General features: G+C 39.5%; 2 protein-coding genes across 5 annotated transcripts; one reads left to right on the top strand and one right to left on the bottom strand.

Moving 5' to 3' along the window:
* Window positions 1-1,273: 1,273 nt before the first annotated feature.
* Window positions 1,274-51,139, top strand: LOC6557267 (lachesin). 3 transcript variants are annotated; one of them, XM_043215468.1, is made up of 12 exons: window positions 1,274-1,523; window positions 1,641-1,943; window positions 41,022-41,128; window positions 42,176-42,380; window positions 42,451-42,624; window positions 42,962-43,090; window positions 44,801-44,891; window positions 45,063-45,146; window positions 45,578-45,687; window positions 46,943-47,005; window positions 48,085-48,369; window positions 50,795-51,139. In XM_043215468.1, exons 2-12 carry the CDS (start codon window positions 1,877-1,879, stop codon window positions 50,860-50,862), a joined length of 1,383 nt encoding a protein of 460 aa, XP_043071403.1. In that variant the 5' UTR covers window positions 1,274-1,523; window positions 1,641-1,876; the 3' UTR covers window positions 50,863-51,139. The 3 variants fall into 3 exon arrangements, with proteins under 3 accessions (XP_043071403.1, XP_043071402.1, XP_043071404.1); XM_043215467.1 differs by lacking the exons at window positions 1,274-1,523; window positions 1,641-1,943 and adding an exon at window positions 39,540-39,687 and having other exon boundaries at window positions 42,451-42,612; XM_043215469.1 differs by lacking the exons at window positions 1,274-1,523; window positions 1,641-1,943; window positions 41,022-41,128; window positions 42,176-42,380 and having other exon boundaries at window positions 42,615-42,624; window positions 42,849-43,090.
* Window positions 10,617-14,115, bottom strand: LOC6557282 (mucin-2). 2 transcript variants are annotated; one of them, XM_032742766.1, is made up of 3 exons: window positions 14,043-14,091; window positions 11,585-13,981; window positions 10,617-11,422 (listed from the first exon to the last, which is right to left on the bottom strand). In XM_032742766.1, exons 1-3 carry the CDS (start codon window positions 14,047-14,049, stop codon window positions 10,695-10,697), a joined length of 3,132 nt encoding a protein of 1,043 aa, XP_032598657.1. In that variant the 5' UTR covers window positions 14,050-14,091; the 3' UTR covers window positions 10,617-10,694. The 2 variants fall into 2 exon arrangements, with proteins under 2 accessions (XP_032598657.1, XP_001984102.2); XM_001984066.2 differs by having other exon boundaries at window positions 10,617-13,981; window positions 14,043-14,115.
* Window positions 51,140-61,718: the final 10,579 nt, after the last annotated feature.

Here is a 61,718-nt window from a genome sequence, read left to right as displayed (position 1 = left end):
TGCAACTTCAAAATACATTCGGGTTCTTGTTGGAAAAGTTTCTGGCAAGCAAATGGAGCAGGAAACAGCTGTCCCTTCATATCTTTTGCATATCAAAAGTATCGACGACGACGACGACGACGCCGAAGACGCAGACGCAGACAAGGACAAGGATGTGGATGAGTTTGTTGGTTGGAATATGGGGAGGGCGATGGGGAGGAAGAGTCTCACATTGCAGTCTCTATGTATGTTAAAGTGAAATATATGCAAAGTTTTTCTATTGGGCTCTGGGAGACACCCAGAAATTCTCCAAATTGCATTTGGCTTCCAAAATAGCTGGTAACCAGTATGAATGCGTGTGTGTGTGTGGTGTGTGTGTGTGTGGGAGTGTCTTGTTTGCATAGATGAGTGCAAAGTTACATTCAATTTATATGCACTTGCAAAAGTTTACTACAGAAAAAAGTTTTTACTCACCAAAAACTAAACATTTTGTTATCGCCATGATAATGGACCCCGGCACAGCAGTGATTGAGTATATTCAAGACTTGGTCACAATTACAGGGCATACTATTTCATTCGTTTCTATTTGGGTTACTAGGAATATCTGGATTTTTTTAAAAACGATTTTCGTAATTTTTTCAACTACTTTAATCTAAACCACTTAGTGTCTATATAATGTTTGAATGGTGTAGTTGCCTTCCCCCCTCAAAAGTATTAAAAGCAATAACAAAATAAGCTAACATCGATTGCAGATACTGAAATAAAAAAACTTCGATAAATAGTATCGAATTCTCTTGATATCGCTTTAATAATATAACATTATAATCGATATTCCATAAGACTCTCTGACTGCTTAGCGAGGCACATCAATAGAAGCAAGATGCAGACAAATCATTCAAGTTTGTGACTTTGCACAAATTGGTGCTTCTGGAAAAATAAATTTTCAAATTGTGCAAATATAAAATTTTCTCACATTATTTATCCATGGCCCTTAAAATATTAAGTGCACGCTATTAAATTGGCGAACAAGCGGCACGCGAACGATCAAAGCAAACTTGGCGCTATTCTTGACTTATTAACTTTCCCGGCGGCGTTCTCTGGACTTTCAAAGAAATTAAACAACAGCTGCAGCACAAATGCATTGATTATGCCAAGTCAGTGCAGACAACACCAACATCAAAATTAATATTCTCAGCTATGCAATGTAAAAATGCCAAGAAGCCCTCGCTGCAGCAGCAGCCGTGGCAGCAGCAGCAGCCGTGGCAGCAGCAGCAGCCGTGGCAGCAGCAGCAGCCGTGGCAGCAGCAGCCGCGGCAGCAGATCAAAATGAGTTGCTTTGAAGTTTCAGCAACAAGACGCCGCCGGCCATAACGAAAAATGCAAAAAGAAAACATGGCAAGCGGCATACTGCTCATCATCAGCAGCAGCAGCAGCAGAAATACAATAGCTCAAGGAGTGGAACAGGAAGAACATCAAGAGTTGCTCAGCGTTTGCTTCATCAATGCCAGAAATGGCAGAGCTATCTGGCCCTAAGCAACTTACGAGTAAGTAATCTCAGTTGGAGTAAGTTCACTGAAATCACAGCACGAGCTGTGTGCAAATCAGTGGAAATGCAATTTAACAATCGCAACTGAATAGTATTTCGTTACTGTATCATGCAGCTTAACAAGCGCTGACCCACACCAATACCTGGACAGGACATGAGGGATGCAGAGGGTGGGAATGGCAATGGGATCGCTTTGAACAGCCGCAAAGAGAATCGAAAACAAAGTAACTGCGTTTTTTGTGGTTTCGCCTTTCGCGCAAAGTAAACAAAAGCAGATGATGCACCGAAGACGGCAACCACAGCGACGACTGACCAAGAAAAAGAGCGTGCGAGAAGCAGAAATGCAATTGGATGTGCTGTTTGTGCGCTGCTCACATATTACTCATGTGTGCCCGAGGCACCATGCCAGAGATGAGGGGTAAGTGAATGTGTGTGTGTGTGTGTGTGTGTTGCACATGTGTGCGTGTGTGAGGGGAGAGACGTGAGGTGCCTTTGTTCAGCGCTACTGTTGCAATGGGTATATATATAATATATATGTATATATATATCCATACATTGCCGGCCCTTGGCTTATGCTACACTTTTTTAATAAATTATAAATTGCTGCAAATATATTTGCAAACAGGGATTACATTTATCCCCTCCCCCCACACTTCATCCTCGCAACGCTTGTTTGCATATCGCTAGTTTGGCTCATGTCCCAAGTGTGCGGTTCTATTCCAATCCCCCAACCCGCCTACCCCTCGCCAGAGTTAGCCACCCGACAAGCTCTTTCTTCAATGCTGCATGTGTGATTTTGTATGAACTTTAGGATTTTGTGTTCAGGCTTAAGTCACGTTTTGCACATTTGTTAAAAATAGTTCTTAAGGCGATTGCAACGCGTTCTTTGCGTGCCGCTGAACGAGACGGTGAAATTGTGTGAAAAGTCTTAAATTAACTGCAAGTAACTTTGCAAACTGCACGTGGCAACAGCAATAGCAACTTGCAACTCCAGTTGCAACTGCAACTTGCACCGTGTTAGCTAACGGCTGTTTGTCCCTGGGCTAAAACATTTTTTAATCAATCACACATATGTGCATATTATTCTTGTGGCACACCCAAGGCGACTGAAGTATATCAAATAATGTTGGAAAAAAGTGTACAATTTTTTTTTTATTTATATTAAATTTAAAGCATGAGAAATTCTTACAACTGTATTGCTCGTAAATTTCTAAGGGGGCTTTCAACCACTCTTTTGTCCTTGATGAAGGTTCTCATCCATTTTAATGCCGAAATAAATTCATTATATTTTTTTTTTTCAACTCCCTGTACCCCCTGAAAAATACTTGTTTTTATATTTTTTGCTAAACAATAAAAATGTCATTTTACAGTGATATATGAGTTCTATAAAAATTTGCCCCCTGTCTCGGCTCAATGCCACGAAAATCACGTAGTAAATTTTGCGTAAACTTGAAAAAGCTGCCGGTTCCGATAATTCGTCGCGAAAATGAAACATGTTCTCCGAACTTTTTTTTTCTTTCCTTTTTTTGTTTGGCGCTTACCCATTTCAATTTTTTGCCTGCTGCATATTAATTTGAAATTTGTAGCATACTTTCAACACGCGCAGATACAATTCTGCATAGGTTTTGTGTTAGCAAAGTCATAAATTGCCAGCAATGCTGACAGTTTTCATGTTTGACTTTTGCTATGCATGTTGAAAATTGTTTAAATGTCTACCAAAATGGACGTGGAAACATAACACATTGGCTGCTTGGCCCGGACACCTGCATTTCCAAACAGCCAAGGCAAGGCAAGGAGTTGGTGTTGGTATTGGTGTTGGTGTTGGTGTTGCCCTTAAAGTTGTGCTCCAGGGTACGATTGGGTCTCGACGCGTTTGCATATCAAATAAGTTGTATGTATTTTAAATAAGCATGAGCACAGCTCCATATCAAGCAACACATTGATTTATGGCAGACGTGTATCATAAGTATTTTTCCATTCAAGCCTATTGTTGTCCTTTGCTGTATCTACTTAAGGCTTAAGGCACTTAAGGCACTTTGTGTTTAACTCCTTTACAACTGTAACTAAACCTATTGTCTATTTTCATCACTATTTGTCTCCAGGATTAATTTTGAACGTAAATTAATTAATTGAACTAGGAGTAGGAGTAGGACGAGTACATAAAAATGCCCTCCGATAGCTTAATCTTAACTTAACTTAAGGGTAATTAAGTTTTGTTAATTCTGTATGTATAGCTTCAACCCCAAGCGATAAATGAATTGATTACCGATTTTTTCATTTGCATTGAGTGTGTAGTCAGATGTTGTAATTGAGTATTACTTATCTTATTTTTGCGCTGAGCACCATTAGGAGTCTCCAGCGTGCAACTGACATAAAAGCAATGACAAACTTCATTCAGGCTTTCACAATTCGCATCTCAATCAGCGGCACATTCAACAAAATGCTTTGGCACAAAATATTACTGTGTGGGTAAACACACACACACACACACACACACACTGGAAAACTGTCAAACTGTCGGTGTGTGTGCACATTTATTGTGCATTTGTAGTCGCTGATATTTATTTACTTTCCTTTGATAGGGTTGAAGGGGGGAGGGAAACCGTATTGCACAACATTCGTGAGCATTGAATTAAATTTTTCACGACGGCACGAAGTGCAAAAAGTTTTCAGCTGCACTCGGAGAAAGTTTTTGTGCTATTTCCGGTGGCAGTGACAGGGGCAACAAGCAAGCAACGACGACATTTTTGGCCAAATTGTGTGTGAAATTGAATTGCAATTGTCAATAATTCGTTTTCAAAAAAATATTTGCAACGCTGCCAAGCAAACTGATTGAGTCAACGAGCAGAACGCGCTGAGTGAGTGAAAAGTTGCGTGCAATGCGATTATAAAGTTTCCACTCACTCTATCCGATAGACAACTTTATGGATAATGGCGTACCTGAGACCGAGTGTCTAATTAAAATCAGTTTGAACAGCTTGAAAAGTTTTTGGCCATGCAAAGTTGTCGATGCCGCCAACTGATTGAATACTAACTTTGGCCAAGATGACAATTCCCAATAGCAAACACGTTACATTCCATCTAAATCATTTCTGCTGCAGTCATAAAATCCAATGAGGCGCATACAATTTATTTGTTTTTTATGTGCTTACAACTAATGTGGGGAGCCAAAATGGCTGGGGCAGCCTGGCTGGCAACTTGCAGCTGCCAGCTGAAAACCAGCTACGTTTCGTGCCTGCCCAAAACGGCACGTAGCAAAAGTTCCGCAACGCAATTTTTGAGTTTTACTTACGTAAAATGTTTTAACATATGTGCAAATCGAAGACGAGTCGAGCTTCTGCTGCTCTGCTGTCTCTCTCTCTCTCTCTATCGCTGTCATAAGCTCGAGCAACCCGTCTATCAGCGGGGTAGGGAATGGGCTGCACGGGGGGAAGTTAGTTGCATGTGAGCCAAAACTGAACTGACACTGACTTTGCCATTTCTTTGGCCGCAACATTTGACACCTGCTATGCTTTTGTTTTGTTTTGTTTTTCTTTTTATTTTTGTTGTTGTTTTTTTTTTGTTGTGTACCCCTCAAGCAGCAAAAAGGAACTGGGTAGAAGAGTGCGTGTGTGTGAGTGTGCTTGGTTGGCATACCTCCCATTGTTTCCATTTTATTGTGTGCTTAAATATTTACACAATGGAAACGAAGCGTTTCCCTACCAGACACACACAGACACAGACACACACACACGCAGATACTTGTATTTATGAATGTGTGTGAGCCACAAACACATTGTTTTTGGGGGCCTTGCGTGTTTGATTTATGATCGTTGTTGTGCTTGTTGGTTGTTGTTCTTGCTGTTTTTGTTTTTGATGACCCCCAGTTACACATATGACATGATATTTTATACTCGATTGCCAATTATGACTTGTTAAGGGTTTATGGACAATCGCTTGTTTTCTCCCTCTCCCTCTCTGTGTTTGTGTATGTTGTTCAAATGTGCGTGTAATTGCTTGCCCTTAAGGGGGAGCAATCATTAGAACAAAGGCTTAAGTGTTTTGGCTACTATAGATATCATAGTTATTAATTGGATTTGTATTTTTAATACATATTTGTTGTATGCATAGCTTATATTCTATGGCGAAGTCTATGCTTAAGCTTGAATGGCATACTTTAAATAAATGTCTAGCCGAAATCTAAACACTTGTTTGTTTGCATGAAAACGGACTTAACCCAACTGAATATTCTACATTTTATAAACAAATGTATATTCTACACAGGCTCCATTACAAATATTTGTATCGACTCTTCATGTCAAATCGCAGTTTAATTTACTGTAAATTCACTTTAAGACATACACAGATATTTCAGCAAATTCCGAAACTTTTCCGCTTGCCTCAAGACACCTCTTGCAGGCCCTGCCAAATGTTGGCCAATTGAATATTTTATGACATTTGTCACTTTGCATGCAACAGACATTCGTTTCCTGTGCACAAACGCTCCCAGATCTTAACCCTATGCTGCTATCTCCGCCCCAGCAGATGACACTGAGATAAGTTGAAGTCCTCGCGCAATTCACTGCCTGGTTGGAGTTATAGGGGTTTTTTTGCGTATTCAGCATGTCAACTGTGGAAACTCAATTTGCCTAAGTAAATAAACGGAATATGAATGTTTAATTTATTTTACGAGCATAGATATTAAATAAACACACACACACAAGTCACGATGCTGTGTAGCACAGTGTAAGTTTTGCACATATCATAAAAAAAAGAACTTTCGCCGAGTTCTGAACTCGAGTTGCGCAAGTTGAAGTACGGTTTATGAAAACAGCGACTAGCTGGCTTTTGCGGCTTGTTTGTGATAACAACATTTGCAATTCTGGCTAAAGTTACTCTTGGTTGGGTATTCAAAACGCAATTTTCGGCACTGTGCTCGCTACTTGGGCTAGACAATGGCAATTGTCGATTGGGATTGCTGACTTTGTGACAAATCAATGAAAAGACGCAGAAAAGTTTAATTAAATCAAATGAAAAGTGTATGCAAACACATTTTCATTCAATGAAACCGAAACGAGCGCTCAAATTAATAGAAACCTCATCACATGCAACATGCATGAGTACATTGACTGCGGTTAATTTATTTTATATCCACTTTCACTGTTGCCACTTTCCCTTTGGCTGCCATCTGCGGAGAGAACGGTAAAATGCCAAATTACAAAGAAATGTTAAATGCGAAAATGTGTGGCAGGTAAACAACAAAAACATATAAACCTGTGGCAAGCGCACCTTTGCATTTCTCATTTAATTAAACGTGTCGTTTCAATATATTCAACGAGCTTTTTAATTAAGATATAATTTTATTTTTATATTTTACTTTTTTCTTCTAGCTCAGTCTACTTTTGCCACGTTGCGTATACGCAACTCAGCTCAACTCCCGCCCAACAATCTTCAATCAACGGTGCAGTACATAAAATTTTGTTGCGTTACTCATAATTTGTTGTCGAGTTGTTTACATAACAACCCATGCCACATTCTGCCAGCTTCTGGCATAGCAGATCCATAATGATGATGGGCGCCTTTATGAATATTGTGCCTGGACTTGTTATATGGTTATATGTGACAGTATCGCAACATAAAATCCTAAGCGTTTCGCTTAGCAACATTAAATTTGTGAGCGTTTTTTTTTTTATACGACTGAATCGTGTTATTACCAGTTGTAATCGCTCTTGTTTATACTCTCTGCTGCTCCTGCTAAGTGGATGGATTTGTTCTCTGTGCCCAAATGTCTTTTTTGTTGAGCGCCTGTACCTGAATTCACAAACACAAACATTGAGAAAACTTGTTGGTCTTATTAAGAAATGTATAAATTTCATCGTGAAATCAGAAAATCATACTTAGCTGTTTCATAGTTCAATTCATAGGGAGCATAAGACGCAAGAAAGTGGCAGCTTAGAAATTATTTATATGAATCTTGATTTGTCTACATAAAAGTTGTCAAGAACCCTGTCGTATTAAGAGAGTGTCATAATAATAAAGATTTCATTGCTATCTTCTTCTGTGCTCTTAGTACTTCTTATTAGTATATTTACAATTTTCTATATATTGCCCACATCTCTGTTTTCGAAACAAACAAAATACAGCCTCAATTCTGAGTATGAGGTTATGCAAACATTTTAATGAAACTGGTTCGAAATGTTGACATGATGCAATAACAGGTAATTCAACGATTTAACTGTTCTAAGAGGCAAAACAAACATATTGCTAATGTTTTCCTAAGAACAGCTGTTACCTTAATGCAACATTGTCAAAGCCAAAGTTTATCGCGCAATGCTCAGCTACTTATCGAAACTTATTGTTTGAAATTTGAAGAGATTCCGTAATCATTTTGGTTTACACGATTGCTCAAGAAGGCTTGTAAAACTATATTTAACTGTTTGATCTTGATTGGTTTAGTATAAAAACGCTGATCGAGCTGGCAGAAAGCTCAGTTACGTACGACTCGTTAAAGCATCTCCATCTTCAGTAACCAGCAGCCATGCAAGTCGTATCAGTTGTTACCCTGCTACTGGCCAGCATATTTGCCTATTCTAGTTGTGCGCCACAGTTTGGACCCAATCTGAGTTCAATCACGTTAGCTCTGGCGCAGTTAGCTCAACAGCTCGCCCAGCAGTCAAATTCGACGGCGCGATTATCCAACAGTACGTCCTCGGCGACCATCCCGTGTCTTTCGAATTCTATTGCTAGCGCCAATATTAATGTGCCTAATAATAATGGTTTGAGTCCTGGCTGGAACAACGGTTGGTTTAACTCCTGGAATGGTGTCTTGCGCGGCAGTCCCGAATACGATGGTCTGCCTGAGGACGAGGAGTCTGAGATGGAAGGAAAAGATGTGGACAACCAGGGGGATGACGAAGATGAAAATCAAATTGATGAACAAGACTAAAAATTTAAGAAGTGCAAATTTTTAAGCTAAGTCCAATCAGAATTGTTAAACTATTTGAAGTAATGGCACACAAATTGGTTTCAAATTTTATATATTCTAGTTTAATTAATCATTTCCACCGATCCAGTCGAAAACTGAATTTTTATTTGCTATACATTTTAGATATCTGATTTTGATTTCAATTAATAGGTTCAGTCTTTAACAGAATTTACTTAAATGTGAATATTGTTGTGAGCTGTGTGAGTCTTTGAGTTATTCATATTCATATACCAACTTATGTATTCAATATTTTATGTCCAAAAAGAGGTTAAAACTCAACTCCCAATGTGTGCAAGTGCTGCCTCTCTGGCGAATTCTCACGGGTAGCATAAAATATATTTTTGCACATATACATAGCTGAAATTGTACATTAATATGCACAGTAAAAGTTTCATAATATCGCATGAACTCGTTATAGGGTAGTCAAGCACATTGCATACCAAAATGTCGAGTACACTGCTGTGAAATGTTTTCATTGCAATTCACTAATTGTTAGCTGGCTGCACACAGTTGTAGCAAAACTTTTGTTCAACTCTTACAGATGTGCTACTAAATTGAGAGTTTTGCAAAGCTGACAAGTTGTCAGCATACATTTTAGATGCCACATATTTATAATCAAGAATAATGTTTATAGTTTGAAAATTGTTGCTTTTAGTTAATTTTCTGTTGTAATATGCTTTGCTGAGGTTAATATTCATTGTCCAACATCTACTGATTTCTGCCACGGAATTTCTTATATCGTGAGACATCATAAATCGTTTTACGTATAAGTTCCACTCGAAATATGAGCAATATTCATACTAAGCATTCGCCAAGTGTGACATTTATAGGCGTGTTTTATGAGTTTTGGCAAGTCGCCCGAGCGGGCAACAGTTTTGGCAGCACTTTAAACTTGGCTCCGCTTCAAGTCAAGCAAAATAAATGTGTGGCTAAATTGTTTCTTCATTGCGAACATTGAAGTAAGCATCCTGCATCGTGATCCTCTGATTGGACTATGTAAATTGGCTGTTGAACTGGAAGAGTGCCAAGCGCTGTCAAATTGGGTTTTTCTCTTGTGGACTCTTTCAATGGATTCTGAATACATGATACATGTGAGACACAGTGTATTTGCTGATTTTATGTAGCTGATAAAGCCTCGACGCCACTAAGAAGTTCGATTTTAGGTCCTGGGGGAGTTTACAAATCACTTCAATGGCAATGCGTGTCTATCGTTTGAATTGCGACAAATGGAACGCATTAGGTTAACATTATTGCCAAACAATTTGCTACAAATGTGTTTATTTGTCTCCTTGTTGCCGTCGTCGTTGTTGCTACACAACGTTTCTGGTCGTTTTTCTATTTTTCTATTTTTCGTTTTTATTTTTCTCTCTTCCCCCCAGGACGCACACAACAGAACGGCAAACTCCCACCCAAATATAATTCCTTAGCCAATTGTGCTACATGTGGCCAACTTGAAATCTGATTAGGTAAGGCAGCGGGCTGAGAGGGTGGATAAATCAAACAACGATAAATTGCTGAAAGTTGTAACTGATATTACCCAATACGACGACAATTTGCTCTGTTAGCCTGTTGCTAAAACTGTCCTAGCTTATTCATGTTGTTGTAGTTCCTTTTGCTGTTGCTGTTGTCAGGCTTCCTGTTCCTTCGCGTCCCTGTTCCTGGTTGTATTCCCGTTTTGTGCCTTACCAATTGAGATACGATATTAAGTGGTAAATTATCTTTTTACTTGTGTGGGATTTGTAATGACAATGCTTTCAAAAAGGGTTTACATGTAATTGATACCTGTTCGAGAAAATCTCTCAGAGGCCTTTAAAGTGCTTTGGTAAATGTCTCAAATGGATTTGCATTTGTGCATTTAGTCAATTAATTCTATAAGAGTGGGGGTCAAAACACTGAACAAAATGAAAATAGCTCTGTTCAAAGATTTCTATTGTCATAATTTTGTCAAAAGTGATTCGATTTTGAAAACCTACGTCTTTTTAATATTGGCTTGAGATCTAGATTAAAGTGCATTCAACACAGGAAACACGAGTCTAAATCGAAATTCTTGTTAAATCATGCATTCATAAAGTTGTGTAGAGAGCAGTCAAACCTAGATTCACTCTGCATTTAAAATTAAAAACGAGGTTAGTAGTCACAATTTATATTAAGATAAAAAACAAAAATATCTGAAAGGTATTCTAACAATTAGATGCTCTCCACCTTTTATTGAATGCAGGAGGCCTTGTCAGTGCACTGTAGATACTCTACATCGAAGACTTCGCCTTCTCCACAAGCCACAGCATATGGTATCGGATAGTCACAGACAACATAGCGATTACAGTCGTTGGGATATGGTAAAATAGTTCCCAAGGGGTATCCACAACATATGTTTGGCGTATCTGGATGCATTGTCGTGGGTGCTGGAGTAGTTGTTATGGGTGATGTCTCCAGTGTTGTGCTTGTAGAATCTGTTGATATAGTTGTAGTCTCTGGTGTAGTCGATGGTGTGGTATCTGCTGGTACAGTTGTAGACACAGGTGTAGTTATGGTGGATGATTCTGTAGTTGTAGTTGGTATCGGTGTTGGTTTCGGTGTTGGTTTCGGTGCACAATTAGCCAAATCTGGATCCATGCACTCAAGTTCTGTGGGGCTGAACTCCAAACCTTCAGCACAATCATAGCCAATCGGAATGGGCTCCAGGCAAACAATATATTTTCCGCAATTGTTTGGATATGGCACCAAGGTACCGTTGGGTTTACCGCCGCAAATACCAGAGGGCGCTGGTGTTGTAGTTATTTCAGTTGTGGTTGCTTCGGTGGTTGTGCTCTCGGTAGTGGTGGTTGTTTCAGATGTGGAAGTCTCTTCAGTGGTGGTAGTCAGTTGAGTTGTAGAAGTTTCTTCGGTTGTGGATGTTTCAGGAGTTGTGGAAATTCCTTGAGTTGTAGAAGTATCTACGGTTGTGGATGTTTCAGGAGTTGTGGAAATTCCCTGAGTTGTAGAAGTTTCTTCGGTTGTGGATGTTTCAGGAGTTGTGGAAATTCCTTGAGTTGTAGAAGTTTCTTCGGTTGTGGATGTTTCAGGAGTTGTGGAAATTCCTTGAGTTGTAGAAGTATCTACGGTTGTAGAAGGCTCTTCAGTTGTGGATGGTGTTGGGCCCTTTGTTGTTGTCTCTCCAGGACCTGTCGTTGCGCCCCCTGGGCAATTAGCCAACGAAGCTTCCATACATTTGCGCAACACTGGACTAAATTCATCGCCAGCATCACAATCAAAGGCAGCGGCTATGGGGCGATCGCATTTAATATATTTGGAGCAATCGTTGGGATACGGCACCAGTTCACCATCGGCGACATCATCACAGGGACCCTTTTGAGGCGGTGGCCTCGTCACAGGCGCCAGCGTTGTCGCGACTGTTGTTGTTGAAGTGTAGTCCCAGCGACAGGCATCGGATGGTACATCCGCACCACATTCACCACTTATCGGATCGTAGTATTCGCCGCAGTTGCACACATCCATCATGTAGATGTAATCGTTCACACAGCGTATAAACCACTGACAGTTCTCCGGATAGGGGAAGGTGCCGCGACTGCTGTTCGTGCACATTGTCGGCTCCAGTGGGGCTGGCGTGTAACCAGGTGTTGTTGTCGACGACGCCTCCTTGTCACAGTCGCTGTCCTCCCACTGCACGCACTGTTGCTGCTTGGCATTGAAGTAAGAATCGGGACGGCAGTAGAAGGCAACTGGTATGGGTGACACGCAGACAATGTACTTGCTGCAGTCGTTCGGATAGGCAATCATTTCACCCTCATCCTTATTGCCACAAATGCCGCCAGGTTGCACTGGGGTTGAAGTTGTTGTTGTTTGTGTTGGTGCCACGCTTGTGGTGGTGCTGACAGCCTCCGTTGTTGTGGTTCTTTCTGCTGTTGTGGCCTCGGTTGTTGTTGTTGTTGCTACTGCTGTCTCCTTACAGGCTGTTGGTGACACATTTGGTCCACACATGCCCGTCTTTGGATCATAATAGGAATTGACCATGCACATTGCCACATAGAAATTCCCATCGCCCAAGCATAAAATATACTTTGAACAATCCTCCACGTATGGAAATGAGTCGCCTAATTCTTTATCTTTACACAACTCGGCGGGTCCTAGTGTTGTCGCCGGCATGGTTGTCAAAGTGGTGCTGCTAGTTGTCGTTGTTGGCTCTTCGGTGGTTGTGGTTGGTGGTATTGTACTAGTGCTTGTGGTGCGATCACCATAACAAACCACATCATTGGGCTCATCACAGATTAGATAATCGGGATTAAAGAGCAATGGCTTGGGACACTGATTCATAACCACCTGATTATCTTTGCATTGCAGAAACTGTGCACAGTCACCGGCATAAGGTAACCGTGTATAATCGGGTAAGCCCTTACAGGCATCAGGATCTACATCGGCTGGAAGTGCTGGTGTCGTCGTTGTAGTAACCACTGTTGTGGTGCTCCAATTACTTTCCGTGGTCACAGGCGTTGTGATTGTCTCCGCTCCACCACTTGAACTGCTCGTATCCGATTCTGTTGTTGCAACTGTACTTGTCGGATAAGGCTCTGGATTGCACTGCACCGAATTGGGTGTGTCGCAGATGTGCAGCCATGGATTGAAGAGTTTATCGGGTATGCAGTAGGCCATCCCAGTGCAGCCATTGCGACAACTAATGTAGGCATTGCAATTGTAGGGATAAGTGTAGAAACCATTGCCCAACGGTTCACAGTAATCCTCCTCAATGCCCAAGGGTGGATCACCACACTGGCCATCCTCTGTTGTTGTTGTTATTGTTGTTGTTGTTGTGGGTTCGGCTGTTGTCGTCGTGAGCTCGGTTGTTATTGTTGTTGTTGTGGGTTCAGCTGTTGTTGTTGTTGGTGGCAATGGTAGCGGCTCACATTGAGCGGTTTCGGGAGTATCGCATATGCTCAGCACTTGATTGAAGACCTTATCGGGTTCACAGTAATTCAAAACTGGCCAGCCATGAGTACAGTTAATATAGGCATTGCAATCGTACGGATATCGATGCACCGATCCATCCGCGAAATTCTTACAGTATGTCATCTCAATACCCGGTGGTGGCGGTGGCGGATCATAGCTGGATGTGGGCAAAGGCGTCTCTGTTGTGCTCGACATGGGGCTTGTGGTTTTCGGCGTTGTTTGTGTTGGGGAAACTGTCAATATTGTTGTGGTTGTATCAATGGTGTAATAAATGCACTCTACATCCTGTGGCCAGTTGCAGTTTTGTGTACTATTATCCCAATACAGATTGGCGGAACATTGCATCACAGTGGGGTATATGCAATCGCAAACTAAGTACAATGTGCAATTATCCGGATATGGAGCTCGATAGCCAAACTGTACACCCGCACACATTACCTGATTCTCGTATCTTTCCTCATTGACGCAAGCCTCGTGTCTCGGCTCAGCTACCAATGCCAAAGTCGCTGGTATTAATACCATCAGCACTGGCAACCAACACCAAGTATTGGCTAAAATTTTAGACATAATTTTAAATAAAAATATATTCATTTATATTCACAAGAAATTTACCTTTCATTATGCAGTTTGCTATATCTTGAATTATTTTTTCCTATGTTCACTGGTTCACGATTGGTTCGAGACTAATGAAACTTTGGCAGCGCAATCAGCTTTAAAAAGTTTCATCGGAGCACTTAAACATAAACTGTCAATAATGAAAGCGATAAGATAGCTATTATTACTTTAAAATATATATTAATTATATTAATTGAGACCACAGGGGCATATTTACCTGGCTAATTGCTTATCTGTAAAAGTAGTAGCCACTGCCGTGTTTTGAGAACTTTCTTCAATGTGCGATAATAATGAGGAAATGATATACACAAATGTATACTAAGTATATGTCAATGCATTTGCACACTTTGCTCAAATCTTTTGAGTGTTTCCGTTGCTTAGTCATAGACTAAAATAATCATAAAGCATTGATAAAAATGTTTGTTTCTCACACGCGCCTCACAATTCAGATTAGATCAATACTCGTATAAATACATTAGAATAATAATGGTTAACAGTTGAGCTTATCTTCCCTCTAGAAAGATGATATCTTCGTGAATGATAAAAGTTAAATTAAATAAGGTTAATTTATGTGTGTTCAGCCAACTGCATCTTGTATCTTTTCAGCAATTTTAAGAGTTATATTTAGTGCAATTTGTAATCAATTTCTCACTTTATATATTTGAAAATTTCCTTTCTGCTGGGAAAATTCAATTTATGGCACACCTAATAAAACGTTAACTGCGTTATGGGCACTATTCTATATACAATTTATTTATTTTTGCATTTCTTATAAAATGTTCATGGTTCTCTTAGTATGCAACACTACAGCAATTTTCCGCAAAGTTTCTGCACGTTTGTGGCGTTGCAAGTTGCTGCACAAAAAGCCACTTTTGTAGGGAAGGAAAAGAGAAATTTGAAAATGGATTTATGCTTTTAAGTTATTTGTCGCTCAAGTGCTTGTATTTTTCTTCCTTTGCAAATAATAAGCAAAGTCTTTTATTGGCTCACGAGTTATTCTGCCAATTTTGTTTACTGCTCATGTTTTGTCGCTTTATTTTAATGGCTGGCGCGTTGAAGTCCTGGCTTCATTTATGTTTATGCTCGCATTTTTTATTTGTGTAATTTAAGTGTCGAGTGGCCCTCATAAATTCTGCAGTTGAGAGGTCACGTTGTCTCATTAAAACAACAACAGCAATAAGTGTAATAACAGCAGCAATAAGAGCCACACACATGTCAACACATACACAGCTGAAAATATATATTTTGTGTATATTTTTGAAGGTCTTTAACTTGGCTTACTTGGCTCTCTTGGCTCATTAAATTTTAGAGTTTGAAAGATGTCCGATTTATACCCATACTTCTAAATAGTGAAAGATCTTAGAGTTAATTAATTAGCTTTCCTGATGGTCTCAGTAGTTACATTACTATCAAGGTCTTGCATCGATTAGGAATTCAAAAGAGTGCTATTTCCTATAAGCATAAGCCCTGACTGACCACCTATGCCCAAAATGGAGGCATGAAGGCAATTTTTCAGCTTGATCTGTTGGCTGCTGTCAAGCGTTTGATCTGCAACAGATTGAACTATCAATTATGGCCGGTGGAGACGTGACTGTCTAACAGCTGCCAGCCTGGCACGTCTCTGATGTGTCCAAGTCCTGGCAGATATGAGGAAGAGAAAGAGAGACGGGGGTAGAGAGAGAGAAGGAAAGAGTGAGAGAGAGAGACGCACACAGGGCAGGTGGGTTAAGCTGGAACGGACGTTTAGTTACAGCTGAGCACCTGTCGTGTGCCGTATCAGAAGAAAAGCAGCAAGCCAGCCAGCGCGCAAGCGACCGAGCAAAGGAGTACGTGTCCCACGTGGACCCAAACAGCACCAGCAGTTGCCTTTATTTTTGTTGTTGCTCCTGTGTGTTGCATGAAATTGACCTCGCCCTTGTCCGTGTGTGTCGCTGACGAGAATCGAGCACCCAGCACAACAGTTTGGGTGTGGTAGTATATGTTTCACACGACTTACGTGAGCGGTTGCTACATGTGGCAACAACCTTCACGAGCATCTCCTTGGCTCGAGCCGGATTGGGGTTGGGGGCTAGAGGGATGTGCTCTAAGACAAAGCGCCACAAATCAAGCTGTATACGCTGCCAGCATAAAAAAATTACTATTACTGCTAAAGCAAAAAGCTAAAAATGGTAGAAAATAAAATGCAGCAGCAAAATCAAAGCAACATTCAATAAAGTATTCGAGGCAGTCAAAAGTCAAAGGCCAGGGAAGAGCAAACAGAGCCAACATAATGTGCAGTATGTGTATTTGGTTTGACCCAGCTACACATAGTTGTTATTCCTTGTTGTATCGGAGCCTTTGCCATTTCTGTTAATTAAAATCCAATGAATCTCTGTTTGCTGCCATTTGCTCTGGTGAATTTGCATTTTTACTATAACCCCTTTCACATTTTCTCTTTATTTTTCTCATTTGTTTTTCTTGCTGATTTTGCTCCAAGACTTTAACTTACACACATATTTTTGTTTCCCTTTGGCAATTTATGCAATTAAAGAAAGATTTTCAATGCTAAAATATTGATTGGAAAACAAATGGGTAATTTGTGCAAGTGCATTGTTGTCACCTAAACACTCGAGAATTATGTATCCAAATATGCCACAAATTAATGCAAATTTGTTTTTTGTTGTTCATATTTTATTATTAATTTTGATAAATTCTGACATGTTGAAGTCTTACTGAAGGTTCTTGCTTCGATATCTTTCCACAATTAAAAACTTAATCAAACAACATTGCTCTAGTAACTCTTATACAATTTAAAATACTCGAAAGAAGGCCTGCTGTTGGCCAGAAACTCTTTTCGAAATTGTTTTTTGCGACTGCGCGAAACTTTTCTCTTTGCTAGCTCTTCCTCAGACGACAACTCAATTTCTGTTCGTCAAAAAATTGAGGCAGTTCGTAAAATTCGAGTGCGAAAGTAAACAGCGAAAGTGAAGTAGAAATTCGGGCTTAACTCTGGGTTCAGTTGCTCTTCAGCTGATGCCGAAAGCAAAAGTAGCCGGAGCAGAGTTCTACAACTTTCCGCAACTGTATTTTAACGTAATTGTGGCCTTTGGGTTGTAAATGAGTTTCCATTAAAATTATCTAAAAAGTCATAAACATAGTCGTGCATTGATTTTTCAGGTTTTGTCTTTGTCAGGCTGACCTGTGCGAATAAAATTAAGACAGGAACACTTTGCATATTTTATATAGGTGTGAAAATAAACACACAAACAAAATTGCTGCATTTCGTGTGGAAATGCAATTAAAAATGCCTTTGAACAAGAACAAATTAATTGCCAAAGGAAACGGCACAACCTCCCCCTCCCTTTCCCTTAGTCTACCAAACTATAGCTATTTTTTAATTGAGCCAAGTGTGTGGCAGAAAGGCAGAATGCGAACAGCAGCAGTTTGGGGAGGAAGAGGGTAGTGAAAGTGGAGAGTGCCATGCAAAGGCAACGAACAGGTTACCAAAGCCAAGGAGTACAACATAGGGGGTTGTGGGGCAGCCACCACAGATTAGCTATAGCTTGGGTCGAGAACATTCGCAGCAGGGAGAGAGGGAAACAGAGCCAAAATGGAAAATGCAGTGATTGATGCCAGGCCAACAACAACGGACGCCCCATGACCAACGTGCCTGGCAGCCGTTATGGACTCCAGGCATTTGTTGCATGTAACCCCTTAAGCATGGAACAGGAAATTGTGTGTCTGATGTGCATTCTTTGGTGGTGCGCCACGATGATAGCCCGGCCACTTTGGCCAGTCATAACAAAACGTTACCGCATTCCTGTCTTTCGTTATGTGAAATTAAAGCGAGTGCGAAAACTGAAAGAAAAATCCATTGTATCCAGCACCTTACTCTTTCATCAGCAGACAGTGCGGAAAACCTCAGTAAAAAACTATGCAGACTATGGCTGCTTGACAAAACTGCAAAATGGCAGCGAGTCGAGTTGGTTGATGCAAGAAGCGATGGGGAGAAAAAAAAGAATACGGTAGCCAAATGGAGCATTTGGAAAAGTGCTGCAAATGCGCTGTGGGAAATGTGTGAATTTTTCCAGCTGTATGCAAAAAAAAAAAAAAGAAAAAAACTGTTGAGCAACTTTTGGCAGCATTCCTTCGTCGACGGTTTGCGTTGCTTAAAAATTTAAATTTTCATTTTCTGCAGCAAATTGGGAAAACCTTGTTAAAAACAAAAAAAAAAAAACGATGTAGCACAAAAAAGGCAGCTGCGTCGCTGCAAAGTTTTTGTTTTAACCACAATGCGCTTTTGCATTGTTGTTGTTTGTTGTTGCTGCTTTTTCAGTTTCAAGTGCGAATTGCATTCTGCTTTTGTCGCATTTGCGGTTTTGTTGAAGCAACTAAATTTCCTACCAGACACCTGAACGAAAAACCCCAAGACCCCATAGACAGTGTCAACGGTATTCGCTACAAGCTGATCCAGTCTATGTTTGTATGTGTGTGTGTGTATGTGTGTGTGTGTGTGTGTGTGTGTGTGTGTGGCACTGTAGGCAGCTTGTTTGCAAGTGCACTTCATGCTTTGCCCGGCCGCGCAACTGTGAGCGAATTTTTCGGTTTGAATTTATGAGGGGGAAACGAAATGAAGTGCACTTGGCTGGCGAATTCCAGACCCCTCATGCCTCTTCCCGCCACTTCACTTTCCACTTGACTCACTCAACTCTGAACGCTGCTTTTGTGGACACAGCAGCACACAGAGAGCCACCGCAGCAGCACCACCACCGCATCACAATGTCATTTGCAGTTTTTCGCTGTCTGTGCCTGTAAATGTTTTATTTGAGTATTATTACTTCGACTCTTAAGCGCCGCGTTTGAGCAAAAACATAACGAAAACTTGAAAATGGGAGTGGTGGCTGAACTGAAGAACGGGTTTCAGGTTGTGTAAATAAACGGTTCTCAGTTGGCTGGTTCTTAAGTGAGCTATTGATAAATGACTGTATTAATATTACTAAGTGATGGATTGTGTGCAATGGAATTCCCTCTTTTTTTTTTTGTTTTTTGTGGCGTCATAAAAATATATCCCATGAATTTTATCTGCTGAAAACTGAGAGAGAAGGTCGTATAGTAAATTGGCTTAGTTCATTAGCTTTCTGAAGGAGTACGGTATCAAAATTGACTTTCTATGATGAATTACCTATTCGCTTAATTCTAATGACTGATGGCATGAAACAGCAGAATCCGTAGCATAACTTTGCTCAACTAAACAGATAGAAGAGCATATATATTAATTTACCTCGCCAGTTTACTCTGTCAACGTTTACTTTGCTATTGACAGGTAGAGGAAACATAAGCCCACCGTTTTTCTGCATCAAGTTGTGTATCTTGTTTCTCTAATGCTTGTTAGCTTGTTCGCTTATGGGCCACAATTGAGGTTGGCCGGAAATGCTGCTCAAATATCCACACGTCACACATACCGCACAGCCACCCGTCGCTCTCCCCCCGCACATTCACATTCCCATAGCTATGTGTGTTCACACGCCCCCCATTCTGGCACCCAACGTGTGCTGGCGGCGCTGGACCATGATGAGTGCTGTTGTGGTTTGTTGGCACTTCTATTTAAACTTTTATTGCTGCTCAGTTTGCCAAAAAGGTCAGTCAGGTGCGGGGGCGGGTTAAAAGCAAATGGCTTGTATGTTAATGCTTAACATTTAATTTACTTTTTTTTTTAACTTCACTAACGTGCGACACCCATGTTATTTCAAATATGCTTAAGGCATTCTTTTGTAGCTTATTTTGAACTTATGTATTTAACGGATTCTGAAACACAAATTTAATATCACAACAGCTCATTCGAATTTCAAGATTTTGACATTTTGCAATATTTATTTAAAGGTGAAATAAGAAATAAAATATTTACAAAAGCAAAATGGTATTTCATTTCAATCACAATATTTGAAAAATTCACCATATTTGCAAAGCAATTTATGAAATATATTTTCCAATGGCATTTTTTTCACTTACATTGTTTTTGTTTGTTTGCAAAGTCAATTAAAATCTGAACAACGATGTAAACAACAACTACAACACTTGTAAGCCATTGCCAGCACTTGATGCACTTTTGCCGCATGTGTCGCATATAAATATAAACTATTTAAAAATACGTATGTATAAACAAGTACGTACATATATTGTTTTAATTAAATATGTGCTTGCGTGCATTGAATTTTAATCACATAGTACACCATTTGGAGGATTTTTGTTTACCAAGTTGAGGATTACTGCCGTATTCGGCAGGTTGGTAAAATGAAACGGATTCAATGTCTCACTCTTCTTTCTACCGCCCAAAATATTCCGACTGGCCACGCCTTAATTATATATATTTTGTGATATTTTCGTTCTGATTTTACGACTCTCAAGCAATGCTAAGCAATTTCCAGTTGCATTTTACTGCCAAGTTGACTTTATGTTTTGATGGCCCCCGCACAGATTATATGTATCGCATATTTTAAGTTATGATATAATTTTAAATTAAATGTGCGTACAATTTGTTATGTGAAAATATAAATTTAAAATTTATTACCCCAACCGCATGAATACATTAAATTTTACTACCCACTTTGCAATAGTATTGCGATTTTAATTGATTTCAATAGGCCGCTTTCGCCTTTGCCGTGGCTTGGTAATGGTCTCTGTTTCAGGACGTCATTAATCGGCTTATAGTTGACATAAATACATTTTCCAATTGAAATTTATGCTGCTGTGCATTTCTGTCGTTCGCTGTTAATTGAAATGCAAGCCGTCCACTGACACCTGCTAAAGCTAAATAAATAATTCATTCAACTCATTCATTCGCAACATTTCGCTATAACATTTATTTAAATATGCCTGTTCAAAAAAAGTGAAAATCGTTTTGCTTAATAATGGCAATTGAATCAAAACTAATAATTCTATAAAATTAATATTCTTAATGTCCCAGAAATGATGCTTTTGCAACACTTTTACCACGTCAGTTGCCTGAAGTGATGAGTATCCGTACTTATGAGCATAATGAATCTCAAATTTGCATTATATATACAAAAACTCATTAATTTATTTAATTTATATTCATGACACATTTAAAGGCTGTTAGTCAAATCGATTTGGCTAATTAGCTCTAGCCATTTTGCTGATGTGGCCTTTTAATATAAACGTCTAAAATTTAACACTGAAACTATTCAATCCAGTTGAGTTCACACATGTCTGATTATATAATCGCAGATAATTGGCGACTGGTAATTTAATCTGACCAGTTTTGGCAACACCAAACTGTGGCTGCTGATTTGCATCACTTTTCACGTAAATTGTATACAATTTCAGATTATTTAACATTTATAAACATAATCGCTTCTTAATATTAAATGGATAAGGGCTTAGCCCGTACTAAATTTAAAGGGTTGCCACATTATAACTTTCAACACACATTAATTATTAATAATGTCAGGGGCCGTAAACATTTAGCCCAATGGCTCATTAAAAGCACACATGTTTGCAACTAAGCCAAAAACCATAATCTGCCTCCCCACTAACTTGAAGTCATTTGAGAGGCTTAATGAGCTAAGGATGGCTCGAAAAGTATGCGAAAAGTTTGCTTCAGTAAAGCTCGACTACATTTGGAAGCAAGGTGTTGAAGGACTGGACTAGATTACAATTTGAAAGCTGATTAACATATGCTCCATTATATCCAATTCTGTTTTCGAGTAGTACACATTTGGCATTTGTAATCTGTAAACAGCTCACATGCATTTGCTATTTGCATTGACCTGCATCTTGGCAAAGCCTCAAGCTGTTTATCTACTTGTTATTTGATTAATCCTCCCATTGAAGCAGTCGAGCTGCCATCCCATCGTCTCAGCCTCTTTGTCAACACATTCTATACCGGTCTGAAAATGCAATGCAAATGCCATCCAAGCATTTGACAGGTTTAAAACTTAACTGAAATACGTGTGAGGCAAGTGAGTGTGAGTGTGTATGTGTGTTGAGTTACTAGAAAGCGAAAATTTAGTTCAAATATTATTTGATATCCTGCGGTGGCCCTGGCGACATTCATTGTTTGCCATCGCTCTCGGATTCGAACACTTTTGATTCCTAAGAGTCGCACAAGGAAAATGCCTTCCAGCAGAGGCGCCTGTCAACATCAGCACCCAGTCTGTCACTGACATTGTCATTTGGGTATTGTTGTAGCCCTTGTAGATCCAAGTGTCTCTCTCTCTCACTGGCTCTCTCTCTCTCTCTCTCTCACTGGCTCTCTCTCTCTCTCTCTCTGTCTCTCTTACTGACAAACACGTCATTCAACTCTATACAAAGTCTGTGTATAATCCACAAGTGTTGCGCTTGTTTTGAATGTTAATATTTGCACTTACAATTCAAGCAGAGCAAGTGAGAATTTATTCACTTTGCTGCTGGTCTCGATGTCATTGAATCTTTTTGCTTTTGTGTCATTAAGTGGTAACTGAAAAGTATTTGCTCTTTTTGCCTTGTTTTCATTCGGCTAAAAAAGTGACTAAAAATCCTTAAATCGGACAAAAGTTGTCCAAAGAACGCTGACAAAAAAAGTGAACGGTTTTTGTCGCACATCCTTAAACCGATTCCTTACACAATGGAATTTTTTTATGTGCAGCCTTTAAAAAAGTGAAAGAAGTGTTTTCGATACAATAGAATATGTACATGTTTATATATACATCAAATAGTTTCAGTTTATCACTTTTGAAGTCTTAATTAAAGCAGACATTATTAGTATAGCTTGATAGCTATTACCATTTACATTCGACAGCAGATTTTAAAGACCATTTGTACAATTAAAAACAGCAACTAAAGCGACTACACAACAAGAAGAAAACCAACAACAGACAGCTAACAAGAGCAACAATTGTGTGGTCGAGCACAGATTTAAGATTTTTGGCTCGAAGCACAGAAACTATTGCCAAATTGAACAAGCACAAGCCAAAGCTGAGGACTTAATATGTCCACGGATCTGAAACACCTTCAGAACACATTCATTCATTCATTCATTCATTCATTCATTTATTCGTTCGTTCGGTTGTTCAGTTACCCACTTAGGTGGGCCATTCAAGCCGTCATTCATTCAAGGCTTAATTGCGTACAAAAGTTGCTGCTTAAGTGTTGCTCGCTCAAGTTGACATTTGTTCGTTAATTAAACCTTTTTGTTGCTGGCAACTGTGCACCGCAAGCAAATTGATTTATCTTTTCAACACCTCAAATTGCCAGACGACTGAAGTTGCTCGACTAAGGTATAAATGGGAAAGACGTGGCTTTGATACTGGCTTACACTTTGCCCTTCCCTTTCCCAATCTTTATCCCCTTTCGCTTTCAGGCAGCAACTACTACAGCACTCGCTTCACCCCCTTCTGTGGTCTATGCATTTAATGGCAAAACTTTTTCACTTAACATTTGCTCATAAATTGATTTTTACTTTTTAACGACCTGACTGTGCTAATGGTTCGGCCTTGCGCCTTAGTCCTTGAGCCTTCAACACTTTACACTTGGTTTTCCCACTCATGCATGCCTGCCTAACAAACACACACACACACACACACACACACACACACACACATACATCCACACACTCACACAGATACAAAACTTGCTGGCCCAGCTGTCGTTACTAACCAAATTAGTTGCGTCTTCACATTATCAACTCGCACTTGGAATTTTCAATTAGTGGGTGAAAAGTGGTCAAGCTTTTTGGCCGTGGCAAACGTGTTTGGTAAACAAATTATGTGATAATTTTACCTATGGCAAAAGTTTTTTTCTTGCTGTCCTTGCTGCTGTCGGCTTGGCGTGCTGTGTGTCCTTTGATGTTGTTTAATTATGACTTCCGGCAAGTAATCAATGTGCAAATTTCGACCATGTCGCCTAGCATGCTAATGCCCCAGCAACTTTATGCCACGTCTTGAGGCTGGTAGCTGGCTGGGGTATGTGGGTGTTGTGTTGCCAAAGTATTGGTGTGGCAACCATAAATTTATGCAAGCATCCAAGCCCTCTCTGGCAACTTGTGCGCAATTACATGAGCATTTTGTGGCTGCACATATGAAATATGCATGCAATTTTGAATTTGCCATTCATTTAAATGTTTTCTTGATTACATTCTCGGCAGCAACACGCTGCCACAGCCACAGCAGAAGAGGCAGTAGCACCAGCAGCAGCATTACCAACAAAAGACACCCAAATAATTCCATGGAACGTTATCATTGTCTTCTTCATCTGTGCGTTTGCGGCTTAGTTTGCCATACAGCTTTTAAATAAGCCGCAATACCATGGGGCATGCAACATAGGAAACCAAAACACCAAACACAACATTTGCCATTACTCAAAATGATCCGTTTTGTGATACTCCAGAAATGATCTTTCGAGAGCATTTTGTAGTTTTTCTGTAAAAATTAACAAAATTTTTAAGTTAATTTCCATTAATTTTATTTTTATGCTCCTTTATGCTCCTACAACGGTTTAAAAGTAAATGGAATATCTACTTTATCAAATGATATTCAAGCATTGTTTCGGTTATCAGGTATCGCTTTGATTGCGTTGAAATTAGTTAAAAGTTGTGCAAATCATGTATTTCCAATAACGTTAATTATATTTGTTCGACTTTTAATGGCATATCAATGGCCCCATCAAATTGTCACTCAATCAATCTTTTATTCTCAGTTGAAGTCATTAGTAACTTTCGTCCTCATTGCTCATGAAAATAAAATTCGCTCACTGTCTGGACAGAACTTTGCCGTCAACTTAGAAAACAAACCCGAAGAAAATTGAAAGTTTTGATTTATAATCTAAAAACTTTTACGTTATCGCATTCTGTCCCGCCTTAGGTCTCTTATAAGCTGTCTATCTATTGCCATTCAAGTGCATAAATATTTTTTATTCAAGAAAGGTTCTGTTATGCTGTGTGTTACAATGAGGTATTATCAAACTGTGGAAATTGAAGATCATATGTATATGGTAAGCCAAAATTGTTGACAGAAAAGTAAGTTATATTAATAGTAAAGTAAAGTTCAAGTTAGAAAAAGACTCGCTAGTTATAGACAAAACTAATACGATAATTAGTGAGCATCTTCTAGTCAAGAACTTACAACTCAATCAAGTTAACTGGAAATTTGGCTGCTTGTAAACTTTGTGACCACTGTTGCAATCAGATTAAAAGCATTTTGGGCAGGCTAATGCCTCTCGGATGCCTCTCTCATGACAGCAGCCACGCTCCGCCTCCCTTACGCGACCATTATCGGGCAATCAATAAATTTTTAATAATCGTTGGCTGCGAAACTATCTGGCCAAGTTCTCGGCTTCATATTTATGACTTGAAAGTTTTTCTCTTGGTCGGCTTTGATGTTGCGGCCCGCCCTCATAAATAGAATAAGCGGCAGGCGGCACCTTAACCGTTAAGGCTGCTTTAAGTGCCTCTTGCAACTGGCAGCGAATTGTGTCATAAACTGTTTGGGATGTCCTGTCACTTTGTGCAGCTATCTATTGTTGCTGAGGCGGCAGCTCCTGCTGTTGCTGTTGCTGCTACCCCTGCTGCTGCTCCCCTTTGCTCTGTGGCAATTTCCCGAGAGTTGATGTCAGAAAATCGATAGCTTAGACATCATGTGATGCCTTATTATTTTGTGTGCACCATAAATCATGGGAATATGTTAAATTGTGCAACGTTGCAGCTAGCTAATATCGCCAAATATAATTATATCGCAATTAGAGCATAAGTAAAACTTGCTCAACAAAGCAACCTCAGCAATTATTTAATCTCCGTTATTAGTATCACAATGATTGATAGAGCTCTTGCAAATTGTTTTCTATTTACTTATTTTGTTAGCCAGAGTTATGCCAATCTCGACATGACAGCGCAGTTTGTTTCACTTCACTTTGTTCAGCTGCTCCATGCGACTTGGCCAGCGATAAATCTTTTACGCGCTGATTTCACATATGCGTCGAACCTTTTGGCCAAATTTAGATTTATTTCGTTGCAAATATATTTGAGCAGGCAGAAAGTTTTGACATATTTCAGACAGGCGCAAGATAAATGCGCTTTTAATGTCAATAAATTTATAGAAATTTTATGATTTATATGTTAATAAAATTAAATAAATGCAATACAATACTGTTTACCTTGTTTCTTTAAAAATATATTAAATAAATTAAAAGCGCTTGTCAGTGGCATTCAATTGTCACATGTTGTCTGTGATAGTTGTTGTTGGTACTGTTATCGGATCTCTGTTGTCAGATAAATTCTAAAATATATTTTTAATTCATCATTTTTGTTTTAGGTCAGATAATAAATCACTGCAAGCAGACATGTTTGCCCACAAATCCACAAAGATGTTTGTGGCCAAAACAACAAATGTAAGCAAACTGAAAATGGTGCCCAAAAGGGTATGTAACAACACAAAAATAATAAAAACAACTATAAACTCGAAATTCAATGGCCTTAAATTATGTGGAACATAATAGTTTGTTGTACATTTTTATGTCTGAGAACAGTGCAGCTTGCGTTTTTAAACGCTTAAACGTTTATTAAGCAATTTTATGTTCACGACGTTGTAAGGAGCGCTATCTAAATATTTTAAGGATTAAAGTTGATATGGCCATAAATCTCACTGTTTACCTTCTCATTCAGCCAAACAATTGAATTAAAAACATGTTTTCTCTTGTCTGTAATCGTGTTTGAAGCACAGCAGGATTTAGATTCAATTAAACTGTCAGCGGGACAGGCAGCCACAAGACCCTCAAGATATGTCGCTTGCCGCAGACACCTCCAATATTTGTCATGCCGCGCAACAAGCATTAAATTCGAATTAGCGTCAACAAAAGAACAGTGTGGAAAGCCGCCTCCCACTCCCACTCCCTCCTCCCCCTCCTCGGCCAATGATTATGCTAAACACTAAGCGAAAAATTCGATTTTAAATGCGACCAAGATTTATCGCTATCGACGCTATCATTTTTCATGCCCCCAAATATGCTGAGGTGGAACAGAAGAGGAGCAGAGGGTGTGGTGGGCCACTAACAGGTGGGCGAGCTGTCAACAGAAACAGAGCCGAAACCGCAAAGGACACGCGAAGTTCGAACTAAGCAAACGAACATTGCGGCAGTTGGGGGACAACAAAAGTGGAAATTTGAAATGCGCGAACAGTTCGCAGATGGCGACCACAACCGTTTGTCAACAGGGGACAAGTCCTGGAAGTGGACAAGGACACGAAGTTGAGCTGTAGATGGACACCTGTGGCTTTTGAAAGGCAATAAATCAATTTGCCTGACATCTTGACATTTGCCTCTAATCGCTGGGGACATGACTTGAACTCGAACTTGCTCATTCTATGTCGAGCTGCTCGACTTTGTTTTGTTTGCTGAGGGAATTGAATTCTCAATTGGAGAATTCTCTTGAAATCATTGAATTGAAATAACTGTAAAACGATAAGAAATGGGTAATGCAACACCAGACAAGTAAGCTGTTTAAGTTCACAAAGTTCCACGGCTTGCGTGTGCGTCTTAATGTCCCCAAATCCACAGATATTCATTGTGGCTCAGTTGCCTTTAAAAGTCTCCAATGCATTTCAGTTGATCCCACTGAAATTGAATGCTCTCGGTTGTCTCCTGCAAAAATATGTAAATTTCATTCAATTCGACCGTTGATTAAAGTTCTTTTCAGACTGGAGTATTGTATCGCTTTTCATACTCAACTGCTGGCAAACAGAGCAAATCATTCCTTTGCCAAAATCAATCAAAGTCATACAAATTTCGACTTAAATTGAAATCTGCTCTGTGTATAGTTTACTAGTCGCTTCACTTGATGAAATAATTAACAAGCTTTTCAGTTACACTGATCAACATTTTGCCCCTGAATATGAGCACGAATATGACTACGAGTAGTGTGTAATGAGCACATCATCAATATTGAAGAGTGGTCAATGACTGTCAAAAACAGAAGCCATTTGTGGCCAGACGACAGTCCGGGAACAGAAGTGCGCACTTTGGCATTAGCCACCGCCGATTTATGATGCCACTCGACCAGTGGGTGGCTGCCGAGAGGCCACAGCTTGGAACAGACATTCCTATCTGCTGTTTGAATCGTGGTCATAATCCTGCAATTGTTTGCATACTCACCACCAAATAGGAGACAGCCCCAGTGGACTGGTCTTTTGTATGGAAATGAAGTTGAACCCCTTCTGTTTGGGCTGTCTTCTCTCCGTGCTTTATATGACCCCATATTTGGGCTCATTATCTGAGTTGAAATCGGAGTGGAAATCCAAAGGAGAAGAAGATTTGTCGTCTGCTCTGCAATTGACATTCATTGCTGTTGGGTAGTCAGCAGACTCGGCATTGTCTGTTACTGTCGCCCACTTTGTTCTCTTTGGAACAACTTAACAACTCATTAACACTCTCAGCCAAAATGACAAAAACAACGACAAGCAACCAACAGCAATTGTTGTCGATGACATTTCCAATTGAAGTTGATGCGTCTAAAATGCTGTTATTAACTTTGTTCTGCAATTATTCGCTCATTACGGCATTTTTTGGGGGAATACCCTTGTCAAGTTAATTGAATTGCAGGTGAAGTCAACGTCAGCTAAAGGGTCAGATAATATAAGAACGCATCCCTTGAAAACCCATCGATTGCTGATTACCTAACAGTGTAAGATAAGCAGGATTAGTCCTCGGTCGTTAGACGATTGCTCAACAGTTCAACATTTAAATAACATTGTTAGAAATGGCGATAAGTCCGTAAATTCTGATAAAAAAAAAAATAAATAATTATAATTTACATATAACTAAATTACACTTTGCTTGAGTTATACAATACAAAGTATATAACTCCACTTAAAGGTCATTCGCTATTTTAACACACGTATGAATCATTCTTCTCATCAGTCATCCACATTCCACCTCCCCTCGAAATAATTCACATGTGGGTTTGCCACTGGGCTTAAGACAACCCGAGCACTTCTGCCATAGTTCCAGTTGTGCTCCAACCTTGATCTCAACAATTTTTGAATAACTAATGAAGGTGCCAGAAAAACAACAACATAAACAATAACGGAGCTGCAACAACAACAACTATGACTACAAGAGGGTTAAACATTGTGTTGAGACTCAAGTGCCCGGCCTGAATATGAAATTCGGATTTTCATCCAACTGTCGACATTCATCTTGCCAACTGTCCGTCCAACTGGTTGGCATTAGACAGGCTGTTTGTCTGTATCTGTGTGTCTATGAGAGTATGTCCTTTGTCCAGGACTTGTGCGTCATTGACAAAATATTAACAGCTGGCACATTCCAAGTCTGTGTCCGTCTGTGCTCATGTGAGCGCTTAAGCCCTGCTCGGGATGAGGCGGTTGATGATGAAAAATAGGAATTTAACTATTTTGAAATATATTTTGGCAAACAAATTTGCGAGTGGCAACTGTTGGTAATGTGGGTCAAGGCAAGTCAGGTTAAATCCTTTTTGATTTGGACTCATTTACGCCTTCAAACTGTCAAGATATATATTTGCCTTCATTTATGTATATTTGCAACTGTATGAAGTATATAAATTAAATAACCTCTGCTTAAAGTAAGTCCATTGCAATATTTAAAGATTAGAACTGTAAATCTGCATTATCAAACATATTAATTAAAATCTGCATTTATAAATCATCACTGATGAAAAAACTTTCATATTCTAAATATTGTCCATAGAAAAAGTGATTGCGGAACAATTTGACGCTGAATGGCGACAGACAAAGAAGTGAGAGCAGTGCTAGAAACTTTTCCACGTTTTCCGTTTCCACATCGCCAACTCCGCTTTAAACAGAACCAATCTCTCTTCGAGTGCAGTGTGTATCAGAAATATCGAAGTATCGATTTCCAGGAGTGCAATGGATGCAAGTGATGGAGGCCAAAGAGATGAGGGAGGCATTTACTTGGGCTGTCTGCATCGTCTGAGGAGAATCTAAATAAATTTGCTTTTGAGTAAATTAAAAGCAAACAGCAAAATCAAAAATTAATGTTGTGTAACGCGATATCCAAACGGGGTTCCCATTCGATCATTGTGGACAAGAGCAGCGTTGATTCTGCATAGTGTTAGGATTCCGATTCAGATTCCGATTCGGTAGTTGACTGGCGTTGGGTAAACAGCGTCATTTAGAAAAATCAATGTGACGCGCGCTTTATTTGCCCATGAAACGAACGAAACAATAAAAAAATTGTCGTTTAGTCACTTCAAATGAAGATTTATTTCCCGTTTTTTGCAGGACAGTTTCCCTCTTCCCACATCCCGAGCCAGTATCCTCGAAATGTCATCATAGAAATGCCCAAAATAACTCCAAATAGAGTCGTCTCCAGCTACATCTGCATCCTCGTGCCTGGAATCAGCCTCATCCTCATCCTCGTTTGTCTGACATGGCACAAAAACCTTTTTTGGTATTCAAATGTTATTTTTGGCGCAACATTTGCGGAATTTTTTGTTCATACCTCGGCAAAGGGGAAAGAAAACGTGTGAGAATCGGAAGTGTTTTGACTCCAGTTGTTGTTGGTGTTGTTGTTGACACCGAAATGCTTGGGAAACGCTTTGGGGGACCGCAAATGCGAAACGCCTTCGAACTTTTCGCTAAATTGTTTGGTTTTTATTGCCGAGTTGGAACCGGAAAAGGTTTCGTGTTTGTTATAAACCGAATATCCTCAAAGGGTTAAAAACAAAACTCCAAAAGCGGAAAATATTCGAGTTGATGTGCCCTTTGGCTGCTCAACCGTTGAGTGTTTTCCTTAATTCTGTAAGTGGTTCTCAAAGGAGGCGTGACAAAGTGGCAAGAGAAAATTCAAATACACATAATATAATATCTAATAAATAATCATCTTCTAGTTAAGAGGGCCCTGCATCTGTGTTCTGTGTTCTATTCCAATAACTGCATCAGCTCAATATTAAGCAGAGTAGGTGTTGTGGGCTGTTGCCAAAAGCAGTGTTGAAGAACCAAGTAAATATTGCGAATTTGCAAATGATGTAGGTCGAGTTATAGGTCCTAGTTTAGCCTGAAGAGGCTCAAACAATAATTTCGATTAGGGAATCTAAGGGAGAGAGAGAAATGTCGGCTGCCTCAGGTGCAATTAAATGTTAATCGATAGTGTTTGCAGTATTTTGTCAATTGGAATAGGAGTCGAGTGCACAACACACATGCAGGTGTGTGTGTGTTGGTGTGTGTGTGTGTGTGTGTTGGTGTGTGTGAGTTTGCATAATCAACTGCAGCCCAGCGACAATGAGTGAGTATGATGATGACCACCTTTTTGGTCGCCTTCTTGTGGGTTGCTCTCGGTTTGAGTTTTGCTTGTGGCTTCGGCAATTTTCAGTTGCTTCAGCAAGAGACAGAGAGAGAGAGAGAGAGAGAAAGAGAGAGAGAGAGTAGTTGTTTCTGTGTCAGATGCGTAATTAATTGTCAATAGTTGTTCAAATGTCAGTTGCAATTTATTTCCTTCACAGACTCAATGTGAATGACCCCTAGAAAGATATTTGTAGAAGATTGAAATCATTACTCCACATAACTTATAAGAACCTGTCCCAACTAAAATCGACTTTGCCTATTTGTTCGAAATAGGACACTCGCCTCATAGTGGCAGCTACTTATAATTGCCAGTTGGGATCAGTCGCAACTTATTTTTCGATATTTGCATGTCAAACGCGTGGTAATTTTATATTACTGCGACACTCGACTTGGCTTCCCTTCCCTGACTCTTTGCATCTCTCAGTGCTCGAACGCATTATTTATGACTTGTACGTTTTCCGTGTTATTTTATAAACATTTTTCAAAATATGCTGCCCGCCCGTCCGACCGAGAGGAAAGTTGCGGAGCCTGCAACTGCTTGCCGACATCATAAAAATGGAATTCTACGCGCCGGCGTCTTTATGTTTTATTTATGAGCCCAAGCACGCCCACAAAAAGTTAACATGGGGCCCACAATGCGAGCCGCGTTTTAATGTTGTGACCAGATGAGAGGAGTGAAGAGTGGAGTGGGAAACGTCTGGAAGAAGATGGTAACCTTTATAGAGGTAATTATTGGTTGGGCGAGTGAGTCAAAGGAAAGCATATGGGTTGAAATCGATTTTCCTATATGCAGATTAAACATTATCAGGAGTCCAGCTCCCATAAATATCCAGCAAAGGGTCAAAAGTTAAGTGCAGTTACAGTGTTACAGTTACCCTGCGGTCCTTGAGTCGTTTTACTTGCTAGTCCCCTCAGAGCTGAAAGCTGAGGGCTTCTTATGGAAGCCACAAATCGCCGTTTAAATATTAATACATCAATCCACTTAATATGCGAATTTACAGCAACGAATGATGCAATAAATATAAAAAAGGGAAAACACAAACAGATAAACAGACAGACAGACAGACAAACTGACTGAAGGGGAGATCCAAAGATGATGAGCATATGTTGAAGATACCCATAACACATAAAGGACTCTTCGCTTTATGATGTGTTTTGCTGGCGATATGATATGATAGAATATCATAGCGAGTACACAAGAAATATCCATTAAAGTTACCGCTCAGCCTTGTCGAGGTGCTCAAAGTATTTATTTTTGCCTTTTTCAATCTGGCCACAAAGCAAACAAGATTCTGATGATGTAAAACAAAACAAATTTTACTATAAGCGCGTACTTCCTGCTGCCTCTCCTTGGAGATGTGGCACAAAGGAAGTGCTCTGCTTGTTTATTTCTCGAACTTGTGATGCAAACAAAAACTTGTATTTCCGAAGCAGCCGCCACAATCAAAACAATAACAGAGACTCAAAATATCACAGTACAATTTACATAACATTTCTGGGAATTTAGGGGGGGATGCCTAAGGCAACAAGACGTGGGTAGGAAATTTGTCTGTCCAATAAATTTCTTGCGTACCAAAGTTAACAGTCAAAGATCTTGTATAGTCCTTGTTTTTTCTTTTTTTTTTGCGTGTTCGCCTGTGCGTTATGATTGCACAAGCAGAACAAATATGCAGCTCCTCCTACTTTTCCTCCTCCTCCAGTTCCATAATCTGTAAATGAAACTGGACCGCCCACAAAACTGCAACTGACATAATTACGTATGCAGAATATTTAAGTGCAATGTGTATTTGCAATTGTCTGGCAAAATCCAGAGAACTGGAAGTGGAAGAAGTATTAAAAAAAACTTAAAACACAAAACTAAATTTAAAAGTCAGCTTTAAGTGTTTGCACTTAAAGTTGCAAAAATCGGTAGCTTAAAACAACACATTGCCATGGTATTATATTTCGATAAGTCTGTAATCTAATAAAAATATTTTAATTCCTTTAAATTGCTTACTGGCTGAAAATTCTTTGTCATAGTTCAGTAAGTTGTAAAGCACTTTAACAAAAATTGTACAACATTTTTTAATGTAACTGAAATGCCTGAATTTTTTGTTGCAATCAATATTATTTATTTCCGTATTTTTCAAATTACTATTTGAATTAAGAATTAGGAAATTACGCGGATCTGACTATTTAATTTGTAAAATTTCCCTTGAGTAATAAAAAAGATGGAGCCGTTTACTCATACTAATATGAGGCTGTTGAGCAAACCTTTAACGTTTATCTGGTTCGCCTGGCGCTCTGCTCGCTGTGTTTACAAATCCCATTCAAGTTCAAGGGGGTGACTTGTAGGCCTAATGCCTAACGGCCCAACAACCAACAACAACAGTCAGCGCCTCTCTTTGTATTAATTTGTGCACACATTCTTAGCCAATGAGATTTATGCGCTGCGTATTACATTTTTTTTGTTGTATTGCTGCTGCCACATTTAGAGTTGTTGCTGTGACACCCACAAAAGAGTCGCTCGTCCCACCCACATCGGTGTCCCTACGACGAAGTGAATTTCGAAAAAGGCGCGAAGCGCACACAGAATATTATTTTGTTGTTGTTGCTTTGTTGTTTCTGTTATTCTTTGCTTTTCGTAAAACGCACGTGTTTCGTTCGAAAACAGCGACGCAGGCGCAACAACAACAACTTGAGCGTAACTCGAAACTTGACGAAAGTCCGAGCACGAACAGCAATCGTAGCCGAAGCCAAACCTTCGGCTGACAGAACACGAATGCTGCGGCGGCATTGACTGCCAATGAAGCGAAGCTTTGAGCCATCAGTTCAACTCGAAACTGCGCCGGAAGTGGACGCCAAACGCCGCCGTGTTAAGCCACAAAAAAACAACAACAACAACACCGTCAACTACCAAAAAAGTGCAATTTCATTCTTATGTGTTCGTAATTAAAGTAATGCCCATAAAATAATCAAATTGAAATTCAAATAATTAATTAAAAGCCTCTGAAATTTCCCAGCAAACGTAAAAGTGTTTGCAAGTGCCACAAAGTGCGAGTAAAAACCGTGGTCAATACGACACGTCGATGTTACCTGTACTTCAGTTTATAATTTCCATTTCTTTAAAAAATAAATATATATATATATCTATATGTATATGAAAATATAGTTCTGGTGCGCACATAAATTTTACGGCAATCAGCAATGAGCAGCAGTTGAGCGCGTTGCAAGTCATCCAAACTTCATTTGTTGCTCTGCGGCTGCAACTATCCTTATAGTAGAATGAGACTCCAGTTTGTTTCATCCTTGCCAGCTGCAGGCTGCCTGCTGCCTGCTGTATGCTGCCTGCTGCCCGAGTTGAAATATTGCTTTCATTATTTATGTTAAGTTTATGCAACATTTTCTACGCTTCTGCCCGTTGTTACCGCTGTTCTACTCTTGTTGTTGCACTTGGCGCACTTGTTTTTAATATCCTACAGCTTTGTAAAGGCATTCGTGCCTCGTGCTGCATGCCTGCCACCACACTTGCAACCGTACCATCCCGCACACTGAACCAAATTACGCGGCAATGGTTTTTCTATCATTCGTCTCGTTATTACAGCCTTTCCTGGCTGCCTCTCCTGTCCTGTCCTGCTGTCCTGTCCTGCTGTCCTGTCCCATCGCAGCAGGACATCAGCTGCCGGATTCAATTCCTGGTTCATTGCACTGCCGCTATTATTGATAGCTCCTGCATAAATAGAACAATTGCTTATTCATTTTGAAGGATGCTGATTTGTTTTTTTGTGCCCTGTCTGATAGATCGGCTCAAGTAAATCATGCCTGAAGTTATTGAAAAGTGTAACATCATCTTTTAATGCTTGATGCTGTTGTGCAGATTGAAGGTTGTTGAAGTGAAACGCCGATGCACAGAGTGGCTATGGGTGGCAAGTGTGATGACAAAAATATCTATATAAAAAGTTTACATTGTGCTTATCGTAAGAACAACAAAAAGAAAGGAAGTTGCCTAAAGTTTAAGCACTTTGAATTCCCAGTGGGTTAACGCGACATTGAACTTTTTTTAGGCTGCAATGTGAAGTCTATTTTAAAATACAAACCGTTCTAAGAAATTCAGCTTATGGAGAATTAATAACCATGACTTTACCAAACATTTCCAAGCAATTTATGAATACCAATTCCGGGTAGAACAAGCAAAACTACTAAACTTTTTAAATGAAGCATAAAACTGTGTTTTCTTGTCTGCATATTTTTTAAGCTACTTATTAGCTCTGCTTCTTACACCCCAAAAAGATAACAGCCAAAGGGCGCTCGCCGCCCATATTGTTTTGCATGTCCTCCATTTGAACAAAAGACACTGCTAATAGCCGAAACGAGCTAATTAGCCAAAGCATGGCGAAAACTAACAAAAAAAAAAAAAAGAAAAACAAACAGCAAAAATTGCAAAGACTAAAATGTGTGGAAAAAAATCATCCTTTGTTTATTTGGGAAGAGCAATTATAATGTTGAATGGCTTTTTAAATGTTTTAAGGAGTTCTGTTTCATTCAGCTCTTGCATACAAATTAACCTTTTAATATTCATTAACTTGTTGGGCAACATACAAATATAAGAATTCTCATATGAGATTTGATAGTGTTTGTTAGTATAAGAATTTCGGGCAGATGAAGACTGGATTTTAATGCAACATTCTCGTGTTTTGGTTACGTCTGCGGACTGTATGCCACATTATCCATTCTCTTTCGACAGACACATCCAACCTCTTTTCACCCATCATCACTGCTGTCGTGCAATTCCATTTGCACTGACGGCTGTCAGCTGCCTCAGTATCTGTCAGTCTGTGCCGCCACTCGAGATGCAGTCGAGATGACAGTCTTCGAATGCCATTTCTTTGCACTCAACCGCACACAACTTTGAGCATAATGCATAGTGTGCGAATGAAATTGAAAATTTCTGAGATTTGTAGTTTGTTATAAGAGTTAACGTTCATTTATATATGTCAAGGGTTGTGCGGCAGTTGTGCGTTGTGATTTTTAGTCCTGTTCATTTGTTTTCAAACTGATTGCATCATAATTACCCAACTGACGTACCGATTTGTTGCACCCATTCCCCTGTCCCCTTGCCTGCTCCTAAGTGCTTTTTAACGAGCTGCTGTTGCTACTGTTGTTGTCGTCCTTGCTTCTGTTCTTGTTGCTTCCCTTGCGTTGTTGTCCATTTCGAAAATTTAGGTTTCCAGTCGACGCGTTGCTCTACATGGTCGAAAATAAATGCTGTAATTTCCAGACATGTGCGTTTCTCTGATTTTGTCGCTATAATCTGCTACATGAACCCATAATTTGTAATTTCAACCTAATTACTTTGCCTGCTGGCAGGCGGGAAGGAGGGAGCGATGAAGCATGGCTGAAGGCAAAAACATTGTCGTCAGCCATAAAATGTCAGCAGCAACCAACAAAACGCCCATTTCGAAAGCAGCAGAAGCAGCAGCCTTCACTTGCACACACGCACATACACACACATCAGCAGACACACATACAAACTCGCACGCACTCACCCAACCAACCACGCCCCCTTAGTCAGTGCTGTGGCTAGTACATGTATTTATGGCTGCCACATTTCTACTTTCTGCCAGAATTTTGTTGACGCGACATATGTAAATTTGTGACAGCTGTTTGGAGGTCATTGAAATTGATTTTTAGTTGTACTTGTGAATATTCAAGACTGAAATGGAACTCAAAATAAGAACAATTTGCAGAAGAAAACTATGTATGTTGCAGAGATTAAAGAACATAAAAGCTAAATGCTCCATAAAACTAAATTGATCACCAATAAGATTGATAAAAAACAAAACCATAACGATTGAATGTCTGACTAAAATTAAGACCGCACCATGCACAATAATTTGAAATATAATAAAAATAAATTTCATTTCATTGTATAAAATGTGTGTGAATTGAGTGTGAGATATTCGTTAGTGATTCATTTTGTCAATTAAATTAATGGATGTTTAAAATTGCATTGCATACTTTGCTGAGCGAGTTTTAAACAGAATAATACATATTTTTATTGCCATTACGCGCAATTGAACAATTTAAAATACTTTTTTGTATTTTCGTTTCACCTATTTATTGCAATATTCAAACGATAATTCAACTTTTTGTTTTTAATTATCTCATTATATATAAATTGCAGTAAAAACAAAATAGAAGTAACATAAATGCATTGTCCCATAGACTGTCAATTATTTTTAATGCAACCGATTTAAACAATTAAAAGAGAAGCTACTAAAATGATATTTAACTACAAGCTGAGATGAAAACGATGGCTGGCCTGTTGTTTACACTTTATTTTATTTTACTACGTAAATATTACGTCAAAAGTTTTAAATACTTTTTAAACAGCAGACAAAAAAGGAATTATACGCTTACCCGTTTCATTAATAAATGCATATGTAAAATAAATATGCAAGTCAAGCAAAACTGATGCCAAAAAAAAGCGGGCAGTTAAATCAAATATTAATGTCTTGATGCCACAACTGGAGTACTACCATTGGCAGTTTATAACAGCGGGGCAGCGAAGTCTGCAACAGCGGGGCGTAGGAGTTGCAGGATGCTGATATGTCATGTGCATTCATAAATCATTTTCCAAAATTGAACTGGTCAAGTCACAGTGCGCCACAGTTACCCAAACATATCAGTCAGTTATAGTGCATTTATGCGAGAACACGTAAGGACAGCGACCAACTGGCAAATTAAGTAGCAGAGGCCTCAATGCTCTCTGTTAGCTGGTTTTGTGGTAAAATTAAAAGAACTGCTGGATTTTTTAACTGATATTTTTCAATAGCATTCTTTGGTTTTTTAAATTTTTTACTTGCCAATTATAGCTATCAATTTTCTTATTCTATTTTATTTGATTATCTTCACCCAAGAGCAGTATCTAAACTATTCTCCATTGTCTCTTTTAATCGTCAACATCAGAACTATTTTCTTGCAGACTTCATTATATGATTTAAATTCACCTGCCAGAATAAATCATTGTTAAATCAGTTATTTAACGAGATATTTTCCCAATTCCATGGTCGTATATATCGGATTCTAATTAAGCAGTTCTTTTAATATGTCAGCATAAACTGACTGATATAGTTGTTATGCCCTCTGGTAGCGTAAAATTGCCCAACAATCCGAGATGGCAGCGGAACGAAAAATAACAATTCAGGCGCAATGAAAATGTGGCCATGTTATGACAACGACAGCAGCAGCAACAACAACTACCAGCAATAACAGCAATAAACGCAACAACCACAACAACTACAAAAGCAACAACAGCAATGCGTAGTGGTCATAAAATAGCGACATCAATGCAACGCGTTCATTTGTATACACATCTCTGGTCCGGAATACAGTGCTATTAATAATAAATGTAGCATTTATAACACACACACACACACACACACATATACAGACAGTGACACACAAAAGCAGTCAAATGAACTTTGCAAACCGAAAAACCCAACAAAAGCAACAACAATAACAAGAAACAAACGACTCATAACCCATAAGCGACAAGAGCTGCAATTGTTGTTGTTGTTGTTGTTATTGTTGTTGTTGTAGTCAGTCAAGCCCAAACACGCGGACACAGGCAAATATACAACATTGTAAAGTCCACACAGAAGAACAACAATTGAGTATGCGAGTGCCATAATAATAATAAATGCTATAATCCCTGAAATCGCAAGCGCCTCTGCGAAAATCCCTCCCAGCCCCCTCTTGCCACTCGAGTGTATGCATTTTTTATTTTCAATTTTCATTGTTTCATCTGCAGCAGTAGCAACAACAACAGCACCAACAACATTAACAACAACAACAATGCGTGTCGGGGCGTCAAGTGAATTAAGCGATTTTTAAAGCTTTACGCTAAATGAAATTTGAATTGCCATTCCCTGCGTATAATATCCAAATGCTAAAGTGTTCACTTGTGTGTGCAAATTAAATTACATAAATCAAATACACATAAAACACAAGAAGTAGAAGAAAAAATACGAATACAAAAAACAAAAAATACCACAAAACAAATGCGGAAAATGAATGGAAAATAATAGAAAACGTGCATATGAAAATTGCTGTGAAAAAAGTTGACCAAACGTTGCGTAATTAAACGCATACAATAATCGCGATTCGGTGTGTTGTTGTGTATCTGTGTGTGTGTGTGTGTGTGTGTCTATTTAACTAATTCCGATTAAACACACAGAGCAAAATGTTTATCATTACGGTAATTAAACTTTTGCTAATTGCGCTCAACATATTTCCAAGCCGCTTCACAAATCGGCGGATTATGTTTCTCATCTATATGACCAACTTAGTGACACATGGTAAGTGCTAAAAAGCAAATCGTTGGAATAAATCTTAAATCGACTTTTCAAATACACAAATAATTGTTATAATTGGGCTTATACAAAATGATATGACCAGAATAGTCGATTATAGTTTTTTCATAGCATACTTTTTTGGGCAACGGTGATTTTTAATCATTTTATTATTAATGTCTTTAATTACACAAATTTATTTTAGTTGCTTGCACTTTAAAGCTGTTGAAGCTTAAGACCTTCAACAACCCTTCACTTGTCCAATTATTAGACTAGGTGCCTTAAATTTCAAAACATTCACAAAGCATTGCACAGACAGCCGTTAGAGGTGTTTGGTGTCGGAACTGTCGAGTCGAGTCGAGTCATAATTTAATTAGTAAAATGAGACCTCAAATTCCCCGAAACGACGATGGCATCAAGCGGCTTGCATTCAATTTCAATGCCAGAGGTCCGTGTCGAAATGCGAGTCCGTGCCGTGCTGTGTCGTGCCTTGTTGCCGCTTACAGCATAGTCAGAGGCCAGGTGGAATTTTTGGGCGGGCCGACACCGCCAACTGCGTGACGCAGATAACAAGCCCCATTGCAATCCTCTTTCTGCCGTTGGCAGGCATCCACTTGCCGTGTTTAACAGTCTGGCTGGTGTTTTGCTTTTGTGCACCATTTCCACTGGAAAAACAGCAAACGAAATGAACGCATAGAAAAACAAAAGTACCATTTGCAACAAGCAAGAACAACAACCAAGGACCAGTTGCGGTTGCCGCTACCATCTACGGACTACAGACTCCCGAGTATGGCTTCAGCTCCAGCTCCAGCTCCAGTTCCAGCTATAGCTCCCAGCAAGATAAAAAATTGCTTTGTTAAATTATTTCATAATGACACTAATGTAGCCGTTGATTATATTTGGCCTGCGGGTCATGGACTTCCTGTAACTGCTGCAAAATGCAGATTCCTTCATCTGCATATATTTTGCATTGGATTGCATAACTTTTTCATGCAGTTTAAGAATATATGCATATTAAGTCATTTTATTACACCAAAGTTGTAAAAGTACTTTAGTATAGTTGGGTGCACTCATTTTTGGAAACTGTGTGGCTAATGGGATTCAGTCCGTTCTCTATTTGAAATATGAGTCCTTGCAGTTAAGTAAAAACTAATCGCTATTTTTCATGAAACTAATAAATAGAGTATTGATAATTCTTAATATGTTTTCTTGTTAATTTTCATAAGAGTACATTTGTGTTCGGTTTGTTGCATTTCTGACCTTTGTTGCTTAGATGTGTCTGCTGATGATCATGTTGCACATTAACTAACCGACTTGCTTATGCCGCTCTTCATTTACAGTTATGATGGATGAGCCCCGCTTCGCACAGCCAATACCAAATGTCACCGTTGCCGTTGGCCGTGATGCGAATCTGCCCTGTGTGGTCGAGCACTTGGGTGGCTATAAGGTGAGTAGTGTTCGGACGCTTTGGGCATGTCATAAATCGTGTGTCCAACGTCACAATGTCTCCCATTCAATAAACTTTCAGGCTGGCGACACTGTCTAAAATCAATTTCGGGAATTGCTCCCTCGCACCCAAAGCCAGGGACAGTCATAAACTGGCGCAGTGTGTTTGTCTGTGTTGAATTGACAGCTATAGCCACACGTGATGTTGTGTCTATGACAAGTTGTGGCCTAGGCAAAGCAACTGTGCAACAACTCTGTTCTGCAACTTTTTCAGTTTGATAAAAAGAAGTCGCTACTTTAAATAGATCCACATGGATATAGTATAATAATAAAGAAGAATCAACAGTTTGCAACTTCGCAAGCTGGAGCTCATTGAAAAAGTAAAGCCCCCAGAGGACTTGGCCTTCCCGACCCGAGAGCAAGAGAATAACTAGAAAATCACTTATCATTTATCTTAGTTTTGCTATCACAGCGTGCGTTCATAACAAATCACAAATATTTACTCGCCATATCAACTTAATATAAAACACTGTCCCTTGCCAGTTTCACTGCTGGCTGTCCTCGACACTGGACATGCGAGTCCACGGGACGGCTGGCTGGTCGTCGTCTAAGAGTCTCAGTCTCAGACAGCTGCTATCTGGCTCTTATTAGACTTTCATCAACATTGCCAGCCCAGCCAAGGAGCGAGCCTGGTGTGTGTGTGTGTGGCTATTGTTGAGTTGAAAACGAGAAACTCATTGCTGTCACTGGGCAGAAAGAAAATTTGAAAAGTTTGCAGCGTGGCTGCAAAATCCTTGCCAGGACATGCCCATGCCCCCTTGTGTCACACGCAATGTAAGCAAACGAAGCTAGAAAGAAAAAGTGTATTAAAAAAGCGGAAACAGCTGTCAAGTTGTGTTTTTTTTTTCCTCCTTTTTTGTTAGTGGCTCTCATGCGTCAGAACAAGGCGTTCATTTATTATAACTAGTTGTGGACGTGTGTGTGAATCAGCGTGAAGTGTGTATGTATTTATATATGGATTGTCATTGGTGTTCTGTTCTGCTTTTAGGTCGCATGGATACACATAGATCGCCAGATGATACTGACGATACACCGTCATGTGATCTCACGCATACCACGCTACAGCATCACGTATGCGGACAACACGTGGCTGTTGCACGTTAATCAGGCGCATCAGGATGATCGCGGCTATTACATGTGTCAGGTCAACACCAATCCCATGATTAGCCAGGTCGGCTATCTGCAGGTCGTGGGTAAGTAGCAAAGCGCAGACAATCAACCAGCCAACAATCAAACGCCTACTGTCTACCTCATTCGCCGCAGTGCCACCCAACATATTGGACATTGAGAGCACCCCATCCTCAGTGGCAGTGCGTGAAAACCAAAACATCAACATGACATGTCGCGCCGATGGATTCCCAACGCCAAAAATCATTTGGCGTCGAGAGGATGGCGAGGAAATAGCCGTAGAGAAAAAGAAGAAAGGTACACATGGGAGTGAGTTTCAAACAGTCAAACAGGGGTTGCTTTTAAAGTTATAAATATCAGCATACAAATTTGTTATTTATCGAAAACATAAACAGCGAAAGAATGTTTAATTCATGAAATTTAAATACAATTGACTAATATCTAAATCTAAAATCTAAACTTACGTTTCTAGATTGTGTAAATTGTTAAATTTGCTGGCATTATTAACTGAACTTTTCAAACCACCCACTCAGATTCATGTGGCTTTTGGCTCATTGAAAATTCTCTATGCTTTGCACGTTTATTTCCATGGTGCGGACACTTCCTTCCGGCAAACATCAAACCCAACAAAAACAACAACAATCAGTTCTAGTCTACGATGGCGATGTGCTGCCGCTGACCAAAGTGAGCCGCAATGAGATGGGAGCCTATCTGTGCATAGCCACCAACGGAGTGCCCCCCTCCGTCTCGAAGCGCATCATATTGGATGTGGAGTGTAAGTACAGCTTACATAGACAGTATATAGTGGTATACATGTGTGTGTGTGTCTCTCTCTGTGTGTGTGTGTGTGTATTTGACAAGCAAAAGTCATAAGACTTGAGCCAAATGAAAACTATCTATATACGGACGTACACATATAATAGATATATCGACTCAGAGCTGGTCGCCTTATATTGGCATGGCTGTAACACGCGCGTGCACTTAACGAGAACGATGACAACGACTCGCTGTCTGCGGCGATGGAGGAGTATCTATGCGGCAGTTCATCCATTGAGGCAGGAGTCGGCAGTCAAGAGTCGGCAGCATGAGGAAGCGTAGCTGCTCCACTGCTCATCAATTTAACTGCATGCTCGCGTCTGGGCTCGTGACAAACGCAGCTAGCGACCTGGTTTGCTGCTCGCTAATGCAGCTGCTGATATATCTATGCTGTATGCTTTAAGTTGTATGCTGTATGCTGTATGCTGGATATATGAGTGTTAGTTCGGCTGTTGCACGCTCTATGTACCAAGTAAACGCTTGTTAATCCTAACGAGTTTCTGCTGCATACCTACCATACGAGCATCGCGCCCCATGCCTCATGCCCCATGCCCCATGCCTACACATTGACAATAATTCACGTCACGTACCTGCAATAAAGTCACTTGCCGGCATTGCACGTATGACTTTGACGGCGCTTTCGTTTTTTTCTTTTTTTTTTTTCTTTTTTTTTTGTCCACCTTTTTTTCTATTTTATTATGAACGGTTTTGTGCGTGTGGGCTTCGGGTTGTGTTTGGTGGTGTTTCTCGAATTACAGGTAGTCATTGTGAGTGCACGTTTAAATTTCCAACAAGCCGTTCGCTGTTTCAATTTCGTGTTCGTATTGTGCACAGAACTGGGGCAAACTGAGGGAAATGTGCGAAAATTGTTGATGGAGGATGGCAGAAGGGAACACTAGAACTAAATAGTTGTATATATTGATAAAAGGTAGATAGAAAAGCGGCCTAAATTGGTAGAATTTTATATTACTATAAGCCCCCATGGCACGCATCCAGCAGCGTTTCCAAAATGAGGTAGTTATGTTGCAGTTTGCCAAAATTTATACGTATTCATCATCTGTGAATTCTGAAATTTTAGCACAATTTTAGATTCTTCGCATGGCTAAACTTTCATATATCCAAGACATATAAACATTTTAATTTGAAGAGACTATTACACAATGAGTTGCTAGTTGAGCTAGCCCCGACTAGTCAATATTAAATACAAAATCCATAACACGTACTTCCGGTTAAACTTAACATCATTTTTCTTTCTATTTTTTTTTTTTTTTTTTTGTTAAGAACCCAACCTGGTAACCCAACCTGGTCTCATTGCCATGTCTAGTATACATTTTTCAGCTTTGTCATTGCACTTTCATTTTGAGCTTGGCAGACAGGCGACTTTACCTACACATATACGAAAAACACATGAACGCGGGGAAAACTGAGAACGGCGAAGTGAGCAGTGGAAAAACCGAGCCAGACACATATTGAACATACGTAATACTGCAGCTTATGCGTGCTTTGGCCAATCGCTTTCAATGCAATACCACCTTGTATACACACACACACACACGCACACAAACACCCACAACCGTTCATTCATTTATATATCTCGCATTTCCCTCGGGTATCATTCACTTTACTAACATTTCTCTACTTTCACTTCGCTTCGCGTCTCTTCAAATAGTCTCGCCAATGATTTGGGTGCCGAATCAACTTGTTGGCGCGCCAGCTGGCACAGATGTAACCATCGATTGCCACACCGAGGCGCATCCCAAGTAAGCTTTTCATATTTAGTTCACTTTATTTTCTTAAATTCTTATGTAGCGTTGAATTTCTCATTTCGTCGATTTTTCCATTCGGTCTGTCGCACTTTGATTTTCATATGCTCTTTGTTTTCGTATTCTATGATAAATATGATGAAAATGCTGTTGCTGTCTATTTTGCAGAGCCATCATATATTGGGTGTACAATTCTGTGATGGTATTGCCGAGCAAGAAGTATAAGACCGACTACACTGAGAACTCATATCGGTATGTCAAAGCATCAGAGCCTCATCTTTAGATTCCTCAAAGTCGTGTTGTTAAATATTTATTATTTGCATTTGCGCTCTCACCTACACGACTGGCAGCTGGGTCATGAGCAAAAAGCCAATCCATACTTAATTTATATGTTCCCGAAAACTGTATCGTCAACATTTCGCCAGAATTAAAAAAAATCTACACTTGACACGTAAAATCGAGCCAAAAAGTGCAAATTTTTAACATTTTAATCAAGAAAACATTTTTAGAATATGTTTTTTTTCCAACAAAATAATCTAATATCAAAATGCCAGCTTCGTTAAGAGCTATATATATATAAAAAAAAAATATTTTCTTTATGTTGAGTCGACTTTTAGAACTTGCCATTTGGTTTTTCACGTTAATATTTTTTTGTCTCACTCCAACCTGTCTATCTTGAAAAGCGCTCACATGAAACTGACGATAAGAAACCTTCAATATGGCGACTTTGGTAACTATCGATGCATCTCAAAGAATTCACTTGGGGAAACGGAAGGTTCTATACGTGTTTATGGTAAGTGCATTTGTATTGGTAGCCTAAGTGCACACTGCAGCAAACATACACCTACACCTGCAGCTACATCCACACTCATACTCCCACACACACACAGCCAATGCAATATCGAGCGCCCTTTGTGCTACAAATTCTGCCAAAAGCTTTTACCTATGTGCCGCTCCAGCGCCCACATGCAGGCCGAGCAGCACCAAGGTTGTGGTAAGATGAAGAAGGAGAAGTGAAGCAGCGTTTCGTCTAGCTCCGATATGTACACTGAGCTCTGGAGCGTAAAACTAAACGAGCGGCCACCAACGGAGCTCAAGTGTGTCAGGTTCTAGCTCTGGATTTGGCTCTGGCATTGGGCTTGAGTTTGAATTTGGATCTGCTAAGCAGCAGCAGCAGCATCAGTACACGTAGATACATTCACCATTAACGTAAACATAAACATAAAAAAAATGTACATTCTGGAATTGTTTGACTTTGTATCGAGCAGAAACGCAACCCTCTTTTAGCCTGTCTGCCTATGCTAGACAGACCCGACGTTCCTTACTGTCTGGGTTTCGTTTATTTTTAGTGGATGCTATTTATTTATTTATATTTTATGCATCACTTAGTTGTAGTTGAAGAGTCCTGGCGGCTGCCAATGCATTCGCTTAAAGGAATAGCTGAAAGAAAAGTAGCTTTCATTGCTGGAGAGCTGCAGCTCACACAGATGTTTTGATTATGTAGGATTTCATATGAAAAACTTTCAAAAAACGTTGGTTTTTTTCAAGATTGTCGTCACAAAGATAATCGATACGTATTTGGTTTGGTCTGAGGTCATAATTACAAATGGCTCTCTGAAATTCTTTACATATATTCATGCACTAAACATTCCAATAAATTTCTATGGTTGATTATATAGCATACTCTAAGGTGTAATTATACGGCACATATGTGATTATGTGTGTAGAGCGTGTTGACCCATATTTTGCAAATAATGTGACTAATCAAGGCCTCATACTTGCACACACACACTAAGTAAATATACGCTTTTAATTTAAGCTCTTTAAACTGAGAACGATTGCGCTCTAGAGTGCCGGCTGAAGGAATATTATGACCTTTCCACTGCCAACACTTGACACACAAAACCACAACGCTGCTGGCAGGCAACTATATATTATACATACATACTCATATTTTACACTTGTATATACATGAAATTAAAAACTCATTTCTTTGATTTTACCATAATTAATTATGCGCTGCTATTCGATTCCATTTTATTTTACAGAAATACCTTTGCCATCAACACCATCCAAACAAGTAACGCACACCACCGTCGAGTCCAGGGAGAGTAAGTATAGTATCAGCCAAGCTGATGTACTGATATATGTGTGGCTGGCTGTGTGCGGTTCAATGTTGGGGGATTGGTTCGAATGATGCTCGCTTTTGTGCTTAACACATCCAGTATAGCGTCGAGCGACGGGCGACGAGCATTGCATAAACTGTGAAAGTCACACCGGCAAACCGACACTCACATTCACATCCACACCCGCACTCATGCTCACACTCACAATCACACTGTGAGTCCCGGGAAGGATACAGGATACGGCGAGCCACAAACAAAACTGCGAAAGTAGCAGCTAAGCCAGACAGAGCCAAATACACACACTCACACATATACTCATCTAGCTATCCACACATACACAAACACACTCACACACACACACAAGCTGGGGTCTCGCTACGCCCACTAGAAAGAGATAAGGTAAAGCAAAGCACTTTTGACTATTTCAACGTGGGGGGGCTTTTGGCAACTCAAGTCGAGCAGAAAAGTACACACACTTTCAAGTTGTGTGTGTGTGTTCCAGCGGCTGCAAGTCCAGGCCAAAGCAATATGCTGCGGATTATGCTGCTAGGGATTTTCGGGGGCATTAGGTTGGAAACATATTTGAAACACTGCCGGCTCTGCCAGCAGCAAACAACAATAGCAACAGTAACAGCAACAACTCTGCAAAAAGGACCAAACATATTTTATTTAAAGTGACTGGCGCGGCGACGACTGCCGCTGCAATGGAACTTAATCCGGCCAGGCAACAAAGGATGTGTTATATCTATTTATGCATGTGTATGTGTGCATATATAGCAATGCATGTGTATGTGTGTCTGCCCTTGTTGCTATTGTTGTGTGTGTGTGTGTGTGTGAGCTGCGTGGTAAATTTTTGTATCGCAGCCAAGTGGCTGCCACAAGATTTCCACACAATTTAACTTGAAAACCATGTCAGCAAAGGTTGTACAAGTTGCTCGTGTGTGTTTGTGGGGCAAGTTTTCTTGCTATTGAGTTATTAGCTGCTGTAGATAGTGGTAGTGGCAATAGCCATGATATAAACAAACCATTCGTGCTAATTCTACTTTTCTTATCCATTCTTATAGGCAACATTATACCATCCTTACGGAACGATACAACGAAATCGCTACAAACGGATGTGTATGCAATGAAAAACGATTTGTATGCAGGTGGCACACCTGGCTCATCATCGGCGGGCTCTGGATCCTCGGCCGCCTCATCGTCATCGATGCAGACGTCCTTACTGCCCGGCGGTGGCACCGCTGGCAATAGCCTCTCAGCGCTAAGCGGCGGCAGCAAGAACTCCTTGGCGATAGGCAAGAGCGTGTTCTATACGGAACGTCCACCGAATGAGTACTCGGGCTCCACGGGTAAGTGTGTTCAATGCATACAAATCTATGCCTAACTCATGATAATTTCATACGACCCATATATACATATCTATATATATATATATATATATATTTATTTTTTATCCACTTTGTGCTGCATTTTTTGTGAAATTGGTAATTGCAGCTGGAGTTTTGCATAGGCTGAGTTGGCTGAGCGCAGGATTTGTGCTGCTCATCGCTGCGCTTTGAAATCAATAATTTAGTTACTCAATACGATATAAAAGGCATTTGTAAAATGCAGCCAAAGGGTCACACAGGGGGTTATAAGGGGTAGCTTTTAGGTGTATTCATTTCACAGCTAAAGCAAACTGAAAACTGAAAACCAAACATTTATATATATTAATAATGACGTTTAAAACTGCAATAATATTAAATGAATAACTCACATTGAATTGAGTTGCTTATCGTCGAGTTGTTTAAAAATTTGTAAAATGAGAAACTGACAATGATAAGCAGAAATCAAATATTTGTCATCTTTGCTGGCAGACAGCAGCCAACCACAATAAATGCTCATTCTTTGTAAAATATGAAAACATATACATAAGAAAACTATTAAAAAAAACAAACACACACACACACTCTCACAAACAAGCTAGTGAATGAAACGTATTTGTATAATACATATACATAATTTATTGTTAAATACAAGCATATACTTAACTTGTTTGGATTTTGTGTTTGCTTCTCTGTCGTTTTTTTTTTAGAGCTTAGCATTTTATTTTGTAAACGGTAAATGCAAAATTGTGGAGCTAAAAGCAAAACTTTTCCTAGATTTAAAACAATTTGTTGCTGTACTCGGCTGCTGTCAAACGAATATACAATTTATGCATTTGAAATTTTAATAATTAAAGAAAACTTTGGCGTTTATAGAATTGCATATATCAGAATTTATCATATCTGAAATGTACACATATGAAGGAAATACATATTGCATCCTTAATTCAATTTGAACGTTGAATTACTTTCAGTCTATAAACAGTGTTATTCCTAAAGTCATAAAGTCATGCAATAGTAACTCAATCTATTAAGGTCATCATTAATTACTGCACATTTGCTTATCCGGGCAATTAAGCAAATGTGTTTTTTTTTTTCCTTAAAAAGCGTTAAAATTGTGGTAAAGAATAAAAATATTTTGTTGTCTTTTTGTTTCACATGTTTTTCGTTATTAATTCAATGCTCATGTTGGTTTTCACATATATTGAATTTATTATTATCTTAACTTTATTGTGGATATTACTTCTTAAGTTTCTCGTAGCTCAACAAACATACAATTTATGGCGAAATTGCGTTGTGCTGCCATGCCCAAAAGGTCCTGCTTCCAGCGCCAGCACACTGCTCCAACTACTCCGTAAAGGTTTTGCAGTTGTTGCCATTTGGCGCATGTTTGGTCGAGGCATTAAAACGCCTTAAAAATGTCATTAATTTTTACATTGCATTACGCTCACCTCTCAACTGACACACCCCGAGCTACAACAAACAACAAACAACAACAGCAACTGAAAGGGGAAATGCAATAATAATATTCCGGCTGCGTTCACGGTGGCTATTGGCTTGATTTTTCGTATTCGGGGCAAATTATTGCTTACTGGCTTTTCGGTGCGCTTGGCTCTTGTGCGCTTTTGTGCGCTTTCATCATTTTTTAATAAATGCACATGCTAATTATATTATTACTCATACGACCCGTGGAACGACATTCGGGTCGAACGGCCGAAACACGCTGAAACGTTGTCTGCGCGAAATACTCGCAATTAATTTCAACATAAAATTGCGTGGCCTGCGGTCTCCTGGCCCCGCACACAATGACACACAGTTAACATGTCCAATTTATTGGTCATAATTCATGCAGACCAATGACGGTGCACCCAAAAGGCGGCCCACAGGCAGCAACGGACGGACGCCGACAGACGCAGCGCTATCGACAGCAGCGACGGACGGCAAGAAAAATGGTATTAAGGCCAGAAGATATATGGCACATTTGCATACCAACATACAAAATCGAAAAGAGAAGTCCTGGCCACACATACACACATACATTATATACATACATACATATATGCAGTGTGTGCGTGTATTTTGGTGTCATAGTGCGGGGTTAAAGTGCAGCCAATTTACTGTACTTATGTCATACGTTGTTGGCGTAACTGTATATAAGGTTTTAATAATTTAAGCCCGTGTTGCATAAAGCCTGCAGGACGTGCCAATTGGCTGGCCAAGATGCACGGCACATGACTGCTGTTAACCGCTGTTAACTTTGCTGTACAGGGAAGGGACTCAACTGCAACGCATAGATAAATGAGTGCATTCAAAGTAATATATGAATCGTCAATAATGCAGCAACAAAAAATTATTCTCTTTTTATTTTATTTAATTTGATTTAATATTTTTCCTTTTTTGTCTGTTGTAGTTTCCGTGTGCTCATTGTGTCCACATTTCGTGTTATTGTTGATGTTATTGTTGTTGTTGAGCAAATAAGGACATGCGCGTGTTGACTTGCATACATGTATTGTCGCTTCTGCTATTATCTCGAACAATACAGCTAATTAAGTATTATAAATGCAAGCCATAAGCAAGCACGCAGCTCCCAGCAAGGACACACTGTCAGGATATTGAGGTTTTCGAATATTGTCAATATGTGCACACTAAAACCGCCTTCAATAAATTTTCATTAATTTATGGTTTATGATTTTTGATTTTACACCTCATTTAATTTACAGTTAGAGTTCATTAAACATCTATCACTAATTATTTAGCGTCAATACTAATTGAATTTGTTTTTCCTTAATAAATATATGTAAATACAACTCTGAGTTTTAAACACACATTTAAAAACAAACACAAATTAAAAAAGCTGTAAATAAACTGCCTTTTTATGTAAATAGCTAACAATAATTAAATATATTTATTGTCCCGATAAATTGCTAGAATACAGCTCATAATAATTGAAACAGACATAAAATCCATTATATTACATTAAAAAAAATGCATAAATATTAGCAAGTTCTGACATAAAAAAAAAATTAAAACTATAGTAAATAAAAAAATGTGCAAAGGTCATCTGCAGTGCTCGGATTTAAGCCGATTAACCTATAAATAAATGCTAAAAAAAAACAACAAATTGATATTGAAAATAGTTGTAATTAAATATAATATGCATATACATAATTATGTTGTTTGTTGCCTGTATTTTAGCTGTAAGACAAGATATCAAATCAATAATAGTATTCTAAATGTCGCAAGCTCTTGCAACGGAAGTTTTCCTAATAAAATGTAAAGCTGACAAAAATATTTATTTTGAGCTATAAAACTTATTTCACAGAGCGGCGCATTAAGCTTAAAAATTGAATCAAATTTTCAAGGTATTTAACAAAAAATCATTAATTAATACTCTAGCACATTCATAGATCTTTATTTTTGATGTTCTTAGTTTACATAATTCCCAACAAAAGAAATGCTTCTGCAGAAAACTAGGCAATTGAAATTGTCTGCGGTAAAATGAATTACATTAACTTGTATATTTAATGTTAGTCGTGCAGCCGCTCTGTTGTAAAGCTAAGCTATTGTAAAATAAACAAATTAGCTACAAGAAAAATCATAAATAATAACAAGCACACACAACAACCAAGTCGACCTAAGATTGAGATTAATAGTAAGCATTTATTAATACGCGAAAATAAGTATAATAAAACTTAGGTTGATTGATACCAAGCAAAGTAAACGAGAAAACCAAATGCATAACACCAACAACGGAATGCGAACAAAATGGAAAAACAAACAAAAGTAACGAACATAAATAACTGTTGTTTTATTCAGCAATTTGCATCTAATTCAGCGCTCAATTACATGCGACAACGCCAGCGTCGCAGTCAGCGTCGCATTTATGCAAATTCCTTTTGGCTTTGGCTTTAGGCGGCTTTTCGGTGGGGTTTGACATGTGGCTCTTACCGGCTTTTAGCCCCGAAACGTTAATGAGCGCGTTTATTTTACAGCAACAATAACAAACTGCATAACCAAAGCCGCTGAAACCGCGCAATATTTCTGTGTGTGTGTGTGTGTGTGTGTATGAGTGTGTAGTTGCTAATTGTTTGAGACACGCAAACAAATTTAACACAAAATATGCTAAATATTTGCGACGCAAAGAAAACTGTTTCATAATTTAATGTTATTTGCCTAGATTTGAGCTGACGCTCTGACGTTGCCCAATTAAGTTCGACACGCAGCGCACTAAATCGCCAGCTACACACATACACATACACATACACATACAGACATACACACACACACCACAGGACCCACACACCACTTTAACAGCAAGCACATAATTTGTTTGTTCCCATGATGGCCAGACGAACTTTTTTGGCGACAAAACGTTTCGCATGGCGTGGCACACGCTGCGTATACGCAATGTTTAAAGCCGTGCGCTTCAATTTGGTTAACAACTTTTGCCACAAGCATGTAAAACCCACTTGGGCGCACTAACATTATCATAATTATAACATATATAGACAGACAGCGGGATAGACGAAGGATACCTTTATGGTTATCTTGTTCTTGGCTGGCGCTGGCGCCACTCGAGCAACTTTTCAAAAGTCATTTAAATTATGAGCACAAAAGCGCGAAAATTATGCCACAACGTGAATACGGGCGCCACTTACAGCCAGCGCACACACACACACACATACACACACACATACGCAAAGAGAAAGAGAGTGAAACATAAGCGGAAACCACATTTGTCGGCAAAGTTTTGCCTACAGCCGCTTCAGCATGACGAAAATAGTTGAGTGCAAAGCGTGCGCACACTTAAGATAAGCTTCCAGCGCAAAACTTTCATCTTACAAATTCGCGCTGCAGCCCACGCCCATACCTACGCCCCTCGGCAACAGCCAGCCACACTCTCGACATTTCCAGACGCATTCCACAAATTAATTCTGTGCCGATGTCTGTCTGTCTGCCTGTCCGTCTGTGTGTCTGTCTGCCTGCCTGTCTGTCTGTCTGTCTGTGCCTGTTTGTCGCTTTTGCAGCTGCAGGAAATATGTTTAATTTCATTTAAATGTAGTAAGTGCAACACTTTGGTTAGCTTTTGCCATCGCATGGCGTCTGCCTCTGGATTCTGGCGGGGGGCTCTTTTTTTTCTGTTTTGTGGGTAGTGGGAATTTGGTTTACATTCGTGCTGCTCGCTTTGTGGCACACAGTCGGCACAAATGCAATGTTGAAATTCTGTGTGTGTGCTTTGCCTGATTTTAAACAAGTATTTGCGCAAATAGATTTCTGCTCAAAGGATATATTTGTGCTGGTTAATGAGCGCAAATAGCATATTCAACGGTATTGATTAAGCAACTCTATCAACAATTTGACAATTTTTGATAGACGGCAAGCATTACATTATTCACAACAAGGGTATATAAATAAAATGAAATTGTTTAGCACGATATTATTCAAATTGCTTTTAAAATTTAAATGTAATTTTTTTTTACAGAAGGACTTCTGTTCGCAACTTTGCCTCGATGCCAACATCATTATAAACCTTCTCTAAACGAAATAAATTTACCAAAAATGGCAGCAACACATACAATAAAAGCTCCGGCAGCCCGCAGGGATTTGCGAAACTTTGTTTGCATTTTTTAAACAGACGCCGCAAATTGCAGCCAAACTTGTCAAGCAGTTAAATTTCTGTTGCCACATGCAACACTACTTATATGCATATATATTTTGCTTACTATGTAACTATTGTTGTTGTTGCTGCTGCTGCGTTTTTGTTTTTTTTTCACTTTGCCTCGTCATCAGCATATTTTATTTGTCGAAACTCATCTGTCAGTTTTACATAGTGCACCCTAGAGAAATTTCATGTTTGTTGCATAAAAATTACATACATAGCCCATTGTTCGCTTGTGGACTTTGATGGCAAATGACTGCCCCACAATAACACACACACACACACACACACACACTCACGCACTCAAACAAACACACAATAGCACACAGTATGAGTGGTAAGTGTGTCTCCGTTTTTGGCATTTGTTATAAAGCAGCGCTGCATCTGCAAGTCACCGCGGGGACTCATTGATGTGACTGTGTCGCAACAAGCGTACAGAAACTTTACTGTCATTTTAGAAGGGGGCGGGACCAGGTTGGGGTGCATTTTGTATGCATTTATGTGACCACTCATTAAACTGCCGCAAAACGTTATTTAAGTCGAGGCACTTTAACAAATTTGAAATTAGCAAAGAATACAATTTGCAGGCATTTATTGTAGCTCAAAGAAGCCTTAAGGAGTTCTAAATGAGATAAAATACAAAAATAAAATATTAACAAAGATTACAGGCTACTTCATTGCGACCAACGCAAATTTTTTATCCTCTTTACCAGTATATTTTCCGACACTATTTATAACCGAAGAGCTTCCTTCATAAAATAAGAACATGCCCTGTGATAAATTATGAAAATCTTCCGCAACAGTTTATCCAAAGAATGTCACTTGCCTAGTGCCTCTTTAAGCGGCTTCAAAAAGGTTACGACTTAAGGCAAAAGCAACATTGTCTCTACAGGACTACAGGTCTTTAGCTTGCTGCAGGCATAGCAGCCGCCAAGTGTATTTTATGGATGGCTTTTGTTCAGGCTGCCCCCTTTTGTGGAGAGTTGCCACAATTCTTGCCGTCGCGCATATTTGTTTGAGTTTATTTTTTAATTTTCACAACTTTTGACAGCTTTGCAGTTGGTCACGTACGGACAGGACGCCTGTCTGGACTGCCTCCTATATTGGCAATGACCAGTGTGTGTGTGTGTGCGTGAGTATGTGTGTATGAGTTGTTGCCTGCTGTGTAGCACTTGGCAAGCATCTGCGTTGAACGCACGTGCAACTCATTCTTTTTTGTCACACTTTTCTCTCTCCCTCTCCCACTCTCTCTCTCTCTCTCTCTCTGCCTCGTTATTGTTGCCCTGTTCAATTTTAATCAAGTTTTCTCGAGTGTATTCCCCTCTCGCTCTTTGCCGCACACTCTGTCTCTATTTAATTGTCAATTTGGCCGGCGCATGTCGCTGCTTGCCTGATAAATTATGTGCCAGCCAAAACAAATACCACAAGAGCAAAAAAAAAAACAAAAATGCAATCACAGACAATAACACAAACACACAGACACATTAGACAAATTATCTTAGCACAGTCTTAGTCATACAAACAGTCGTACAAGGATAGCAAATGCATTTACGCATTCTGGGTATGTGGATGTGTTTGTGTTTGTATTTGTATTTGTGTATGAAACTCGGATTTACGAGCTGAAATGCATGCAAAACTTTAGCTCGGCTCTTGAACCGTATTGCGGTGGGTGTCCAGTCAGGCGTTCTTATCTGTACTCTGCAGCCCGGTTCAGTTATCTTTTCTTAATGATTCCATTGTCAAACTCATTGCTCCGGAAATTGTGTACACAATTTAAATATTCAACAGGATATTGCATGAAATATACATAAGTACACTGGCAGACACACGGACACACACAGCACACACAGCACACCCAGCACACCCACACACACACACACAGACAAAGTCACCAGACCCTAATGTCATGGGCGTCAAGTCAAGTTGGCAAGTTGACCAGTCAACACTGCGGGCGACAAAATCTTGTTGTACGTAAATGTTCTTTAGTTGATGTCCCCGGTTTGCACAGAGCTTGATTATTTTTTGTTTTTCTAATCTCCGATTTTGTGTCATTTTAAATATGTGCTTGTACAATTCGTAAGAAAATTAGTTACAAATTGGATTTACCTTGAATTTAGTTAGTTGACAAATTACTTAATAAATGTGAGAATTTTATGCTGATTGCTGGACATGTTGTCAAATAGCTTTAAGGCAGCAATCTTAATAGTAAGGTCCATCCAAGGTATGTCAATATATATTTTAAATGCTTAAATTCCAGATTTAAATGCCAATGTAAACTATGGAAAAAGGTATGGTAAGTCAAACAAAATATTTATAGGATTTACTCATTTACAAAACAGGAGCGCAAGAACGCTTTAATTTTTGCTTAGTTTTCTTTTACTCCCTGTCGCTATTATGTAATTTTGTTTAGCTTTAGCATTGATTAGCAAAGGAATTGTATTTTCCCAGGCCCATCACTAGAGGCATGCGGGCATTTGGACACTTGCCTCCCAGTCCCAATGAGACCGAGGCTCCCTGGAGTCCAGGAGCGAGTTGTGGAGCGTGCAACAGTGCCTCCCAAAAACCTCGTGTCAGTAACAAATGCCATTCATTTCCGATGGCAAGCCAGGCCAGGCTGCACGTCGCTGCGCCACAGTTGAGCTGGGTTGAAACTAGGGGCGGCCTACAGCTACAAGTAGCTTGGTCAAAGACTTGTGTCTTAATCTTGAGATGGCCAGCAGAAGCAGCTGCTGCTCCTACTGTTGTTTATTGTATTTGGACTCAGGCTCCATTTGTAGCAGTGACTTTGACAAGTTTGCTGTTATAACATTAGTTTGTGTTAATCTTTTACTTGCTACGGCCACAAGGGAGACGCGCTCAACAATTGAAATGGGGCATAGATTTGATGGACTTTCGCATCAAGTTTTCTAATGCAACTTGAAAACTTTTTGATAGCCAAACAAAAGCGGTGGAAACAGAAAGCAAATCACTTTATGCTGCCAACGCTGCCACAGGATGCCTCGTAAACTTTTACGCGCTTCAAAAAACGTGCGGCGGGTGGTGGCGGCGATTGTTGGCAGTGGGAGGACAGTGAGCGGGGCAGTGGTGGCATTGGTTAGAGTTAGTGGTAAGCTGGGGTAGTGGTCCTGATTGTTGCGTTTCCATTTCATGGCGTTGCTGCTCAGTCGCTGCTCAGTTACTGCTGCTGCAGGTTTTGGTTTGTCGCACAAACACTTTGCTCCCAAAATAGCTTTTCATTGTCTGCTGTTTTAGTGGCAAAGGGAAGAGGTGGGCCCAGCAGCGAGTGACTGAAGGGAGGGAGGCATACAAATGTCAATAAAATAAATACTGTTGACGCAGCGCGGTTATTTTCCAACACAATCTCCATTACGGCGTTTACATTTCTATGTTTGTGTCTCTGTGTGTGGGTGAGGGTGTGTGTGTGTGAGTGTGTGTGTGTGTGTGTGTGTGTGTGTGCGTGTTGAACACGTCTGCCTGTTGGCCTGACTTGCTGTATTTGACTTTAAGCGGCGTTAACGGCGACAAAGATAAAGACATGAAGCCAGACAGAGAGAGTGGGAAAAGCAACGTTTGCCTGCCACTCGTAGATACGTTGCCTCAATTGACGGTCATTGTCATTAAGTCGCACAGAATGAAGATGAGTTTTTCCATTTTATTTGTACTTGCTTTTTTTTGTTTTGTTTTTTTTTTTTCACGCCTCGCTTGTCATTTGCCTTATCAACGTGGACGACAGGATACGATGCTAGTGTCGAAAATGCTAAATACGTTTTTTTTTTTAAATATAAGACGAGTATTTAAGAAAATGTAGAGAGATTTTCTTCATTATAAACTAAAGTTTGATCTGCCCTTTTTCACAGATTATTTGTCTGAACTTAAGACTGCTGAATTTGTCTGTTTTTCTATTTTTTCCAATATTGATGAGCTTCATAGAAATTGTATTCTATTCTAATTCTAAGCTAAAATATTCCTTTTTTTTGCAAAAATATATAAAAAATGTGGTTAAGACCCAGTTAATCTTGGTCTCCGCATCTAATTTAGTAGTATTTCTGGGATATCAAAGAGTCCAGCTGCTTTATTTGATTAAGAACTAAGCAAATAGTACTGTGCGAAATTCAAACAAAGTTCGATTGGAATGCATTGGCAAATTGCCACTTTTCCATAAAGCGCTTAACCCAAGGACCAAAACCACGTATTCACCCACGTGCCACAGGCCACACTGTTGCCCACTTTTGTTGGTTTATCTACTACTTTATTACTGTAAATCCTCAGATAATTTATTTGATTTGTACGCGCGTATGCCACAACATGCCAGCAGCCACTCTCTCCCTCTTTCTGCCTCAACCTCCCCTTTGCACTCCCATACACAGTTGAACAACAAGAAAAGGAAGCAACAGCTGCGCTCTTGTGTTTGTTAGAGTTTCAACATTCTGTTGGTTTCTCTGCTTATGTGGGTGCTGATTTGTATCTCTAGACTGTAAAGTGTATCGCATTACAATCAGATTAACTTAAAGCCATCATGTGTGTGTGCCTGCCTCTCTCTCTCTCTTACACACACACACTCTGTGCCTCAGCCTAAATTGAATTTAAAAGTTGTATTGAAACAAAATTGAAAAATAATTTTCATGCCTAGCTGGGAGTGCTAGGATTTGGACTTATATTTTAAGTAAATTAGGCGCAGCCCAAGGCTGCTTTCGTCTTGAAGAAGAACTTAAAGAACGCGCACAGATCGCATTTTAAATGCCTATAAATATTTATTTACAAAAAAAGAGTTGTCGGAGACAGAGTGGTTTTTGCCCCATTGCTTGCGGTTGCGGTTAACCAGCTAGACTCTGAACTTCACCAGCTGGCCCCAGACTCAGACGCAACGCCAACCAGTTGGGCATAAGTGGAAATTTATGGTGTGGTCCTTGAGCAAGATATGCAATTGAGAATTCCAGACAGACGGGACTCGTAGCGCATGTCCATTTATATTCAAAAGGACATTGGAACAGCAATTGATGAAGCGAGCAATAAAAAAAAATTGTTGTAAATGCAAAAGGGATACAATTGTCTGTGTCTGACATTGTCTGCGCAGCGAATGGATGTGTGTGTGTGTGTGTGTGTGTTTGGAAATCTCTATCAGAGTGTGTGTTTTTGGCTAATGTGATAAATCAATTTTATGCGAAAATCTCAGTGCATAAATTCGGTTAACTAACGCATTTGTCAAGAACACTCAAGCGACTTAAGTCGGAAATAAATTGACAAGAGCTGAGACAAATTTGGAAGCGCTTAGCTAACTTGTAAATTGCTTGTGCCAAGCTGACACTTGACGAATGCAACAATGTGAAAATCAAAGGTTGCTTGTGAATGTTTGGATTGACACGGCTTCCAAATGGAACTCATAGCTGTCGGTATTAACAAATAAATTCCGTTGTGTTTAGTCGCAAAACTGTAGTTTTAGCTTTCAACATTTTACAATACACGACAGTTTAGCTGCAATTTTGGTTAGTTGTGTAACAAAGCGCATTGGGAAATCAAATCCAATAATAGCTGCGGCTGCGGCTGCGACTCCTGCTGCCCCACTCCATAACCCCGCCCGGTGTCCGCAATGTGTGTTATTTGATTGTCATTGCCCACGGCAAAAGTCGCCACAATCAAAAACCACAAAATGTCAGGGTACCTTTATTCTTCAGTTGCAGAGGCTGCAGTAACTCCACCGAACAAAAATAGTGGCTGACATTTGATTTTTCTTTTCTGCAGTTAGCGCTGCTGCTGCGACTAATGCCCCAATAGCTGACAGGCTTTATTTCTGTTTGCGTTGCGATGGTTGTTGACCAATTTGTAGACCATCATCAAGTGTGAAATTTCCAATTTCCGTCAATGGCGACCGATTGGGAGGTTTCAGTACCACTCTGCCCATCTACAGTAATAGTCCGAGGGCTATATTCCAATTGTTGGGGTCCATCCCACACCCCACAAGAGAAATGCAAATGCAACGTTTCGTTTGCAATGGTTTTGTGCGTGTTTGTGCAATACAAACTGAGTACTCTGCAAAACGATCTGTTTGCAATGCAAAAAGCGTGAAAAAATCACTGATTTTCTGTGTGCCATCATTTTAAATGGAAGTCATAATGTATACACAAATACTTGACGAAAGTTTCCCACTGATGGGTTTTAAGTGACGCTGGAATATGTATATATATATATGTATATATAAATAATTGTATATGAATACCTACAAAAACTACTCCTCCACTCCTAACATGCCACCATTGCAGTAATTACTCTCACCATCAATTGAATTTGAAGCATCTCGCTCGAGCACCTCAGTTCAACGCATTTCAACTTCAAAGCGGCAAAGTTTAATTGAATTTCATTAACAGCCGACAAATTGATTTGCCTAAAAGTTTAGAGCCTTCTCTCCGCGAGAGATCATTAGCCAAAGGTCAAAGTCATTCTCGAAATAAACTACGCCGCAGCATAAAGCGATTGCCTTCCACACCTGCCACACCTTCCACCTCACTTCCGTCGCGTAAAACGCTGCACCTCAATTAATGGCGCTCAAGCGAAAGTTTAATTGAAGTATTCTGTGAGAAATATTCGCTATCGTATCGACATGGCCTACGCGAACCATAATTACACCTGTCCAAAGTTGCTATCCTAAGTATTTCTATTTCTCAAACACAGCTAATGTTGTTGTTGTTTGAGTTTAGTTTAATTTCACGACTGATAAAACACAAAGATTGAGTTTAGCTCGGAATTAAATGTTTAAGTGCACCTTTAAGAGGTTTGTTTGCATTTCCAGGAATTTTGCTGGCTGTGTATTGTGCTTTCTTATTAATTCAGTCAATATATATGTATATATATATATATATATATATATATATATATATGGATGTACTTATAGCACATTATCAGTGGCTGATTAGATTGTGTGCGGTATTTTTTTAAAGCCGCAAAAAGGGCCATTCAATGGGAATAAAATAAAATAAATAGCGTTCGGGTTCGTTTTTTCCTCTTGCGCAGACATTGAACTAAAATAAAAACCATAAATGGAAAGCCTTCCCCCCCCCGAGCGTAGCAAGGCAATCAAGCAGAAAGGCTACTGCTTTATTTTCAATGTCTATGCGACTGCTATGTGTATATATATATATTTATATATATAAATGTGTGCGAGTGTGTGTGTGTGTGTGTGTCTGTGTGTGCACTACAGCAAAATGGCTGCCGGTTAAATTGGCAACACTTTATCAAAAAATATAAAAAGCACTAAAAGTCGAAACGCATGGCAAATGGTTAACAAGCAAAAAGAATAAAAAATACATACATACATATGTAAAAAAAAAATAAAAAGGATACTGGGAGCAGTCAGGACGTAAACGAGCACATGACTGGGGCTTGCATATAGATTGGCAATAAGGCCAACTTGAATCATCATAAAGCAGCATCGAAAAAAGTCAAACACAGACAGACAGGCCACATGGAAAATATGCAAATGTCGCAGGACCTCGCATAAATCGTATGATTTTCCATTTATGAAATACCACAAAATTTGACGAGACAGATGCAAAACGAAGTAAAACTCAAATTTTGTGTCAAGTTCGAAACCATTTTTAAGCACAATTTATGCACCTAAACAGTAAACAAAGTGTGCGTGCTTATTTGTGTGTGTAAGTCAACTCAAGTCCACCTTACAGAT

This window comes from Drosophila grimshawi, unplaced genomic scaffold, assembly GCF_018153295.1.
Source record: "Drosophila grimshawi isolate 15287-2541.00 unplaced genomic scaffold, ASM1815329v1 contig_44, whole genome shotgun sequence".
NCBI classification, from domain to species: Eukaryota; Metazoa; Arthropoda; class Insecta; order Diptera; family Drosophilidae; genus Drosophila; species Drosophila grimshawi.
The sequence above is the reverse complement of the archived record's forward strand: the minus strand, read 5'-3'. Positions and strand labels throughout refer to the sequence as shown.

Excerpts from the sequence above, each read along its gene's own strand:
- LOC6557267 (XM_043215467.1), top strand. The coding sequence starts at position 39,573 with ATGTTTATCATTACGGTAATTAAACTTTTGCTAATTGCGCTCAACATA. Across the intron at positions 41,129-42,175 it reads AGCACTTGGGTGGCTATAAG|GTCGCATGGATACACATAGA; the intron begins GTGAGTAGTGTT and ends TTCTGCTTTTAG. Across the intron at positions 48,370-50,794 it reads TGAGTACTCGGGCTCCACGG|TTTCCGTGTGCTCATTGTGT; the intron begins GTAAGTGTGTTC and ends TGTCTGTTGTAG.